Raw genomic sequence first — 60,948 nt, 5'->3', positions numbered from 1 at the left:
GAGAACTTACCCATGCGAGTCGATCGCTTCATTTCTCGGCATCTTTCCTTCATCGAAGGAAAGATGCGGATTTGCTCTGCAAAAGCAAAAAAAGAGGAGGAACAAGTTGCATCAGCAGAAGATGCAGAAGTTAATCCTGCATCCATAAATACCCACAATGCTGAAGGTAACAGAGAAATGGATTCTAGCGATTTAATGGAATCTGATGCCACCAGAGAGTTTTCCACAGCAGATGAAAATGTGGTTGAAAATTGGAGAGGACAAATTCTTCCACCCAAAAAGAGGAAGAGGACTTCATACCTGAGTTCCTGCACTGAATGGCTCCATGCAGATTCATCATCTGGGGCCAAAAGAGTGAAAGTGGGATTATCAAGAAATGGAAACATGCATCAGCCTGTTAAAGTTGGGAAATTGTCTCTCTCTGTGTTAAACACCTGTTCCTTTGATGCCTTTTGTCAGTGCTTATGCTGTACTTTCTGTGACAGCTCTGCATTTCAATATGTTGTCATGAATGACAGTGATAACACACTCTTGCAGCTGGTGAAATCCATAACTACAGATGGTGTGACCCCAAAGACATACTTGCAGAGGGCAGATCTGCTTAGTTCAATGTTTGCAAAAACACAGTTGAAGTCTGGCACCCACCAAATCGATGCCCAGTGCAATATTGCCACTGTTATTGGGAAGACAATGAGAAATCTATCAAGCGTTTACCTATCAAAACACTGCTCTTCACAATACTGCTACCTAAACAAAGGAATGACCAGGGAAGTACCATTTGTTTCACCTGACATTTCTGTCCTGAAGAATTCTGGCATGGCTCAGCTTGGCACTTCAGTAGAAAAAGGACTCTTGCTTCCACCGTCTCCCTGCCTCCGACCACTGCAGAATGAATCACAATGTCCATCTGAATTCAAAACAGGAGCCAGCACCTCAGGAAATGTTCTCTACACAGGAACCGTTACTCACAGCTACAGCATTGGAGAAATAACATGGATTGACAGTGACCTTCCAAATCCAACTGAATTCGCCTTGAGTGAATTTCCCTCCATTATGGTTCTCCAAGGAAAAACACTTACTTTGAGAGCAGTCATTGCTTTCAGGGGAAGCTTGACCAAAAATAGCCTGGGACATTATACTGCATACTGCCGGAGAGCTCCATCTGTGTGGGAGCTTTATGATGACCTGGCAAATGTTGTGAAGACAGTATCTGAAAAGCAGAAAATGCTACCACATGCAGTGCTATACACAGCAGATCTGTGAGGGAAGAAAATTGGGGGAGAAAGTTTGAAGAGCAGACCAAAGGCAAATAGCTTCATGCCATGTTTCTGAAAGGAGTTCACATGTAAGGAGTTGTCTATTCAAGACAGGAGAAATTAATTTCCAATTATCAAGACACTGTTTGTTTTTGTTGTTGTTGTTATTGTTTGAATTGTTAAAGTTCATTGTTCAAATCAACACAGTTTCTTATTTTACTGTCAAATTATATTGGATTTTCAAAACAGTCACTTTCATGGTTCATTAGTTCTCAAGTAGGATAGAAACCCTTTGCCTCACAATACAGATATTTGGGTGTGTCACTAGCAAACCATAAGGTATTCAAGTTTATACATCACCAAAAAAAATAAATTACCAGAAATATTGTCTTACTATAACTATATTGATTATGCCATGAATTCTTGCAAATAGTCCCCTTTCTACAAAAATACAGCAACCTCAAATACATAAAAATGACACTGAAACCAAGACTTACCTGACAGGAATGTGCTGGAAGAGAACCAGAAGTAAAACAGGAAGTACAGCCTGCAGCAGGTGAAATTAATTGTCCCCTAATTGGGTGAATGTCATCACGTGAATGTTAAACTCTGAAAGAACCAAATAAAGTAAAATCAGATTTAGTTGGTATATTTAGAAAAAAGTAAAAATAATAATAATATCGTTATCTGAAATTATCATTGTATAATATTATCCTTGGGTAACATTGTGGCACAGGCTACATAGTGGCGGCGACGTAAAGCAAAAGTTTTGATGTTTGGAGCAACATGGGGGGATGGTGAACTCGGATTACCTAAAATATCATTTTTAATATTTCAGAAACCAAAGCTGCACAAACGTCCATTTTAACGGCACAAACCTGCACTAACGTAGCACTAACGAAGTAGCCCAGTTTGGTTTGTTTCGGAGCAACATGGGGGGATGGTGAACTCTGGATGACCTAAAATATAATTTGTAATATCTCAAAAACGAAAGCTGCACAAACGACCATTTTAACGGCACAAACCTGCACTAACGTAGCACTAACCACTCAGACTATTTGCTGAATTTTTTGAGGTGGGTGGGGTGTCAGCTTCACTCAGCTAAGCTAGGGTCCAGGACCTGATGAAGGCCGACCAGAACCAGAAGAGTCTGGGTCGAAACGGGACAACCCAGTTAAATATTATTATTATTATTATTATTATTATTATTATTATTATTATTATTATTATGTCTAAGATCACCTTAAAGGTCCAAATCTTCGGAGTTTTAACCAAATTAGTGTGAATTTATGTTTTCAGTTCATTCATTCATCAGGTCTTTGATGCTGCATGGTGGATCAGTGGGAGCTGAAGAGACGTTAACTGATCCAGCAGCAAACGGTTCAACAGTTTATCATATGGACCACTGACGGTTCTGACGGCTCTGTGGTTCTGGAGCATGAAGACTTTTCAGGGTCAGAGGTCACGTTTTACATGGAGATGAAGGGTCTGGAGGAAAGAGTCATTATTATCACAGATTAAAAAAGACTTTATCCTAAAAAATGAAATGTTCTCATAACTGAAATGATCCAAGAGTCTTCAGTCTCCACCAGCAGTCAGTGTTTCAGTGACACGTGAAGAGGCCTCTGACTGAAGACTGTTGCTTTAAAAAGCCTCAGGATTCTTATGACATGCTAACAGCTCAACATCCAGAGATACGATTTCACAGTAACATCTGAGCTGGCAGCTCAGCTAATCCACCACCTTTGCTTCTGCCGCTCCTCTCTAAATCTCTGTCTGGTCAGAAAGACGTTGGAGTCTGGGATGTGATCCCTGATGGATGGAAGAGATGGCTTTAACTTCCCCCTTTTCCTGGGATCTGGGGTCAAAGGTCAGGAACTATTAGAGCTTTTCAGATGCTAGCAGCTGCTCCCGGTAGTGAAAACAATACCATATTGCCACGGTTACGCATCATAACAACTGTCTGAAAACAGAAAGCATCCAGAACCAGGAGGACTGAAAATCCAAACATTCAACCAGAACATGGAAAGTCTGGAAACAGAACCAGTCAGAACCAGCAGAGCTGCTCTGTGCGGCGCCGTTCTGAAACCTGAGATCGAAGCTTCCTGTTGGGCCGCAGCGTTCTGGATGTTCTCCTTGGTTCTCCTTGGTTCTCCAGGGTCGTCAGTTCTCCTGCCGTCTCCCACCGGGTCCTTCACCACTCAGGAAGAGTCGGATCATGGTTCTGTTTCTGGTCCACTTTGTGCTTCTTTCAGAACAGTTCCTACAGTTGGTCCAGATTTAGGTATATTTTATTCATCTTGTGTTTTTGTCTTGTGTTTGATCAGCAGGTTTGGTTTTCTCTTATTTTGGACCTTTTCTCTCTGTGATGAGTTCATTTCTATTGTCATCCTTCTTCTGGTTCTGGTTCTGACCCAGTCTGTATGTTCGGCCCTGATCCAGGGCTCTGTACCTCTCAGGGTTCGGGTAGAGCAGGTCCAGCTCCATCGGAACCTGACTGGTGTTCTGCAGGCAGCGCTCTGCCTCCCCCTGCTGGTCCCTGTTGGTACCGCAGTTTTCTACCAATTCGGTTGAAGTGGTGAACCGAACTCTGAGGAAGAACCGTTCAGATGAATAATTCTGTTTCAGTCAATGTGAACTGAAGTCTGAACCGGTTCTTCAGGGGAATCAGTTCTCTAGTCCACAGTTTGACCAGCAGGGGGCGGCAAAGCCCCAGGAAACTCCAACATGCAGGACAAGGAAGAACATAAAGGCTGCAGGAGCCTTTAGGGCAGTGGTCCCCAAACTACGGCCCGCGGGCCAGATGCGGCCCACCTCCACATTTGGTCCGGCCCCTGAACAATACCAGAGTATTTTCATATATGTGCATTTTTATTTGATAAGTTGGACTTTTGCAATAAAATGTTCCTTAGTAATGAACTTTATTTATTATTAACTATTAGTTAGTAACTATTTTATACATGCATATAATTGACCCTAACCCTTTTTTTATGTGGAGAACCCAGTGTTATTTGGTTATTATTTATTTCATAAATAGTGTTATTTCCTGACTTTTGTTCTCTGAAGAATCCAGAAAAGGTTCTTTGATTGTGCTTTCTGAAAAACAATACATTTTTATGTTTAGCACTCTTACAATCGTCACACTTTTTCTGTTACAAACTGACCCCGGCCCCCCATCAGAGAAGGGACAAGTTATGTGGCCCTCACAGGAGAAAGTTTGGGGACCCCTGCTTTAGGGATTCAGTTTGAGAACATTTCCTCAAGAGATGATTGGTTTGGTGACATCATGAAGGACAATCCGTCCGTCCGTCCAAATCAACTTTATTATCCCCAGGGGGCAAAAAAAGATGAGTTTTGTCTTTACAACATGACTAATGTACAACTGAAGCATTACAAGATGTAAAACTTCATCAGTTGTTGAAATGTGTTACACAAACAAACTTGACTGATTGATACGTTGTGAACCTGGAATTGATCATGTGAATAGCAGCTGGAATAAAAGATTTTTAACAATATGGCTTCTATAAGGTAGTTAATAATTCTGCCCAGAGGAAGGAAGGCCTTCGTTAAAGACCGACCATCACAGAGGAACTCTCAGCTCATTAAGAGAAATATGTCAGTGATTTTACTGCAAACCTTGAAAATACTTTGTAAGCAAATCTTGTTTTTGGTGGAAAGTAACAAAAAGTAAGAACAGATTCAATAAAGCAAGATTAAAACGTAAAGAAAACAGAGCTGCAGACAGAAGTCCACATGTGGGAGAACTTTCCTTACTTCACAATCTACCTGTGACTCAAATCTAAACTTTCCATCAATGATCACTCAGGTACTGATAGCTGAGGTCCAGCCTGGTCATTCAGCACCGGACAGACGGGATGTTCTGCCACGGCGGACCGGAGGCTGAGAAAACAGAGACACAAATACAGGAACACAAGGACGGGTGAAGGAGAACCTTCTGTTTACCAAAGCAAAAATATTCTAAAAACTTTTTATTTCGCTGTCAAAGCAAAGAGAATAAAATGTTTAGTAGATGGGATCAGAACCTCAGCCGATGCTTTAAGTGCAGAGTCGTTTCTTACCTAGCTAGTCGTTAGCATAGCCGTCACTGCGGCCAGGTGAGTCTCATCCTCATCCTCCTCCTCCTCCTCCTCCTCCTCCTCATTCTCCTGCTCATCCTCCTGTTCATCCTCCTGCTCATCCTCCTCCTCCTCCTGCTCATCCTCCTGTTCATCCTCCTCCTCATCTTCCTGCTCATCCTCCTGCTCATCCTCCTCATCCTCCTCCTCATCTTCCTGCTCATCTTCCTTATCCTCCTCCTCCTGCTCCTCCTCATCCTCTTCATCCTCCTCCTCATCTTCCTGCTCATCCTCCTGTTCATCCTCCTTATCCTCCTCCTCATCCCCTCCCCCTCCTCCTCCTCCTGCTCCTCCTCATCCTCCTCATCCTCCTCCTGCTCCACGGGACAAAAAGCTTTGCTGTAACTTTTAGAAAGGTTTTCAGACGGTTCATTGGTTGTGAGTTCAAGTCCCGGTAAGACAAACTGATTAGCTTGGCTCTCACCAAACCTCCCACCTGGTGCTGTTTAAAGCTACAACGGAAAGACTTTTTGATCAAATACATAAATATTAATAATAAATAAAAAAGATGCCTTTTTGATTCCTGTTATTTTTGATAAACAATGTAATGTGATTACTCACATTTCTTTTTAGTGTAACTTAAATTTTATTTTTGTCCTCCATAACTTCACAACTGATTTCTAATTTAGTTGTATTTTTATTAAAATGCCATTTGGTTTTTGAAAGAGATGAATTTTAAAGGTAGAGGTGGAAATGCTTCTTCTTCTTCTCCGTCAGTTTTATTGTGGTTGGAAAACATTACCGCCCCCAACCGGTAAGGAGCGTGGACTCCATGGCAAACGCAAATAAATAAAATAATAGTAATAATATAAAACAGAACCTGATATCTTCTGCTTCCCGAATCTTTCTAATATAAATCAACCATGTCCAATTTAATTTCCATATGACCAAAATTCATAACTTGTTTTGTGGGCAAAAACATCCATCATGTCTGAGGCTCAACAGAGAAGATCCAGAAAAAGTTCTGAAAATATTCTGCTGATGTTGCATCTCCATGCAGTCAGTGAGGAGAACCAGGAGCTCCACCAGCACATCCTCCGTCTGACCTCATCTGCGCTGCAGAATGTCTATAAGCTCAAATCTGGCTTTGAAATGTCCAGTTGATCAGTTTCTCTTGTTTGTCCACAGGAGGAACAGCCACTGACCTGACAGGAGCGAAACCTGACAGAAAGTCCACTCAGACACAAAGTCCTGTAGTAGTTGGTTTTTATTATTGAAATGTTAGGTTTGGGTTTACAGGCAGGTGTGAACAGAGATGGAAAGAGAAATCCTGCAGGCTGAGCAGCTGCAACATGGCCACCAACATGAAGAACGACAGCAGATCAAACGGCCCATATAACTTAAAATACTGATCACAGAGCTGGAGCTGCGCAGGCTGCAGGCACCACAGGCGAGTCGCTGAAACAGACGGCAGGAGGACATTCTGGGGTCTGGTGGTCCAGGATCGGTCTGCGAGAATTTAAAACCTTTGCTGACGTACCAACAGCTGTCCTTTAAGGCGCGAACCGACTCGCCTGCCTGATGATGGGCTCAAAACCTCCTGAAAACCCACAAAGAATCAACACAAACAGTAAAGGTGGAAGGCAACAGCTCTCAGCCCTGTATACAAGCAAGCAGAGATAATAATAATTATAACAATTAGAATAATAACATACCACAGACGTTATGATAGGGGATATATTTTCACCTGGAGGTTTCAGTTGATTGATTGTGATCAGACATAATGGGGCTGCTCAGGATCAAATCAGCCAATCACTTATTTACACACATAATAATAAACTCCTCGCTCTAACTCATAATAAAAAACATTCACTCAAAAATAAAACATTTGTAATAATTATTAGCACCAGTGTATCAGATAAAACTCTCGCTACGCAAAATGTACAAAGTTGCATAGTGTTTGGATGTGGAGACCGAGGCGAGGCGCTGCAGCGTGGGAACGCACCGTGAGCCGAAGCTGCCAAAGTCCAGAAGGGGTCATTCAGGGGTCATTCAGGGGTCGGAACGGGATTTTACACACAAAACAATCCAACAGGTGATCCGTCACGTTCCAACATTAGAACAGCATTTTAGCCGGTGAAACCAGGAAGCTTCAGATCGTTGGGAACAAATCATCTCTTTCAGAAGTTTCTGCCACAGACAGAACTCCTGGTTCACCCCTCAGGTTCTGATCGTCCTCCCACTGAGGAACAGTCGTCCAGGATCTTCTTCAGACTTTGTCCTGGAACATGCTAGCAGCTAGCTGGAAGCCGCCTGTCCAACCCGGGCTGCTTCCATCATGCTAATGAATACACAGAACCAAACCGGCTTTGAGAGTCCGAAGTTACGCTGTTCAACCTGAGACAACAAAAGTTTGCTAAGCTAGCATGCTAAGGCTAACAAGCTAACTAGTGAGCTAACTAGTTAGCTCACTAGTTAGTCTCTTTGCTATAGATAGGAGGTTAGCATGTTAATTTGGATTTATTGTGAAAAAACGATGCTGCTCAGTGAACCTAATCGCCTGCTCCTTCAATAGCACTGAAGATAACAAATTGTTTGTAACATGGGAAACTAGCTTACCAACATTAACCTCTCCAAGCTAATGCAAATGTTCTGTTGCTAATTATTGTGACAAATAAAAGTCATATTTAAATATTAATCTATTTCCAGGAGAAAATCAGCAGCTGGACTCAGTAAAATGTTACTACACTTAAAAAATGTGCAGAAGCCTAACGAGAAACTCTGTAAGACCTTCAGAAAACCTGGAGACCTGCTGCTGAAGGTGACCTTGATTAAAAGGTCTGGCAGGATAAAATGAATCCAAACGCCGCAAATCAGACCAGAGCGTTAAGTTCAGGTATTGCTGTTCATCTGGAGCCAACCTTTAAAATGTTTTTCTTTGAAAACAAACATTAACTTTCATTTATTGTGGTCAATAAACAGATTTGGTTGCTGAACCATTGAAGCTCTTAATTATGTGGGACATTTTGTTTCTGTCTGTGACGGAAAACTTCTGCTTCCCAAAGAATTCCCAACTTCTATCAAGGCTGAAATGTGGAAAATTGTAAATGAGAAAGAGTTTGGGTCTGGTTTTATCTGTCTGGACTTTGGCAGCTTCCCTGCAGCAGTTTATGTGACTTTACAAAACACTGCCACCTGCTGGAGGTGTGAATACTGCAGAAAAAACTATTTTCCCTGCTGTCCGTATCGAGAGCGTAGCTTCAGGAAGAGGATCTGAGAATTCCTTCACGTGTTGAATGTTGGAGACAAAAATATGGCGAGGCGCCAGAGGGCTGCAGTCACGTTGGGTTTATGGTTCTGGTTGTCTCTCCGAGGTTCGTCCGCCTCGCTGCCCAGCGTCTCTGCACCGCACAGTTCACTGTAACGACGCCGCCGTCACCAGCAGCTGCCTCTCTACTGGGCGTGGCTGAAATGTTGGCAAAGAAAGAACTGTTTTGGTAAAAGTCGGCACGCTTGCCGGAGTGTTAGATGTGAGCGTGGAGGAAACGGGGCGGCTGGACGATGTGGGCGGGGCTAAGGCTGCTCCAGCGACGGCGTGTTGAAGCAGCCTTCAGGTAACGTTGCCTTGATGTCGTTCAGGTTGTTGATGTCGCTGCGGATCTCTCGGATCTGCCGGTCATAGTCGTCGATCATCTGCTTCTGTGTGCTCGCCACATCATTCAGCTCCCTCAGCTTCTTGTCCAGCTCGCTGCCGGCCATCTTGTCCTTGGCTCGCTTCAGAGACTCATCAATCTGGTTCAGTTTGCTAAGATCCACTTTATCAATGTTTCCTGCAGAAACACGTGACAGTTAGTCTGTGAGTCACAGCTAATGTTGGCACCGAAAGAGACGAGTTCTGGACCTACCCAGCTGATCCATTAGATCCGTGATGATCTTCAGGACTGTCTTCACCGTACTCTTGGCCTTGCGAGCGTTGTCCTCGGCCTGCTTGGCGGTATCCGACGCCTGCAGGACAGATCAATCCCTCTGACTATCAGCAATGCTCTTGTTAAACAGTTCAACACTTCCTCATAGATCAGAGCATTAGTTCGTACCATGGAGGCCATCATCATGTCGCTGTCGGCCTCAGCCTTCTTCTTCTTCAGCTCCTCCTCTGCGGCGCTCAGCTGATCCATCATGTCATCAACATCTTTGTCCAGCTTGTTTGTGTCCTGCAGCGCCTTCTCTGCTTCCTCTTTAGTCTTAGCCGAGCCCTGCCAGGACACGATGTGAGGAGACGGTGAGCGGACAAAGACGATCAGACCTCCCGTCAACCAGCAGGGGGCGCCTCCTTACCTTCTGGATGTTGCCTGCGATCTTCTCAGCCTCTTCAGCCTTCCTCTTGGCTTCCCCAGCGTCACTAGCAGCATTACCAAGCGCCTCCTTCGCCTGCCGGGTCTTCTCGTTGGCGGCCATGATGGTGGCATTGATGACGGGGATCTTCTTCATGGCTTCCTCTGCTGCTGTCTTGTTGTCGTTGACCCTCCTGTCAAAGTCTGGAAGAAGTTTGGAAATAACCATCAGATTAAAATGATTTAGAAGGAAAACATTTACAATAAGTGGAAAACTAAAGCAACATTGTCTCCACATTTAATTTCCTGCAACAGTGCATCAACATCCCTTCAGTTTTCTCTTAGACAAGAACTTGTTTTATTAAGAGTTCTGCATTGATTAAGGTTTTTTAATGCACAGATTGAGAAAATGTAAAGCTAAAAATCCCCGAAATGTTCTTGTGAAAAATGGTGATTGTTTTTCCAGTAAACAGAAAGATTGCAACAGTTTGCATCTCTCTCTGCTTCACGGAGTCTCGTCTCTCATCTCCATGTTTGCTGAAGAGCAGTCTAAGGTGAGCAGCAGGTTTGGACTGGAAGCGGTTTCAGTACCTCGCAGGTCCTCCAGGATGTTCTCTGCTTCTTTGAAAGTTGACTGGCCTTTCTTCGCCGCCTCCTCGGCTAGAGCTTTAGCGGCATCGGCTCTGGCCAACAGCTGGTCTGCAGTCTGTGGGGCAGAAGGAGGTTTACTGTCCTGTGGCTCAGCCGGAGGAGACTCAGGTCACAACCTGAACTCACCTGCTGCTCACTCTTCCCTTTCTCCAGCAGCTTCCGGACCTCCAGCTCTTTGGGCTTCAGGTCGTCTCGCAGCTCGTTGTACTCCCGTTCTGTCTTGTCAATCAGGTTGTCCAGATCGGACGCCTCCTTCTTAATTTTTTTGGCATCATCCTGAGATCAGGCGCATCATTATTAAGTTTGACTCCTTAAGCAACGCGTGTCTTTTTTACCTTGCTAACATTTACCTCCAATGTCTTGGTGTCAAACGGCGGGAGGCTGGTCAGGTTGGCGAACAGCTTCAGAGCTTTGTTCCCGGCGTCCTCTGCCTCCGCCTGCACCTTGTGGGCCTGTTTCTCCAGATCCTTGGCCCGGTCCTTCGCCTCGTTGTAGCTGATCAGGAGGAGGAGTCAGAAACTCAGGAAGTTCTAAATTTGTTGGAAACTCATGGCCTTGAAGTCCAAAACTTCAAACAGGCTTTACACACAAGGACAGCAAACTGACTTTAAAAGAGACAAACTGCAACAAAAACCACAAAATAGACACAAATAGAAAACATTTTACAGGCAAAGATGTTGCATGAAGCAACTAGAGAGACAAAACAGAGATTCAAAAGTCCTAAATCAAAGCTGCAACATTGCCAGCAGGACAGAGTCGTGTGTGTCTGTCCCTTTAAAACCGTTTTCATCCAGACAAACTGAAACGGGACCTACATCTTGTTGAGCTTGTCAATGTCGTCAGCCATCTTGCTCTCGCCGTCGATGGTCTTCAGCAGCAGGTTATATGCTTTGGTTGACGTGTCGTTGGCATCTTTAGCGATCTTTTCGATCTGATCAGCATCCAACTTGTGCCTGTAGGGAACAACATTTCAATTGTCCTGGATGGATTCAGTTCTTTCAGGTCGGCCAATCAGAGCCGCCGGTGGTGAAGTCTTACTTGTCGGCGAGGCGTCGAGCCTCCTCAGCCAGCAGCGTCATGTTGTTGGGCTCTCCAGTGCCATCGGTAGGTTTGATGTCCTGTGAATAACGTCGGCTCAGTTACCTGCCACTGATCAATCCGTTAAATATCAGGACAATATTGACGTCACTTACCACTTTGCTGACGGCATCCTTGGCCTTGGCCAGTTCCTGCCGAGCTCGGTCTATCAGGCTCTCGGCGTCTCGGACTCTGTCACGCGCGCGGTCAGCCTGAGCGCTGGTGCCGTCCACCGTGTTGCGGATGCTCTGCAGTCGGTTCCACTGGGTGGTCAGGGTGGCGTTCAGGGAGTTCAGACGGTCCAGCAGACCTCGGTCTGCGTCTGCAAGGACCCGGTCAGGCGGTACGTTAGCACACCTCGATGCTGATCTGACTGTTGGTTTAATAACACCACCTTCTGCTCCTCACATTGTTCTTCTATGTGTGGCAGTTTGCAGAGTTACCTTTGCTATTCTGAGCCTCTGCCAGCAGCTCCATGATGACCTTTTCTGCCTCCTTCAATCTGTCCTCAAAGGCCTTATCACTGACCGTATCCTGGCCGGAGCCCAGATTATCTATCAGCGTCTGGAGTTCTTGGAGCTTCTGTCTCTGCTGGTTCACCTGGACACCATTTTAGAAACCATTTTAGTTTGAAGGGTCATGTGAAGCAGTGAAGCTCTGATCAACGACTGCTCACCTTGTCTCGGACCAGACCGTAGCAGGACGGACACTGCTGGCAGCCTGGCACTGACCGGTTGTAGAAATAATTCTCCTCACACATATCGCATCGAGCTCCAACGAAACCGGGCCGACACTCGCACCGGCCGTCTTCCTTACACTGACCTGACAGAGAGCCTTCATGGTCACAGTCACACGCTGGGCAGGAAACAGAAAGACAAGAGTTTCACACCTTTACTGATCTGCAGCTCTAGAATAACTAAAACTATGATAAATATTTCATCTCCTTTCTTCAGGAAAACTACAAGGATTGGTTCTTGTATCTCTTGGATACCGCAGAGATCCAAAACCCAACTGTAACTTTAAAGTAACTAAGTTACAAGTGAAAGAAACTTGTTTGGGTTTGTCCTCACGTTTGCATCCAGAGGAGCTGAAGCCGAAAAAGTTGACCTCACAGCGGTCACAGTGCTGGCCGGCGACGCCGGGTTGGCACTCGCATTGTCCTGAGTCGATGTCACAGTCACCACTGGTGGAGCCGATTGGGTTGCAGTTACACCTGTGGACAGGTAGAGACAGACAATTGGCAAACAAACTCATCAGATCAACCCTCCGCTGGATTCCTGGTTTTTAACTTCCAACCCTGATCTGTTCAGCCACGATGAAAGACATGAAATGACTTTATGTAGAGCTGCACAGTGAAGGGAACTCACTCCTCGCAGCCATTGCCGCTCTGCAGGTTGAAGAATCCCAACTGGCAGGCGCTGCAGTCACGTTCATCCACGTTAGGGAGACACTGACACTGACCGGTGACCGGAGAGCAGCTGGTCTGCTGATCCACTGTGCCCAGCGGAGAACAGGAGCAGGCTGACCAAAGGACCGACAGGAAACACTAAGGTGAAAAGCTCAATGCTGTGAATCCAAGACGAGTCCCAAACTGGTTCTCTGAAAACTGTGTGAAGAACTGAGGCTGCAGCTCATCTGACGATACATAAGCAGTAAAATCTGAGCACTGCAGCGTCAACCAGTAGCTGTGAGTAAAACCTGTTCCTGGTCGTCCACAGAGCGATACGAACGGAGCCTTACCTGCACACTTCTCAGCAGGGTTGGAGGCGTGCGGGTCTCCGAAGAAGCCCGCCTTGCAGCGGTCGCAGAAGAAGCCGTCGGTGTTGTAGATGCACTTCAGGCATTCTCCTGTCTCGCGGTTGCAGTTGCCGACGGCGTTGGGGTCGATGTTATTGCTGCACTGGCAGGAGCGGCAGGGTCGGGCCGGCCCGTTCTGACCCAGAGGGTCCCCAAAGAACCCGTCGTCGCAGAGCTCACAGCGCTTACCTGCACACAGGTTCACATAACACGATGATGTCTACTTCTACTGATCTTAAAAGTTTCAAAAACATGTCAAAGCCAGCTTAGTTAGAATATTTTTAGAAAATCCTCTCTTGGAAGAAGCGTGACGTTGCTTGGTGTCCATCCTCTGTGGTACCTGTGGTTCCAGCAGGACAGTTGGTGCAAACCACTTCTCTGGTTTTGGGGACGACGGCGCAGGTGGCTCCGCCGGGGCAGGGACACGGCCGGCAGTCGCCCGCTGCGCCCTGAGTGGCGTCGCCATAAAACCCGTCCTTGCAGCGCTCGCAGCTCAACCCGGCAGTGTTGTCCTGACAGTCACAGGCTCCTGGACCGGAGACACGGAAACCAGAGACGTTTTCACTGCTGACAGCCAGATGACCACGGAAAGCAAGAACTACAAATAAAACACTTTCTCAACATGCAGTTACAAACAGGCAGAAGGTCAACATTCCTGGAAGATCCACAAACTTAAACTAAAGCAACTGGAAAACTAGTTAGAGAAGCAACAGAACGCAGGTTTACTGGTGGATCCAGTTAGAACCTCAAGAAACCAGTTAGGAACAAACCCAAGATTCTGTCTAAAACCTGAAAAAGACCAAACAAAGACCCTGTGACCATCAAACCGTCTCCTCCCAGTGTTCCCAGTGTCAGGCTGGGAGGCGGCACTGCAGTCAATAGACCCAGGATTCCCAGTGTTCCCAGTCTTACCAGTATCAGGGTGGCAGGCGTCGCTGTGTCCATGGCAGTTGCAGACTTCACAGGAGCTGAAGGGTCCGAGCTCCCGCTGGGCCCGGCGGTATCCCAGGGTGCACTGCTCACAGTGCTGACCCTGGTAACCCGGCGGACAGGAGCACCGCTCCACCCAGCGGGCCGGCACACCTGAGCCCCTCCTCGCCGTCACCAGGGAGACGTTGTCCAGGTAACCAGCACCTGCAGACGCAGAGAAGGTTCATGGTAGAACGGCTGAGGAGGAGGAAGGTGATGAAGGTGAGGAAGGTGATGAAGGTGAGGAAGGTGAGGAAGGTGATGAAGGTGAGGAAGGTGATGAAGGTGATGAAGGTGAGGAAGGTGAGGAAGGTGATGAAGGTGAGGAAGGTGATGAAGGTGAGGGAGGTGATGAAGGTGATGAAGGTGATGAAGGTGAGGAAGGTGATGAAGGTGAGGAAGGTGATGAAGGTGAGGAAGGTGAGGAAGGTGATGAAGGTGAGGAAGGTGATGAAGGTGAGGAAGGTGATGAAGGTGAGGAAGGTGAGGAAGGTGATGAAGGTGAGGAAGGTGATGAAGGTGAGGAAGGTGATGAAGGTGAGGAAGGTGAGGAAGGTGATGAAGGTGAGGAAGGTGAGGAAGGTGATGAAGGTGAGGAAGGTGATGAAGGTGAGGAAGGTGATGAAGGTGAGGAAGGTGAGGAAGGTGATGAAGGTGAGGAAGGTGATGAAGGTGAGGAAGGTGATGAAGGTGATGAAGGTGAGGAAGGTGAGGAAGGTGATGAAGGTGAGGAAGGTGATGAAGGTGATGAAGGTGAGGAAGGTGATGAAGGTGAGGAAGGTGAGGAAGGTGATGAAGGTGAGGAAGGTGAGGAAGGTGAGGAAGGTGATGAAGGTGAGGAAGGTGATGAAGGTGATGAAGGTGATGAAGGTGAGGAAGGTGATGAAGGTGAGGAAGGTGATGAAGGTGATGAAGGTGATGAAGGTGAGGAAGGTGATGAAGGTGAGGAAGGTGATGAAGGTGAGGAAGGTGATGAAGGTGAGGAAGGTGAGGAAGGTGAGGAAGGTGATGAAGGTGAGGAAGGTGATGAAGGTGATGAAGGTGAGGAAGGTGATGAAGGTGAGGAAGGTGATGAAGGTGAGGAAGGTGAGGAAGGTGATGAAGGTGAGGAAGGTGATGAAGGTGAGGAAGGTGAGGAAGGTGAGGAAGGTGATGAAGGTGAGGAAGGTGATGAAGGTGAGGAAGGTGAGGAAGGTGAGGAAGGTGAGGAAGGTGATGAAGGTGAGGAAGGTGATGAAGGTGAGGAAGGTGATGAAGGTGATGAAGGTGAGGAAGGTGATGAAGGTGAGGAAGGTGAGGAAGGTGATGAAGGTGAGGAAGGTGAGGAAGGTGATGAAGGTGAGGAAGGTGATGAAGGTGAGGAAGGTGATGAAGGTGATGAAGATGAGGAAGGTGAGGAAGGTGAGGAAGGTGATGAAGGTGAGGAAGGTGATGAAGGTGAGGAAGGTGATGAAGGTGAGGAAGGTGATGAAGGTGAGGAAGGTGATGAAGGTGAGGAAGGTGATGAAGGTGATGAAGGTGAGGAAGGTGATGAAGGTGATGAAGGTGATGAAGGTGAGGAAGGTGAGGAAGGTGAGGAAGGTGAGGAACGTGATGAAGGTGAGGAAGGTGAGGAAGGTGATGAAGGTGAGGAAGGTGAGGAAGGTGATGAAGGTGAGGAAGGTGATGAAGGTGATGAAGGTGAGGAAGGTGAGGAAGGTGATGAAGGTGAGGAAGGTGATGAAGGTGATGAAGGTGAGGAAGGTGAGGAAGGTGATGAAGGTGAGGAAGGTGATGAAGGTGATGAAGGTGAGGAAGGTGAGACGCCTACTGCGCTCGCTGTAGGTGCCCCGGATCTTGATGGCCGTCAGGTTGTGGAGAAGTTTCTGGAAGTCGGAGTCACTGATGGCAGGTCTCCAGGGGTAACCTGGCTGCTCATGGAGCCTGAACCAGAACCAGAACCAGAACCAGAAAGGTTTCATTTAGTCAGGACCGACAGAGAGCTGAGGAATCTTCTCTGAACAAGAACGGCTGGTCTCACCTGAACACAAAGGTCTGCATGTTCTCGTTGGGGTAGGCGTTGCCCTGGGCGATGAGCGGCACGGCCAGCCTCATGCCGGCCCCCTCCAGGATCAGATCCTCGGCCGACAGCCGGGCGTCCCGCCGCTCCACTCGGAACGTCATGCTCAGGTTTTGTCCATAACTCAGCATCTGATTCCTCAGGAACTTCTCTGTGGAGCAGAAAACACCAGCAGTGAGTCTCTGAGGGGAACCGGAGGATCCGGGCGGGTCAGGGTCCGGTACCTGGGGCCACCAGGTACAGGGGCTGGTAGTCTTCAGACACCAAGGACACTTCCTGTCCGGCGGGAGACCACTGGACAGAGACGGTGGATCCGTCCCGCGTCTGGCCGCTCCACTCCTCTGTACCTGCAAACAGGAACAGGAAGTCAGAAGCTGACACTAGAGGGTTAGCGTGCCCAGAGTTTGGGCTGCAGGCGGAGTTCACCTCTGTCGAAGGTGGAGCTGATGGTGTGGACGCTGTAGCCTTCGGCGCTGTCGCACACAGACGAGTGCTGGAAGCAGAAACAGGCTGTGCAGCCCTGAGGGTTGTTGGGGTCCAAGTTGAAGTAACCTGGTTTACATCTGGAGGGACAGACGGGTCGATATAAAGACTGTCTTAACGAGGAACAGAACCTGAGTGCGGGCCTTACCTGTCGCAGCTGAAGCCCTCCACGTTGTCTTTACAGCGGCACTGACCCGTGTTGACGTCACACTCCTGGGTGCTGCCTGACGGCGAGCAGCTGCAAGGCCTGGCAGACAAGCACAGGGTTAAATTCACCCACAAAGCTCTGGGAGACAAAACGACCCAAACTCAACGATGTGGCCAGCAGATGGCGCTCAGAGGACACAGTTCCTGAGGCAGCTCAGATCAGACTCGGTTCATTCCTGCTTTTCAGAAACTAACGCTGCAGTTTCCCACTCTGTCATGATCCTGTTCCACTTTAAGGCAGTTTGTGTCCAGGTGAGGCGGCGGCGGCGGCGGCGGCGGCGGCGGCGGCGGCGGCGGCGGCCTACCTGCAGCCGGCCTCGGTCAGGCTGTGGAACCCCGGCTGGCAGCGGTCGCACTTCTCCCCGGTTACTCCGGGTTTGCAGGCGCATACGCCTCTGTTGTTGCACTGAGGAGACTCAGAACCTGCAAACACACAAACGGCCGTCAGCTCGGTGACCTTTAACCTCCCATAGATAGTTAGTGTCAATGAAATAAGCAGAGAGGCTGGAATAGAGCAGGAAAAGCTCATTCCACCTGAGGACACACAACCAGGTTTACAGGAACTTCCTCTGAGAAAGAATCCAATAAACTGAGCACAGAACACAGGATACATGCAGACAGAGACACTCAATACAAAACAGAACAAGAGCTAAAAATGATGCAAACACCAAACAAATCCACAAAACTGTCCCCATAAAAACCCATAAAAATATCAAAGCAACAAGTAAAGATGTCAAATATGCCAGAAAGGAGCAGAACATTATAATCAACACAGAGTTGCCATGGATATGAAGAATATCCAGATAAATGTTTCCCATTTATCTGGATATTCTTGAAATGACCAGCAGGGGGCAGAAAACACAGCCGTGTCTTCAGGAAACCTGTTTCTATTTTCTGTTCAGTTCAAGGTTCTTAAATCAAGTTTATGATCTTTATGTTTTACAGTTTGGTTTTATATTTATTAACTTATTTGCCGTCTGAGCCGTTTTGTGTGAGTTTATAGTGCAGAGTTGATGCAACAGTTTCTGTTCCTCAGACTTGAAATGAACCGGTTGACCTGTCAGATAAGAGCGTGGGCGTAGCAGATTCATGCGTCCATCATCCACGTTTCACTCCCAGGATGAAAGGATTAATTTGCAGTTTATGCAGCCAGCTGCCGGGACTCACCGATGGAGTTGCAGTTGCAGGGCAGGCAGCGGTTGCCGCTCTGGTCTCTGTGGTAGTTGTCGAGGCAACGCTCACAGTTGGGCCCGTCGGTGTTGTCGGCGCAGTTCCTGCAGTGACCTCCGTGACCCGTGGCCCGGTACAGCTCGGCGTCGAAGTAACAGTCTGAGCTCTTCCTGTTACAGTCGCAGGCTGAAACACGGAAACACAACAATCCCTGAATGCATCCAACATCCAGACCCAATCAAACTCAGAGCCAGGAACCCTCAACAGAAACGACAGTCTGTCTTCGTGTTGTTTTATTGTGGACAAGCTGTTTTCTGTTTCCTTGGCAAAAAAAATATTGTTTTAACAGAACATGAGACAAAACCGCAGCAGGCCTCCTGAATATGCAGAAAGGCATCAGTCAGAGTCATAATGCTGGTCAGAACTGGAGCAGAAACAGCAGAACTCCACTGGTCAGTCCTGACTCAGGGGAAGTAAAGACACAGAGAGCTTTTACATCCCTGGGCAGGGTGCAGGTTTGTTAAGTCTCCAATCTCTCATTCTCATGTCTTCCCATTAAAACCAGTAGAGCTGGTTGTTCCTAAACCACTGAGTTCTGCATTAAGGTCTGAGTTTGGTGTCCCAATCAAAACGTCGTCACTCCTCTGTTTTCCTTTTATATTTTCTTTATAATTCTGGATTTTAGTCATGAAACTAAAACAGTTTATCAACATGACGATGATTTCTGGCCTTTGGAAAAGTTTCCCTGACGCTCATGTTTCCTGCAGTGTGGGACAGTGAGCACTTAGTCATGCCTCTGCATTAAACAGGAACTACAACTCCCACAATCCCCCAGAGACCTGGCCAGAGGCCAGCGCAGCTGTCCGCTCTCTGGGCCGGTTTCGGTCGGTAACTGGTGACTCACGCAGACACTCGTTGGCGCTGTCGGCCGTCGCCCTCATCCACGGCCGGTCGTTGAAGAAAGCTTTGCACACGCTGCAGTCGACGCCCTCCGTGTTGTGTTTGCAGTCGCAGACCAGCCGGCCCCCGCTGTCCTTCACACACTCGCTGGCGTGGCCGTTACACTTACACCTGACGACACACACACACACACACACACACACACACACACACACACACACACCCGTTACACCTGGACGACACACCACTCAGCACATCACCTGACAAAGAAACAGCATTTCATCATCAGACGTGTCGTCTGAACGCAGCCTGTTGCTGTGAAATCTGTCATCGAGTTTTGAGCCGCTCTGGGAAGAGCCTGTTCCGCTCGGTGATTGAAGGTTTGCTTCGACCTCCTCAGGTGGAAGAATGGCTCCAACAGGACGGCGCTTGTTCAGCCTCTCAGGAGTTTCCTGGCACAGAGCCGTGGAAAGTCTGACAGCAGAAAGAACTTCGGAGAGTCTCGCTGGTCTGGAGCTCAGATCCGATAAACCTGAGCTGCGCACGTTTCTGTCGTCTCAGGCAAACGTTCAGAGAAATGATGCAAACACTGATTCATGAAAACAGCAAAACCGGCAAAATCTATAATCACAAGAAATACCAAACAGAAATCAGGAGTGGAAAAACTCCGTCCATCTGTCCATCCCTGTTTTTCAGCTAAATTAGTTGGTTTTTATAGTTTAGTTGTGACTTTTCTTTACAACACAGCTGTTAGCATGAACCTGCTAGCTCTGCTAGCTTTTGATAGCAGTTAACTCTAATTAAACTCTGACTATTAAACTAATGTTAGAAATTAGACATGATTTTAACTTTAGGCAACATAAATGTTTAGCAGCTAAGCTACAGACTGTTAGCTTAGCTTAAGCCAGCAGGTAAACTTTGAGCTTTAACTACATTTTATTAGATTAAATTTACAAAGTTATTTTTTGAATTAGGTAAAAATTGTCACTAAATGTGCATTTATGTAATTTCTGCTTCTTGAGTCATAAACTAATGATTATCAATGATTTCCACCAAATCTAATTTACAAAACAAAACAGATCTAAAGTAGTTTGTTCATATTAAATAATTTTGCACATCATCCAGTAAATATTGGTGTTAAACTGAACTGGTTTACATTAAACCAGTAAGCCTTAAGGAGTTAATAATCTGTTTCTGTTTGAACTGAGGCAGCAGATCAGGCCTGCAGGGTTTCAGAACCAGGATGAGTTCATGGATCCTGGTTAAAGTTCAACCAGCAGCATAAAGGTGAGCAGGACCGGCCCGGAGGAGCCGGGAGGTAAAGTCCGCTCAGAGACCACGCCTGGGTAAGAGAAACCTCCGGTCTGTCAGGGCCCCCGACCCGCCCCGTCCCCGTTTCCCCGTAATCCGGCCCTGCCAACCAGGAATGTCAGGAATGCTGGATGTGTAATGGAAATCTGCTCTACATTTCAAACAGATTATGGCTGCAGAGGCTCTGTGTTCAACACTCTGGTAATGGCTGTCCTCACCGCTTCCCCCCAGCGGGGCGGGAAATGGAGACCCCATGTAAACGCTGAGGCAGGCGTCGGGGCAGCGGACCACACAGGACCCATAAATTCACCTGACCCCACTTCTCCATTTACTGGAGGCCTCCTTTGTCTGAGCAGGCTGGAGAAGCCTGCAGAAACCCGGCCGTCAGATGAATGTTTAACTCGTGTTTACCTTCCTCCCACGGCGAAGTCAGAGATGGCGTAGTAGTAGGACTTGAGGACCTTGGGATCGTTGAAAACTTCGTCTCCGAACGTGTTGAGCCTGTTCAGGGTCACTCTGATGTCTGTGGCCGTCACCCAGTCCTAAACGGAGACGACACGGACGATTACAGCAAACATGCAGGCTGCAGCTTCGGCTCACAGCGTTTCAGTGGGAATGAACAGACTTTATCTAAACGCCAAAAGTGTGAATTGCAGCCACCTGAACAATCCCCAAAACCCCTCTCCTGTTCAAGCATGCAGGAAAATGCAACATGCTCCGTCTGGAGGCGGCGTGTCACAGATGCTAAAAGTGATAAACGTCTGAGGCTGGAAAATGAAATGAAAGGAGTTTTTATCAGAAATCACCGTTTCTGGACTCTGGAGGGAAACGGCTTCGGCCTCCGATCCTCATATTGAGACCAGAAACTCACAGAAACCTGGAGATTAATGTTGGCTGGAAGCAGCGAGAACCGGAGAGAGAATCGGGTCAGGAAAGGTTCTGCAGCTTTGAACCGGTTTACCGACGTTAAACTGGTTTACTGATGTTAAACTGGTTTAATGATGTTAAACTGGTTTACTGACGTTAAACCGGTTTACTGATGTTAAACTGGTTTACTGATGTTAAACTGGTTTACTGATGTTAAACTGGTTTACTGACGTTAAACCGGTTTACTGATGTTAAACTGGTTTACTGACGTTAAACCGGTTTACTGATGTTAAACTGGTTTACTGATGTTAAACTGGTTTACCGACGTTAAACTGGTTTGATGATGTTAAACTGGTTTACTGATGTTAAACCGGTTTACTGATGTTAAACTGGTTTACTGATGTTAAACTGGTTTACCGACGTTAAACTGGTTTGATGATGTTAAACCGGTTTACTGATGTTAAACCGGTTTACTGATGTTAAACCGGTTTACTGATGTTAAACCGGTTCACTGATGTTAAACCGGTTCACTGACGTTAAACCGGTTTACTGACGTTAAACCGGTTTACTGATGTTAAACCGGTTTACTGATGTTAAACCGGTTCACTGACGTTAAACCGGTTTACTGATGTTAAACTGGTTTACTGATGTTAAACCGGTTTACTGATGTTAAACTGGTTTACTGATGTTAAACTGGTTTACCGACGTTAAACTGGTTTGATGATGTTAAACCGGTTTACTGATGTTAAACCGGTTTACTGATGTTAAACCGGTTTACTGATGTTAAACTGGTTTACTGATGTTAAACTGGTTTACCGACGTTAAACTGGTTTACTGACGTTAAACCGGTTTACTGATGTTAAACCGGTTTACTGATGTTAAACCGGTTCACTGACGTTAAACCGGTTTACTGATGTTAAACTGGTTTACTGACGTTAAACTGGTTTACTGATGTTAAACTGGTTTACTGATGTTAAACTGGTTTACCAACATTAAACTGTTTCACTGCGACTGCAAAATATCTGGAAGAACAGAGCTGAGGAAAAGTATTTAAAGTTTTTACAACTTCAGATTTTATTCAGTTTAACAAAAACAAATTAATCTACAAAAATAACCAGAAAAAATACAAAAACTGTTTTTAAATTGTGATTTTATGTATCTAACTAATGACATGGATCTAAATGAGCCTCTTCAATATAATCATTGTTCAATCAGAATTAACTGAAATTATTCCATCACAGTTTTTAATAACCACACAATTTTATGGGTAATTTTTCCCTTAGGACACAGAATGCTGTTCTTTATTCTGTTCTGGATCCTCTGTAAGGTTCTGGATCCTCTATAAGGTTCTGACAGGAAGTTCTGCAGCTCTGGGAAGTTGATGAAACCAAATCAAATAACAGTTTTTATTTTATGAGCTCCATGATTTAAACGCGGGACGAAGGAATTCGTCACGACCAGCTGCCGGGTTTCTGAGCGTTGCTCAACGTCTGGCCGGAGCCTCGTGGGAAAGCGGGTCGGTACCGGCAGGAGGTGAATCGGACACAGCGGTTCAGAGTGGGAGCTCACAGAGTGTCTGCGAACGGAACCCAGGTTCTGGACGGGTTCTGGTTCGCTCACCAAACTGTAGTAACTCAGTCCGGATCTGACCCGGTGAAGTTTTGCTGCTAGTCTCAGTCTCAGGCGGTTCTGGTTTCAACCCGGAAGTTCTGGGAAACATTTCTCCAGTCAGTATTTCTGCTCCAGAAATAATCTGATCCGAACAAACGAAGGCGGTTCTGAAGCTGAACAGGAAATACATTAATGTCATTTCTGTAAGGACCGAACTTTCCCAGGAAAGGTCAGAGGACCTGCAGAGGTCAGAGGTCAGGGGGCACTCGGACTTCCTCAGGTTCAGATCACATCCCGGCCCAGTCAGGAGAAACCGGCTGGGATTCCCGTCCTCCAGGGAGCCGGAACCGCCATCAGCCGAGTCAGCAAAATCTGACCCAAAAAATCTGGTCCTGCTTCAAGGTCCAGAAGCAGGAGCGACCCGGACCTGGACCTGGACCCGGATCTGGATCTGGACACAGACCTGGATCCGGACTCGGACCTGGATCCGGACCTGGACTTGAATTTGGACCTGGATCCGGACCTGGATCCGGAGTCGGACCTGGTTCCAGACCTGGACTAGATTCAATCATCTGGACTCGTTTCCTCCGTTGGCCTCCAGCTCATTCTAAGCGATGAGCAGCTCCAGATAAAATAAAATAAAATAAAATAAAATAAAATGTTTCTACTAAATGATCAAGATCATGAAAACAATCTGGACTCATTTCTGGTCCAAACTCGTTTTCCTGACCTGGGACCGGCTGACGATGGAGTGAAGAACTGAAACACGTTTTGACTCGACCCAAACTCTGAAGGTGACTTGGTTCTGGCAGCGACTCGGCAAACCGGGCCCAGCTGAACTAGGCCCGGGCGAACCAGGCCCAGGCAAACCGGGCCCAGGCGAAGGCGGGTCGCCGTCCTGCAGCTGGAGGACTTCTTGTCGTCGTCCTGTCAGGATTCATGCAGAACAAGCCGGCAGCTGCGGGTCCAGACCGGTTCTGAATCGTCTCACAACATTTGTTCTCCGTCCGTCACGAGCAGAGAGGAAAAAATCCTGCAGGAACCGGAAACATTCAGCCGGGCCGAACCAGAACCTCGCTGCCTCCAGGAAGCATCATTCAGGAAATTAAACCAGATAATCTGATTAAAGATTCAGTCAGAATCAGACGAGACTCGGAACGTTTCAGAGTTTCTCTGTTTTCTCTGCCGTGACCTGAAGCATCTGGTCTGTTTTACAGGAACTTCAGATCCGTCATCATTTTCACAGCTGGGAGGATTCAGGATTCCACTTCCTGTCTGGAAAACGTTCCAGCTGCAGCCGGGCCGGTTGAGACGCAGCAGGGATTAGAACCAGCAACCTTTCCTCTGGTGTCACTCACATAGCAAAGGTCAGGCTGGAAACTGAAGGATTTTTACATAAACCAGAAATATGATTCATAAGTATTATTTTAACTTGGAAAGTTCTTTATGAATGAATGAATAAGATTTTACTGAACGGATGAAAAGCTGAAACATGAAACATCTTTTCTGGTTCAGATTTGAATTATTGGCTTTTTGTTTCTTTGAACCAGAAACTTCAGATGTTTCATCATAAACTGATTCATGTTCATGTTGTTACTTTAGATTAAAAATCTTTCCATTAATCCCACATTTCTGTACTAAAATGTTTTTTATTGAACTGATGTAATAATCTGATCTTAACTGTCATAATTATCAGAAATAAAATCTTGGTAACATCAGTGTGAATTAATCCCTCAGATTAGAGAGTTTCTGGAATAAATACTTTCTATAACTTATTGATATATTTATTTATTCAACTAACTGATCAGAACTGCAGTAAATGTATCTCACATGTTTACTGCAGGCTAATGTGGCCTGTTACCGTTAGCAAACTGATGCTAACATCGCTGTTAGCATGCTAACACTAACATTAGCATACCAACAGAGATGCTCTCAGCTTATTGTTGTGAATTCAAAATTATTCTAAAATCACAAATCATTATAATTCAGCAGAAGCTTCATCATCTTCTGAACTTAAACCAGGAAAATGTTGAGATTTTGTGAATTAAAGTGACTTTAAGGCTTTTAAACTCAGTAATCAGTTTGGAGTTTTACAGTGTGTTTTCAGTCAAACGGGTTAAATCAACCTAGATTGAGGTTTTGGTTCCTCAGCATCCTGAAAACATTTATCTATGCACCATGTGCCAGTTTGGCTCAGCCGGCGTTTAAATAGAGACCATGACACAGAGACACCAAGGGAACATTTAAAGCACAGCTGTGACATCCAGAGACGTCCAACATGAATAAAACTGATGAAACAATAAAGATGCCAAAAATGTCCAACTGTTTCATACAGAACCGAGAAATCTAATTAAGATGTCAACATTTCAGATCAATTATCAACCCGCTGCTATAAAAAAACCAGTAACTGTGGCAGGCTGTGACCTTTCAGACGACCTCTGTGTGATCTGGTAATGTTTTATTAAAATTAGAAACCTGTTTATAGTTTTCCCGTCGTGCGCTCAGCTGTTTTGGGCTCAGCTGTGGAAACCAGAGGCAGGAACAGGAATTCAGTATGAAACGTCTTGGTGAGTTTATGTCTGAGGAACTTCCTTCTGAACGCCTGGGTGCAGCGTGAAGGAACAAAGCTGTAAACCTGAGCCCAGTTTGACCCGGTTTCAGGCTGTAAAATGGGGAAATGTTGGACTGATGAAGCAGAGCTCTGATCCATTCGTCAGGCCTTTATGACTCTGTTCTGCTGGGAATTGAACCGGCGCCCGCTGACAGCGGCTCTGCGTCCGCCGGCGCGTTAAAGAGCTGGGAATCCCGGCAGGTCAGCTGGTGGTTATTTCCCAATCCGGACCTGCAGACGACAGGCGGCAGGAATGTCACAGAGCCGGCGGCGGCGCCGGCCGGCTGACGCCTCAGGAAGAGTCCAGCTTCGGTATAAATAGCTTCGTGCCAACGGGTCAAATAAGGAAGTTTGAAGCTGAGCAGCAGAAGCTAAATCTGTTCTGACGAAGTTCAGGAGGAACAGAGGCAGAACCCAACAGGATGGCGGATCCGACCCGGGAAGGTCAGGACCAGACCCGGACAGTGAAGGTCAGGACCAGACCCGGTCCATGAAGGTCAGGACCAGACCCGGTCAGTGTAGGTCAGGACCAGACCCGGTCCATGTTCCTCCGCCTGGGTGGAACCACAGACCCTGAAACGTGACACCATCACGTCCAGAAACTGGGACCAGCTCTGGACGTTTGATGGTTTCCATCATTTCCTCGGTTCTGCTGCAGCAGATTAAAACTGAACCAAACGTCAGACGAGGAGCAACAGGTGTGACCGGATCCAGGTCCGGTTCAATCCTGCAATCGTTAACATAATTAGATGTTGCCATGGGAACCGTCATCCAGCTGCTGTTGGTGACTAACCAACATGTCCGACAAATAGGTCCAGATCCAGATCCAGATCCAGACTGAGATCCGGTCCAGAGCCAGTCCAGATCCGGTCTAGATCTGATCCAGATCTGGTCCAAAGCAGATCCAGTTCTGGTTCTGGTAACTTCCGGTCACTGACTGGACCGTGAACTCATCTGTACCAAAGGTTTCTAACAGCAGAAGCCCGGCCCAAACCGGGTCATCAACAGAACCTTGACCCAAAACAACAGAACATCTGGGAAAGAAAAGGATCACAGTGCTAAAATGGTCCAGTAATCTCCAAACCGGGTCACACCGAGTGCAGCATCCTGGACCTTCAGAACCAACGAGACAAACGGAGAGTTGGTCCTGGTCCGTTCGGTTTCCTCAGAACCCGACCAGACCAGGACCAACGACCAGCACATTTAATGTTAGTGATATAAACATTTTATTTACATCTCAGTGTAACGATGCCAATAAACTAGATGGGTTCACATCAAACCAGCAACTGGAGGAAAATAAACTCCTGGAGGCGCCTGAGTCTGAGAAGAGCTGGAAAAATTTCACAACATTGTGTAAGAAAGAGAAGAATGAAAACAATCTGCTTTCCAGTTATGAGGCAACAGCAGGAAGGAGGAACCCCGAGAGGAGGAGGAGGAGGAGGAGGAAGAACGATAGAACTGCTCCAACTGCTGGTGAGGCGAGCCAAACGCTCCGGTGGGAAATCTGGGGGAGTCTCCTAGTAGCAACACTGGCTGGCTTGGAACCAGCAACCTCAAAGCCCTGGCCCAGAGAGAGCCGAACCTGAGGAACGTAGAGCTACAACCCTCAGATCCGGTTGGGAGCTGGGTTCCTCCCAGAGTGGATGCCAGTTGAGATGGTTTGGGAATCCAGTAAGGAAACTTTGACTGGATCCTTTGATTAAAATCCTTTCATCCTCAACTTCAGGATGAAAACCTGCGTTTTATCAAACTGCCCACATCTTACCCTGTTGCTGCGCTATGAGTATTTCTGGTTTTCAGGGAACTTTTTCTTTTGAAGCTGAAGTTTTGGTAACAGCTGAAGTTTTATGGTAACAGCTAATGTTCTGTGGTAACAGCTGAAGTTTTATGGTAACAGCTGAAGTTTTATGGTAACAGCTGAAGTTTTATGGTAACAGCTGAAGTTTTATGGTAACAGCTGAAGTTTTATGGTAACAGCTGATGTTCTGTGGTAACAGCTGAAGTTTTATGGTAACAGCTGAAGTTTTATGGTAACAGCTGAGGTTTTATGGTAACAGCTGATGTTCTATGGTAACAGCTGAAGTTTTATGGTAACAGCTGAAGTTTTATGGTAACAGCTGAAGTTTTATGGTAACAGCTGATGTTCTGTGGTAACAGCTGAAGTTTTATGGTAACAGCTGGATGTTTTATGGTAACAGCTGACGTTTTATGGTAACAGCTGACGTTTTATGGTAACAGCTGACGTTTTATGGTAACAGCTGACGTTTTATGGTAACAGCTGACGTTTTATGGTAACAGCTGATCTTTTCTGGTAACAGCTGATCTTTTCTGGTAACAGCTGACGTTTTATGGTAACAGCTGATGTTTTATGGTAACAGCTGATGTTTTATGGTAACAGCTGATCTTTTCTGGTAACAGCTGAAGTTTTATGGTAACAGCTGATCTTTTCTGGTAACAGCTGATCTTTTCTGGTAACAGCTGACGTTTTATGGTAACAGCTGGATGTTTTATGGTAACAGCTGATGTTTTATGGTAACAGCTGATCTTTTCTGGTAACAGCTGAAGTTTTATGGTAACAGCTGATCTTTTCTGGTAACAGCTGAAGTTTTATGGTAACAGCTGATGTTTTATGGTAACAGCTGAAGTTTTATGGTAACAGCTGATGTTTTATGGTAACAGCTGAAGTTTTATGGTAACAGCTGACGTTTTATGGTAACAGCTGAAGTTTTATGATAACAGCTGAAGTTTTGGTAACAGCTGATCTTTTCTGGTAACAGCTGAAGTTTTATGGTAACAGCTGACATTTTATGGTAACAGCTGAAGGTTTGGTAACAGCTGAAGTTTTATGGTAACAGCTGAAGTTTTGTGGTAACAGCTGAAGTTTTGTGGTAACAGCTGATGTTTTATGGTAACAGCTGAAGTTTTATGGTAACAGCTGATGTTTTGTGGTAACAGCTGAAGTTTTGTGGTAACAGCTGAAGTTTTGTGGTAACAGCTGATGTTTTATGGTAACAGCTGACGTTTTATGGTAACAGCTGAAGGTTTGGTAACAGCTGAAGTTTTATGGTAACAGCTGAAGTTTTGTGGTAACAGCTGAAGTTTTGTGGTAACAGCTGAAGTTTTATGGTAACAGCTGAAGTTTTATGGTAACAGCTGACGTTTTATGGTAACAGCTGAAGGTTTGGTAACAGCTTAAGTTTTATGGTAACAGCTGATCTTTTCTGGTAACAGCTGATCTTTTCTGGTAACAGCTGACGTTTTATGGTAACAGCTGACGTTTTATGGTAACAGCTGGATGTTTTATGGTAACAGCTGATGTTTTATGGTAACAGCTGATCTTTTCTGGTAACAGCTGACGTTTTATGGTAACAGCTGAAGTTTTATGGTAACAGCTGATCTTTTCTGGTAACAGCTGACGTTTTATGGTAACAGCTGATGTTTTATGGTAACAGCTGAAGTTTTATGGTAACAGCTGAAGTTTTATGGTAACAGCTGACGTTTTATGGTAACAGCTGAAGTTTTATGGTAACAGCTGAAGTTTTGGTAACAGCTGATCTTTTCTGGTAACAGCTGAAGTTTTATGGTAACAGCTGACATTTTATGGTAACAGCTGAAGGTTTGGTAACAGCTGAAGTTTTATGGTAACAGCTGAAGTTTTGTGGTAACAGCTGAAGTTTTGTGGTAACAGCTGATGTTTTATGGTAACAGCTGAAGTTTTATGGTAACAGCTGATGTTTTGTGGTAACAGCTGAAGTTTTATGGTAACAGCTGATGTTTTGTGGTAACAGCTGAAGTTTTATGGTAACAGCTGAAGTTTTGTGGTAACAGCTGATGTTTTATGGTAACAGCTGACGTTTTATGGTAACAGCTGAAGGTTTGGTAACAGCTGAAGTTTTATGGTAACAGCTGAAGTTTTGTGGTAACAGCTGAAGTTTTATGGTAACAGCTGAAGTTTTGGTAACAGCTGAAGTTTTATGGTAACAGCTGAAGTTTTATGGTAACAGCTGAAGTTTTATGGTAACAGCTGAAGTTTTATGGTAACAGCTGATGTTTTATGGTACCAGCTGAAGTTTTATGGTAACAGCTGAAGTTTTATGGTAACAGCTGAAGTCTTATGGTAACAGCTGAAGTTTTATGGTAACAGCTGAAGTTTTATGGTAACAGCTGAAGTTTTATGGTAACAGCTGAAGTTTTATGGTAACAGCTGAAGTTTTGGTAACAGCTGAAGTTTTATGGTAACAGCTGAAGTTTTATGGTAACAGCTGATGTTTTATGGTAACAGCTGAAGTTTTATGGTAACAGCTGAAGTTTTATGGTAACAGCTGAAGTTTTGTAATAACTTCTGCTCCCACAGCTGCAGCTCTGAACCAACAGCTAAAATCATGTTTTCACAACCCAACATTAGCTTCATTCCACATGAATAATTCGATGTTTTCAGGCTTTCTCCTAAACTGGGACCTTCAGAGAAGAGCCGACTCTGACCTGAAGGATCGGGCTGTTGTCGAAGTTGTAGGCGCTCGGTCGGCCCTCCAGCGTGGAAAAGGCCACGTTTCCTCCGGTGAGCGGCGAGATGTCGCTGAAGTCATCGGTGCAAAGCGCCTCCTGCTCGTCGCCGCCGGTCTGGATGAAGCCGTGGCTCGGCTTCCTGTAGGTCTTCTCGCAGGAGCCGCTGTAGTACTGGTACGGCACCCAGGGGCCGCCCTCTCTGCTCCGCTTGTAGATGGCGAAGCTCTCCGGACGGCTGGTATGGAACTTCAGCCGAACGTAGGTGATGTCGAAGGCCTTACCTGCAGACAGACATGGAGGCAGAAACGTAACCCAACAGGAAGTGAACTGCAGTCTCCAATAAAATGAAGGTAAAGAGATTTTACAGACATCAGGCTGATGTTATATGACTGACTGGAAAAAACATGATTAACAAACCAAAAACTGAATAAAAACTAAAAATATGTCCTAATAATTGCTAGACGTGTTGGCTAATTTTATTAGATAATTTGTTTCAAAGTGAAAGTTTTTTCAGTGTCTAAAACAAGTTTTAGACGTTTATTAGACCTAAATGTGGATTAATTACGGCCCAAACCAGACGACTGAAACCTGAAGGTTCATAACCAAATTTACCAAAGAACAGAAAAAAGTTTTAAAAATTTATCTGTTTCCCTGGTTGATTTTTATTATTTATAAAACAGTTGAAGCTTGGTTCTTCCACTGTGATGTTCTACCTGGTCCTGTCTGGTTCTGGTTCTCTCAGAGAAAATCCTGAACATTTCGTCAGTAAAAGTTCAATATGTAAATATCTCATATTTCACTATTCATTTAGTGTGAAATGAGTTTATATCAAGTCAGTTTTTTGTTTCAGAAAATGTTTGCAGGATTCTTTTGGACCTTCCGACTTTTGCTGGTTCTGAACCGGGATGAATCTTTGACTGGACTCGCTTCACGTTCAGCTCCTGCAGTGAAATCAGGTGTTTCAGGCGTCACCAGATTTCAGTTTTAATCTGACAGAAACCCGAGACCCGGATCGCTGCAATCGGCCCGGTTCTGAGCAGGAATGCAGGGAGCCGTCGGAGCGTGACGAAGCAGCGGACTGGGTCAGGAGGGTCGGTCCCGGCGGGTCTGAGCAGGTCCAGGAGCCGCCGCCGGATCGCGGGCGATGACGGCAGGCAGTTCTGCTGTTTGCTCAGCCAAAGAATCTGTTCTGTCAACAGAGAGCTGATGGGGGGTCGGGGCCCCGGGGGCCAGGCCCCTGGGAGGCCCCTGGGAGGCTCCTGGGAGGTCAGACCCCTGGGAGGCTGGGCTCCTGGGAGGGCATGCCTGGGGCCCCCGCATCAACCGCAAATAAAGGTGAAGCAGCTGATAGGACGAACAAAGGCTGCAGTTTATGACAGGAAACCATGAAGAGCTGCAAACAGCCGGGGACCTCACCCTGAGAGTGTGCACGTGAGGGCGTGCACGTGCCAGCAGCCCTCTGGTGGGCAGATGAACTTTATGGGTCAAGGTTAACAAGAAGGATTTAACTGTAGGCTGGATCCTGATTTACTGCAAACACCAGTTATATTTTATCAGAGTGAAGAGACCAGAACCAGAACCAGAATCAGAACCGCTCTGCAGCTGGCTGCTGTTTCAGCATTAATGACTGAAACTGCAGCTTCAGCGTTCGCCACAGAACAGAGCAGAAAACCAAATTCAGACATGAAATGTTCTTCAGGTCAAGCAGAACGTTTCTCTTCCTGTTGGGATCAAACAGCAACAGGAAGCAGAACTCGGGTCGAGCAGAACCTCCAGGATAAAAACAAACCCAACAGCTGAAACGTGATCCGACTGAGAGGAAACCGGGACATGAGACACCTGAAGGCAGAAGGTCCTATTTAAAGCAAGGGAGGGAAAACCTCTCCAGCCCACAGGAAGGAGTCGTTTCCAACAAAAACAGTTTCAGTTCCTCAGACGGATCAGGAAGCCCGCTCAGTTCAGAACCAGAACCTCTGAGGAGGTCCAGAAGAAACGGCACCAGGTCTGAAACCAGGAATGAAACGGCACCAGGTCTGAAACCAGGAATGAAATGGCAGCAGGTCTGAAACCAGGCATGAAACGGCAGCAGGTCTGAAACCAGGAATGAAACGGCAGCAGGTCTGAAACCAGGAATGAAACGGCACCAGGTCTGAAACCAGGAATGAAACGGCATCAGGTCTGAAACCAGGCATGAAACGGCACCAGGTCTGAAACCAGGAATGAAACGGCATCAGGTCTGAAACCAGGAATGAAACGGCAGCAGGTCTGAAACCAGGCATGAAACGGCAGCAGGTTGAAAACTTTTGTTTTTATTATTTTAATTAAAAGTTGTGAGTTTAATACGAAACAGTTTCCCTGAATGTTATAAATGTTTGGTTGAATCTGAAACTGGAGGGAAAATATTAATATTAATTAATGTTAATAAATTATTAATATATTAACATTAATATTAACATTTTAAAAACTTTTATGATTGAAGGAGGAAACCTGACGGCCTCCAGTAATTGAAGCTCTTGGTCGTTTTTACAGAAACAGGTAAACAAAGTTTGTTCCCATCATGCATTGCGTCGGTTTCTGGCACTAACCCAGCGGTGGCTGTCGGAGGTTCGATGCCCTAAACGGTTTTAAAGTTGTCAAAAGCAGCTTGACGCATGAAGAGGCGTCTGACAGCAAGCGGCATCGCTCCGTCACCAGACGCCTCCGTGTCCTCACAGGTGGACAAAAGCTTCTGCCAGCAGGAGACAAACAGCAGCGAGGACACGGGCGGCCGATTGGACGACCAGCAGAAACAGCGAGCCTCCGGCGGCAGGAAGACACCAGGTGACCCGGCGGCTGTTCAAACATCATGTGGGTCGGGACGAGTCCAAAGAGACCTCAGGGATTCCTCCTCTTCCTCCTCTTCCTCCTCCAGAACAACCAGCATATTCACCAGAGGAAAAGTTTCACAGCTTGGAGAACAAAGAGCGTCTGTGCAGCCTCACTCAGCAGACTGGGAGGAAACGCTGACTAGTAAAGCATTGGTCCCGCCAAAATAAAAACTGAAGCAGCAACAAGAACATCATGAGAAACCACGGCCATTTTCTAAAACTCCTAAAGATCAGCAGAAAAACGAGAAGCAATGAAAAATCAGACAGTTACTGTGAGAACCTTAAAGGCCAGAGGACCTGACGGACCTGGAGGACTAGTGGACCTGGAGGACTAGCGGACCAGAGGACCTGGAGGACTAGCGGACCTGGAGGACTAGAGGACCTGGAGGACTAGCGGACCTGGAGGACTAGAGGACCAGGAGGACTAGAGGACCCGATGGACCTGGAAGACTAGAGGACCTGGAATCTTCAGTTGCAGAACTGCAGAATTTCACCAACGGATCTCTAAACGCTTCCAATGAATCTGTCTTCAGTTCTGGATCTGGAGCAGGACGGGTTCTGACCCAATCACACAGGAACGTTTTCTGATCACAGCTGGAGGTCTGAGGTTCTTCTTCCTGTTTCATCCTCAACAGGAAGTGGCTCTTTAATAAACAGGAAGTGGCTCTTTAATAAACAGGAAGTGGCTCTTTAATAAACAGGAAGTGGCTCTTTATTGGATTAAAAACAGCGAACCTTAATCCAGAGAGAAAGAGCAGCTTCTTGGTTTAACGCCGACATCGGCAATTAGCCGGTGGAGCTTTAAGCCGCGTTGACCCGCCTATTGAGGAGCGCTGACCCCTCAGGGGCCCCAGGGGGCCGGATTCCCGTCTGGACATGAAAAGAGGCCGCAGGCGTCCGCAGGAAGAAGCTTTTCTTTCTCCGCCTGAGGGAGGAAGGACAGAGTGACACGGCAGGAATGTGTCTCCATCGAACGGAAGAGGGACGGAGGACAGGAGGAGGACAGGACGGGTTCTGGTGTCTTTAGGCGCTGGCTGCTTGTCAGAAACCTTCAGACTGATGAAACCCAGAACCAGAACCACAGCAGATCAGATTCTGGTTCTGGTTCTGGTTGGACCAAGCAGAGCCGAGGGGTTACGGTCCAATTCAGTTTCCTCCCATGACCTCATCGCATTCTTCTGTGGGACGGAGAACAATGGCTGCTTTGACTTTAAACGAGTGGGCCGGACCGGACCGGGCCACAGCGGGTCTCAGCCTGCAGCAAGGAGAGCTGCAGAGTAATCTGATTACTCTGAGGTTTAACCTGCTGCAGAGTAATCTGATTACTCAGCAGCAGGTTGAGTCCTGATTACCTTTATTAGTCAGAATTCAGTTTAAAAACTGAATCTGTTTTTGTAAATGTCAGTCTGATAAAAATCTGATTTTCTGAACCAGGTCAGAACCGGATCAGAACCGGTCGGGTCAGAACCGGTTTGACATCAGGTGGTGCAGGTTGTCAGATCGGCGGAGCGTCCAGAGAGAATCTGATCGTCACACGTTAACGGGACGAGGTCCGGTCCACATGGCAACACCCAGAGAACTCGGAGCAGAACCCTGGATCATTCAGGTCAAAGGTCACATGCAATCCAGTCAGAGAGACGCCTGTCCTGCTACAAACTGTGAAAGATGAAGATGAGGATGAGGTCACCTCCAGATTCTGTTTGATAAACAGACCAGCAGGCGCTCTGATTGGACGGTGTCTGTGTGTGTCTCTGTGTGTGTGTGTCTCTCTGTGTGTGTGTGTGTCTATGTGTGTGTGTCTCTGTGTGTGTGTGTGTCTCTGTGTGTGTGTGTCTCTGTGTGTGTGTGTGTCTATGTGTGTGTGTCTCTGTGTGTGTGTGTCTCTCTGTGGGTGTGTGTGTGTGTGTCTCTGTGTGTGTGTGGGGATATGTCTCTGTGTGTGTGTGTGTGTGTGTGTGTGTGTGGTCTCCTATAGAGATAAGAGCTGCAGCCTGAAGCCTTTAATCAAACTGAGGAGCTCAAAGAAACTCGTAAATATTAAACTGTCAGAAATTATCAAGTAAAATCTGAGGTGAAGAAAATAAAAACAACAAACTGAAACGGCGCCGCCAGGAATCTTGGGCCCCATGACAAAAAATCACATTGGGCCCCCCTTCGCAGCTGCTGTTATAATTTCTTGAGTCTATCTCAGGGTGTCCAGTCCTGGAGGCCCACTGGCCTGCAACGTTTAGATGAGCCTCTGCTGCAGAACCTGAACAGAATAATTAAGGTTCTGGAGAACCGATCCACACCAGGAGGCAATGAGCCGTTTCATTCCAGGGTTTTGTACCTGTGGCTCATCTAAAAACTGCAGCACAGCGACTGGAGGCCTGGAGTTTGAGACCTGTGGTCTAACTCAACGATCAAAAGCGTCACAATTTTAAAATCTTGCAGCTGCTTTGCTTCGTTGGTCCAATACTGAAACTGGCACAACAGGAAGCAGTTCACATACTGTATGCAAATAGGCGGCTTAATTTTTTTTATTATTAGTGTTAGCTTAATGAAATGTTTCTCCCCACCAGCAACAGTGACAGGCAACTTTATCCAGACGTCTGCATAAAGCATCCAGACTTCTCAGAAAATGCTTGTAGTTGCATTTTATTGAAGGGCAGAATAAAACCTTTTCTCCATATTGGTGAAAACTGTCACCATGTTGTGACAGTTTGTCATGAACAGATAATCTGTGAACAAAATCACTGCTGTGTAAAGAAATGACCCAAAAACAACCAATCAGAACCAGGACGGTCTTTGCGCTGTCAATCATCCTCATTCACTCACTGCTACGTCCGCTAATGGAAGATTTTATCAAGATTGTTTGAATTTCTGTCAGTAATAAATAAATTGTTTTTATTGTGTAACTGTAAAATGAGTAGAGAGACAGGAAAAATCCACATAGACTCCCTGGAATGATGCTAACTAGCTTATCATTGAACACAGAGTTGCTCACCTTTTCTCTGGGACAGGGGTTAAAGGTTATGCTGGTATCGGGGTTAGAGCTGCTGCTGACCGACTCACCTGTTGTTAAGTGTGGTAAGAGGTACAGGGACAAGTTAAATATATGAATATGTTGTTAAATTCTTTCCTTCATTCATTAGATGCCAGTGAAATGGAGGCCAACAGTCTGTAGCTAAGCTAACTTTGCTAAACAGTTACTCACCTCTCTTGGAGGAAAACTGTACAAATTGATACTCTTGTCATTTTCTGTCTCTGTTTCTCTCTATATATTTTGAAAACCTACTTTATTATTTTTATTAGCACCATAGTAACCTCACCATAGTAACCTCACCATAGTAACCTGGATCTTGTTTTCTACTGACTGCTGAACAGGAACAAACCATTTCATGATCCGGGGGGTTCAGGGTAATTATGATGGTGTGGGAGGGGGAACATTTAATTTTTACTGCTAAAATAATTTCATAAACACTATATGATTCATTTTGTAATCCCCAATTTTTTAACATTTCTATAAGAAAATAACATTTTCGGGAGGAACGGTCCTAATTTCCCCCTACAGCGAATCTGAACTGAGAAAAAATGTTTGGAAAAAAATGGGAAACTTTTAATAAGTTAACCAAAGATTATAACTAATATCTGCCTAATGCATGAACAAATAGATATTTTAATGCTACAGTAAATTATAGAATCGGAATTTCTCCAAAAATTATTTTAAAAAGTAATAAATGAAAACTTAAACATTATCCAAAAGGAAAAACAAAAAAACAGGTAAATGAATTAATATATCAGGTAATAATGTAATATTTAATCTAATAAAACATTATCCACTCATCTTCAAATGTTTGCAAAACTTTCACATGAACATGAAACGTTAATATTGTGAGTTTTTCTTGGTTAATCCTTTCAATTCAGCGCAGCAGAAAGTTTAACGACGTTCATCTGTCATCATGTCTGAGCTTCAGGGAAACAGCAGCAACGGTTCAGCAGCAACGGTTCAGCAGCAACGGTTCAGCAGCAACGGTTCAGCAGCAACGGTTCAGCAGCAACGTTTCAGCAGCAACAATTCAGCAGCAACGGTTCAGCAGCAACGGTTCAGCAGCAACGGTTCAGCAGCAACGGTTCAGCAGCAACGGTTCAGCAGCAACGGTTCAGCAGCAACGTTTCAGCAGCAACAATTCAGCAGCAACGGTTCAGCAGCAACGGTTCAGCAGCAACGGTTCAGCAGCAACGATTCAGCAGCAACGGTTCAGCAGCAACGGTTCAGCAGCAACGGTTCAGCAGCAACGATTCAGCAGCAACGATTCAGCAGCAACGGTTCAGCAGCAACGGTTCAGCAGCAACGATTCAGCAGCAACGGTTCAGCAGCAACGGTTCAGCAGCAACGATTCAGCAGCAACGGTTCAGCAGCAACGATTCAGCAGCAACGGTTCAGCAGCAACGGTTCAGCAGCAACGATTCAGCAGCAACGGTTCAGCAGCAACGGTTCAGCAGCAACGGTTCAGCAGCAACGGTTCAGCAGCAACGATTCAACAGCAGCGGTTCAGCAGCAACGGTTCAGCAGCAACGGTTCAGCAGCAACGGTTCAGCAGCAACGGTTCAGCAGCAACGGTTCAGCAGCAACGGTTCAGCAGCAACGGTTCAGCAGCAACGATTCAGCAGCAACGGTTCAGCAGCAACGATTCAGCAGCAACGGTTCAGCAGCAACGGTTCAGCAGCAACGATTCAGCAGCAACGGTTCAGCAGCAACGGTTCAGCAGCAACGGTTCAGCAGCAACGGTTCAGCAGCAACGGTTCAGCAGCAACGATTCAACAGCAGCGGTTCAGCAGCAACGGTTCAGCAGCAACGATTCAGCAGCAACGGTTCAGCAGCAACGGTTCAGCAGCAACGGTTCAGCAGCAACGGTTCAGCAGCAACGGTTCAGCAGCAACGGTTCAGCAGCAACGGTTCAGCAGCAATGGACACACACACCTCCGACTCCAAACATCTCTGTGTTTGTAGTAGATTCACAGCAGACCACCAAGGAAGCCCCCCCCCCCCATCAACACCAGGACAAACGTCCCCAGCAGGAAGCAGGAAGCAGGAAGCAGGAAGCAGCAGCAGCAGGCTCCTCCCCCCATCAGTGAATCTGAGGCCAGAGACTGAAAACAGGGCCGCTCCAGCTCTGTGAGGGGCCTCAGGGCCCAAACCTGCTGCTGCCCCCTGCAGGAGGAATCCAAACTTTTCAACTACAGCTGGGCCACAAAATTCATTAATTAAAAATGCAAAAAATAAATCTATGGAGTCTTTATTATTATATTTTAAGTCACATCTGCTCAATTCAATAATAAATACATTTTAAAATAAAAATCATTATCCTCCAGATGGGGCTAATATTAGCAGCGTATTGCTAACAATAAGGTTAGCGTGCCTATTGCAGGAATTGTTAATCTGATCCTGAATTTAATCCGAGGGATTTAAACCACAGAAACCTGATCAGGTTTAAATCAGAAGAAATGACCCAAATGTTGAAATTCAGTATTTCTGTTATTAGCAGCCATGATATCTAAAAACCGCTGTAGGAGTGAAATGTTGGGTTTCTTCTTTCAGGTGTAATAATATCCATAAACTGAAGGCTGCTATAGATTTATGTTTGGTGCTTTATGAGATGAGCAGTTGGTTCCTAAATGATGGTTTTCTTTCCTCCAGCAGGTTTATGGGTTTCTGCTCTGTGGACCTTTGAGTTGTAGAGATAATAAATGTTAAGCAGCAGCTGCTTCTGCTGACGTCCAGAGGAACCTGGTGACCTCGAGACGTCGCCTGATTCTGAAGAACCGGGTTCTGTTAACAGAACCAGAACCAGGTTCTGTTACAGAACCAGGTTCATCAGAACCGTTTTAGCTTCTCTGCAAAAAGAAACAAATCAGACTCATCTGAGCATTAAATCAGACAAACTAACAAAGCAAGAAACTAATTTATAACTAAATCTTCATGTCTGTATGAGAATCTGAAGGATCAACAATGTCTTCCTGATTATGATCAATAAATCAAAGCTCTGACTGGAGGATCAAGCAGCAGCAGCAGTCTGTCAGTCTGTCTGTCTGTCCTCCAGGTGAAATGCAAGCAGAGCAAAGGGAGGAAAAAGATAAATACGAGCCCACATCAGTCGGGCGTCTCTCTCAGATCTGCGAGACGTAAACAAGGCGAGCGCTGAAGGAACCTCTTCAGATACAATCTGTTCATCCGATTATTAAAAAGCTCAGATCCTGCTGACTGATCCGAGTCTGCTCAGAGGATCTCTTCCTCTGTTTCACAAATAAACACTAATCTGCCTCAGTTTGTTTCTCTGAGCTGCTGCTGGACGGTTTGAGCTCCGACTTTAATTTAAACCCTGAACGTCTGAGCCGAAGAGCCCAGAGATCTCTGCAGACAAACAGGCAGAAAGTCTTCAGACGGCCGAGTTTTGGTGAAACTATGAAAGCCGAGGAAGTTAAATGACTTTATTCTTTATGCCAACTTTAACACAAGAATACTAAAGAGTTAGCATAATTATGCTAACGGTGATCAGATGCCTTAGCAACGCAGCATGCTAACGGTAAAATGTGTTTAGCAATCAGAGAGGAAATAAATCAGCAGAACGGTAATCTGTTACTGGATTTATTCCAGCTCTGGTAGCGAAACGTTTCTTTACTGGGAAGATTTGGGGAAACAGCTTTGAACACGTCGATGTATGTTAGCGTTTGTTAGCGTGCTAATAGCATGAAAAGATACCAAAGACGACCCAGTTAGCATGCTAACACCAGTGCTCACAGCTAATTTTACTTCCAAGCTCTTTCCAAACATGGAGCAACTTTATGAATATTTTAATTTTGATGTTGATAAGAAGGAGAATCAGCCGACGCTGCGTTTAAACGCATGAACAGTTTTCAGGCAGCAGCTCTTCGCCCAGTAGCTCCAGTTTAACCAGCTCAGCTTCAGATGAATGGAGGTTAGAAGTAAAACTGCAAACTGTTGAAGGTTGACCTTTGACCTACAGAGCCTCAGAAGGCGGCGGTGGCGGCGGCCCGGTTTGCAGCCGAAGCCTCGGTGCCGCTCATTAATCCGTCCACACGTCATGTGTTTACCCCCCCGTCAGCACAGCTAAAATTACCCTGCATGCATCTGCTTGTTCCTGTAAAGCCCCTCGGCGCTCAGACTCCTCGCCGTCGGTAACGACCCCGCCCCCCCGGGGCCCCGGCGTCACTTCCTGCCTACATCACAGAGCGGAGCGGCGGCTCCCGGCCTCCACACGCCGCTCCGCTCTCGGGTCAAAGCTGCTGCTTTTTCCGTCCCGCCGTTCCCACCGTGACGCCGGCTCCCACCAGGGAGCTAACGGTGGGGTCAGAGGTCAACGCTGGGAGGGAGATGGTTCCCAGCTGAAGCAGAAAAACAGCAGCTGGAGTTTTTCCAACAGGAAACCAGCAATTAACTGGTTGAGCAACAAATGATGGGATCATTCAGAGGAAATCACTGGGAGAGTTTACTGGGGTTTACTGGAGTTTACTGGGGTTTACTGGAGTTTACTGGGGTTTACTGGAGTTTACTGGGGTTTACTGGAGTTTACTGGAGTTTACTGGGGTTTACTGGAGTTTACTGGGGTTTACTGGAGTTTACTGGAGTTTACTGGAATTTACTGGAATTTACTGGGGTTTACTGGGGTTTACTGGAGTTTACTGGAGTTTACTGGGGTTTACTGGAGTTTACTGGAGTTTACTGGGGTTTACTGGGGTTTACTGGAGTTTACTGGGGTTTACTGGAGTTTACTGGTGTTTACTGGAGTTTACTGGAGTTTACTGGAGTTTACTGGGGTTTACTGGAGTTTACTGGGGTTTACTGGAGTTTACTGGGGTTTACTGGAGTTTACTGGAGTTTACTGGGGTTTACTGGAGTTTACTGGGGTTTACTGGGGTTTACTGGGGTTTACTGGAGTTTACTGGGGTTTACTGGAGTTTACTGGGGTTTACTGGAGTTTACTGGGGTTTACTGGGGTTTACTGGAGTTTACTGGAGTTTACTGGGGTTTACTGGACTTTACTGGGGTTTACTGGGGTTTACCGGACTTTACTGGGGTTTACTGGAGTTTACCGGACTTTACTGGGGTTTACTGGAGTTTACCGGACTTTACTGGGGTTTACTGGGGTTTACTGGACTTTACTGGACTTTACTGGGGTTTACTGGAGTTTACTGGACTTTACTGGGGTTTACTGGACTTTACTGGGGTTTACCGGACTTTACTGGGGTTTACTGGAGTTTACCGGACTTTACTGGAGTTTACTGGACTTTACTGGGGTTTACTGGAGTTTACTAGAGTTTACTAGAGTTTACTGGGGTTTACTGGACTTTACTGGGGTTTACTGGACTTTACTGGAGTTTACTGGGGTTTACTGGAGTTTACCGGACTTTACTGGGGTTTACTGGAGTTTACTGGGGTTTACTGGGGTTTACTGGAGTTTACTGGACTTTACTGGGGTTTACTGGAGTTTACTAGAGTTTACTAGAGTTTACTGGGGTTTACTGGACTTTACTGGGGTTTACTGGACTTTACTGGAGTTTACTGGGGTTTACCGGACTTTACTGGGGTTTACTGGACTTTACCGGACTTTACTGGGGTTTACCGGAGTTTACTGGAGTTTACTGGGGTTTACTGGAGTTTACTGGACTTTACTGGGGTTTACTGGAGTTTACCGGACTTTACTGGGGTTTACTGGACTTTACTGGGGTTTACTGGACTTTACTGGACTTTACTGGGGTTTACTGGAGTTAACTGGGGTTTACTGGAGTTTACCGGACTTTACTGGACTTTACTGGAGTTAACTGGGGTTTACTGGAGTTTACTGGGGTTTACTGGAGTTAACTGGGGTTTACTGGAGTTTACTGGGGTTTACTGGAGTTTACTGGGGTTTACTGGAGTTTACTGGAGTTAACTGGGGTTTACTGGAGTTTACCGGACTTTACTGGACTTTACTGGAGTTAACTGGGGTTTACTGGAGTTTACTGGGGTTTACTGGAGTTAACTGGGGTTTACTGGAGTTTACTGGAGTTTACTGGGGTTTACTGGAGTTAACTGGGGTTTACTGGAGTTTACTGGGGTTTACTGGAGTTTACTGGGGTTTACTGGAGTTTACCGGACTTTACTGGGGTTTACTGGAGTTTACCGGACTTTACTGGGGTTTACTGGAGTTAACTGGGGTTTACTGGAGTTTACTGGGGTTTACTGGACTTTACTGGGGTTTACTGGGGTTTACTGGAGTTTACTGGACTTTACTGGGGTTTACCGGACTTTACTGGGGTTTACTGGACTTTACTGGGGTTTACTGGGGTTTACTGGAGTTTACTGGGGTTTACTGGAGTTTACTGGGGTTTACTGGAGTTTACTGGACTTTACTGGGGTTTACTGGAGTTAACTGGGGTTTACTGGAGTTTACTGGGGTTTACTGGAGTTTACTGGGGTTTACTAGAGTTTACTGGGGTTTACTGGGGTTTACTGGAGTTAACTGGGGTTTACTGGAGTTTACTGGGGTTTACTGGAGTTTACTGGACTTTACTGGGGTTTACTGGAGTTAACTGGGGTTTACTGGAGTTTACTGGACTTTACTGGGGTTTACCGGACTTTACTGGGGTTTACCGGACTTTACTGGGGTTTACTGGGGTTTACTGGAGTTTACCGGACTTTACTGGGGTTTACTGGACTTTACTGGGGTTTACTGGAGTTTACTGGGGTTTACTGGAGTTTACTGGACTTTACTGGGGTTTACTGGAGTTAACTGGGGTTTACTGGAGTTTACTGGAGTTTACTGGAGTTTACTGGGGTTTACTGGACTTTACTGGGGTTTACTGGAGTTTACTGGGGTTTACTGGAGTTTACTGGACTTTACTGGGGTTTACTGGAGTTAACTGGGGTTTACTGGAGTTTACTGGAGTTTACTGGAGTTTACTGGGGTTTACTGGAGTTTACTGGACTTTACTGGGGTTTACTGGAGTTAACTGGGGTTTACTGGAGTTTACTGGGGTTTACTGGAGTTTACTGGGGTTTACTAGAGTTTACTGGGGTTTACTGGGGTTTACTGGAGTTAACTGGGGTTTACTGGAGTTTACTGGGGTTTACTGGAGTTCACTGGACTTTACTGGGGTTTACTGGAGTTAACTGGGGTTTACTGGAGTTTACTGGACTTTACTGGGGTTTACCGGACTTTACTGGGGTTTACTGGCCTTTACTGGGGTTTACTGGGGTTTACCGGACTTTACTGGGGTTTACTGGACTTTACTGGGGTTTACTGGGGTTTACTGGAGTTAACTGGGGTTTACTGGAGTTTACTGGAGTTTCCTGGAGTTTACTGGGGTTTACTGGAGTTTACTGGACTTTACTGGGGTTTACTGGAGTTAACTGGGGTTTACTGGGGTTTACTGGAGTTTACTGGGGTTTACTGGGGTTTACTGGAGTTTACTGGGGTTTACTAGAGTTTACTGGGGTTTACTGGGGTTTACTGGAGTTTACTGGGGTTTACTGGGGTTTACTGGAGTTTACTGGGGTTTACTGGAGTTTACTGGAGTTTACTGGGGTTTACTGGAGTTTACTGGGGTTTACTGGAGTTTTCTGGGGTTTACTGGAGTTTACTGGGGTTTACTAGAGTTTACTGGGGTTTACTGGAGTTTACTGGACTTTACTGGAGTTAACTGGGGTTTACCGGAGTTTACCGGAGTTTACTGGACTTTACTGGGGTTTACCGGAGTTAACCGGGGTTTACTGGAGTTTACTGGGGTTTACTGGAATTTACTGGGGTTTACTGGAGTTTACTGGGGTTTACTGGGGTTTACTGGAGTTTACTGGGGTTTACTGGGGTTTACTGGAGTTTACTGGGGTTTACTGGGGTTTACTGGAGTTTACTGGAGTTTACTGGGGTTTACTGGAGTTTACTGGGGTTTTCTGGGGTTTACTGGAGTTTACTGGGGTTTACTGGGGTTTACTGGAGTTTTCTGGGGTTTACTGGAGTTTACTGGGGTTTACTGGAGTTTACTGGGGTTTACTGGAGTTTACTGGGGTTTACTGGGGTCTACTGGGGTTTACTGGAGTTTACTGGGGTTTACTGGGGTCTACTGGGGTTTACTGGAGCTGAATCAGAGGATGGAGATCGTCTCCTGATCAGAGGAACCAAATGAAGGATGAGAAAATCTGTGAATCAAATCTGACAACCAATCAGATGTGTCTCTATTTCTGGTTCTTGCTGCCATGTTTTCCCAGCATTCTGAGCTGCAGCAAACCGTCTGCTGATGGTTCAAATGTTGACCCGAGTCTGACCCGGATCAGTAACTTCCTGTTTCTCCGCTTCCTGCGGCGGCCCGATCCTCCACAGAAAGCGGCGCTGATAAGATGCCTGACCCGCCGCGGCGTCAACAGATGGTATCTGAGCTCTGGGTGTTTAGTCTGAGCCGACACGGTTCTGTTCATTCACATGTCTGATCCCACAGCCGGCGGGAGGAGGAGGCGTCATGCTGTGGGCCTCGTCAGACATCCAGATCAGAGCAACACTCAATAAAACCATTTAGAGATTTATAAACTAATCCAGGATTCAGAACCTTTTCAGTTTTTTCATGGATTAATTCCAATAAATTTACAATAAATATATGAGGAATATTTATCATTAGATTAGAAACCAAGTGCTTAACTTTCATCAGTTTCCATATATGAACATTTATTTGAAGAACATTTATCTGCGCAATAAATAAAAAAATCTAAAGCAAATTCAAAGCAATAATTAATCATATAATAATGAACCAGGCATGAAAACAAAATCAATAAATTCTCCAGTTTGGTGTTTTGGTCTCAACTAAACATTATTTTGAAGAATAATTTGTTTACAGAAACTCATAATTCATTTTATTTATTGTTTCTGTTGTTTGTTTAAAATGTTTTCCAGTTTCAATGTTAAAAGTTTATTAGAATGTAAAGTTTATGGATCGTTCAGAATGAGATGGAGTTTGTTTACGTTGGTCTCTAAGCAACAATATTCACATTTTACTATAATAACGCGATTAATGTTATTAATCTGATGGTAAAATGGATCTGGAAAAAACAGATTTCTGGTTGGAGCTTCATCTTCTCTTTGGCTGAGGAAGAGGAGGGTCGGGCCCGAGGACCCGATCAGAACCGATCAGAACCGTGAAGGTTCTGGTTTGATGGATCTGGCCCAGAGGTTCAGCTGATAAAAAGCAGCTGCAGCAGGAAACCTCCATGATGAAGAAGATGATGATGAAGATGATGATGCCTTCCTCTGAGGAAGCGTGGAAAGTGTCGGCGCTGTAATTACCACTTCCTGCGTGTTTATGGCCTCATGATGGCGTTTTGATCCAGATGCTTAATCACAGCCTGGAGAGGAAGACGAGCTGCGACACGCCGAAGATCCCTGGGATCATCTTCATCCTTTCTCCTGGCTTCATCATCATCACTCACTTTTAAACATTTTAGTTTTGAGTTTAGTTTAAATTCAGAGTTTTAAAGAAAAAGTTCAACCAAAGTTCAGAGAAAAACCTTGAGGAGGTTGAAGAAGTGCTGAGAGGAACGACACTGCTCAGGGTCCCTGAACGCACCGCCGGCCTTTTAATTAACACGGCAACAAGAATGCAGCGTCTGAGCTTCAAAGCAACGAGAGCAAACAGAGCGGCAACTTCAACACGACCTGCAGGAGGAGGAGAAAGGAGCGGCTGTTTGCTGAGCGGAGAGCAAACAGAGACGCAGCTACTTCCTGTTTCAACTCCCACCTGAGACAAATCCCATCATGCACTGCGTCGGCTCCTGGCTGATAAACCGTTTCCTCCACCGTAAGAAAGTTTCAACAGCTGAAACCAACCAGAGTTCAACCGAACCCAGGAGGACCAAAGGTCAGAGGTCGATGAGCGATCACACCTCACCAACCGGACCGGACTTTCTGGACGGACGGACGGACGGACGGCTGCCCTCCAGCTGATCTGAGGTCAGACGACCTCCGTCAGGTTTTTTATATCTGAACCTAGAGGCAGGCGGACATGTTGGTTCTGATCTGGACCCATCTGGTACCGACCAGCAGGTTCTGACCACTGAAACCCAAACCGAGCTCAGGGATGAACCTGGAGGCTTTCTGTGGCAGAAACAAGAGTTTGTGTTTCTGTTTGGTTCCTCAGGAAGTCGGTGAAAAGTCAAGGAGGGATGAAGATGAATCCTCCTCTTCCTCACTTCACTCCAGTCAGGAGGACTGAGAGCCTGCAGGCCTCTGATCCACAGGCCCGTCCAGAGTGTGTGTGTGTGTGTGTGGGGGGGGGGGGGGGGGGGGGGGGGGGGGGTTCCTCCAGGTCCGAGCAAAAGGCTGAATTCCTGAAATGACTCGAACCGAAGACGAGGAGGAGGAAGAGGAGGAGGATGAAGGTGAGTCAGAGCTTCGTTTTCAGACAGAGTGAGAGGTCGCCTCAGGCTGCCTCATTAACCGTCTCTGCCGTCGTCCCATCAGCTGATTTATTCAGCTGGAAGCAACAAAACCTGATGATGGCGAACAGAGTCGGATCCGCTTCCCGGGAGAATCAGAACCAATCAGAGAGGCTCAGCCTGTCGCAGCTGTAATGAATAATGAACAGAGTGATGCATCTCGTTCAGAGATCCTCAGTTATCAGCAAAACCTTCCCAGCTGCAGAAAGGTCCAAACAAAATGACAGCGACCCGAACAGAACCCAGACTGAACCGGAAACCCGGAACCACTGGATAAAGATCAGAGTGAGACCTCTCTGTCTTTAATCTCCTCTCTGCAGGAAGGAGTCACTTTGACCTCCAGCTGGAGACGCCAAGGTCACCGAGATAAACCGGGTTTCTGGGTCAGAGTTCTGTTTCTAACGGCAACAGAACCTGATCTACTGCTGGAGTTCTGGTCTGAACCCTGGGACCGACTCAGGACCAGAACCAGGACCAATCAGAACCAGAACCAGGACCAATCAGAACCAGAACCAGGACCAGGACCAGAACCGACTCAGAACCAGAACCAGGACCAATCAGAACCAGGACCAGAACCGACTCAGAACCAGAACTGTAGTAGACGTTACTGCGATAAACAGTAATGTTGTTTTTCCCAGAAATATAATGTTAATAATAATAATAATAATAATAACAATAATAACAATAATGCAGAAAGTCTTTGTCAAAAATCCATTTAAACTCTACAGAACCTTTGGACCCGGAAGACATTTTGAATATCCAAAATAAAACAACAAACTGATGAATTATAAATTCTTTGTAAACAAAAGTTTGTTTTGTTTTTCCTCCAGTTTTTAGTAGAAACATAAAAACTCGTCCACATGGAAACGATTGAGTTTGTTTGGATCCATCTTGTTTTTAACTGATTTATTGCCACAAACCTGATAAGAAAAATAAACTATAATTATTGTTTTGGTTCCTGAAGGATTCAGGAGTTTATTGGAAGATTTCTGTCTGATTTAGATGAAAGTCTTTATTCTTCAAAACATGTTTATTGTTTTCATTTTTGACGATTTTGTAAATAATTACAAACCCAAATAAAGTCATGTTTAGGATGATTTTTTGTGCCGCAGCGTCATGTGGAGATTCCAGATCATCTGAGCTGGAAGTTTATTCGCTGCTTTGAAGTCTGAACTCCTGGCAGATGAACAGAACCTCCTCAGACGGGTCGGAACCACAACACCGGGCCTCGTCTCTAAAACCTCGGCTCATCCCGGATTCCTGAATCCTGAGCGTCGGGAAGCTTCAGGCTGGAGAAACGTTGGTCTCCTCAGCTGAGCGGCTCCAGCTGTGCCGGCCCAGTAATCTCCACACTTCCCAGTTTCCCACGCTGAGCTCATTCCAGAGCCGCTAAACAATGCCGAGTCCGGAGCAGATGACTCCCGGCCGCCCCCTCCCCCGCCGCCCTGGGTTCGCGCTCAGATTGGTGTAATTTACAGCAGCTGGCAGGAAAACAGGACTGGTTGGGAAACACGCTTTTCCCACACAGATCCAGGGCTCCTGAAGGGGTCATAGATTCAGAACCACTGGATGAGTTCTGCTCCATTTGATGGAGAATCTTCAGATGTGAGACTTTATTCACTGAAACATGTTTATTATTTTCTTTTTTGACCTTTTTGCAAAGTTAAAACACAAAGCCGAGTTCTCCTACACATGATGCAGACCATAAACGCCTCATTCGTTATCCAGACTGTCCTGAAGCCGATGACATCACTGAAACATGTCTGAATAAAAACCTGCTTTTGTTCCCTTTAATCCTGGTTTCACCGTTAATAACTTTATTCACCATCTGCTGCTCCAGGTACAAACATCAGATTATTCTGTTTCTGATTCTGATCAAATATCTGCTGCATTCGCTTGTTTTGGGATTTCATCGCCGCCTCCTCTCTGCTGATCAGCTCTGCTCCACTGGACCCGTACAGGAAGTAAAGAAAATCTAATCTAGATGCTTCCTGTAAACGTCTCCAGGTTTTAATAACTGTTAAAGTATAAAGTCTGGTCCCGACATAAAGACTTAAAATAAATGCTTCAATCTGATCTGTTATAATCAGGAAGTTATTTTTGTGCACAAGCAAAACAAGAAGATCATGACCGACTTCTTCAAGTGTCACAGTTGCTAAGCAGATTTTACAGCCTGGTTTCTAATCCTCCACACCGACGACAAAATGTTAATCAGAGAATAATCTGATCCAACACCACAAACTGAACATCAAACCAGAGTAAAGTTTGATTCAGATCATTTAGTTCCCAGGATTCAATGACTAAAGTTTTCTCTTATAGCCTGTAGCCCTGAGTTAAGAATGAAACATTCGACAAAAAGCCAACTGAGCTGAAACTGTGAAGTTAGTTCTGTGACCTGCACTGAAAACGCCTCTGTTGGTTTTACTGGCGCTTCTCTACGCCAAATAAACTCATTAAAATGTATATTCAGACCCTGAACTCTTCAGGCTTTATGACTCTGATCTTTAGTTTTAGAAAACAGAAACATTTAACAGTGTGACATAAAAATCCAAATTATGTAGAGAGACTTTAACGTCCTCTAAGTTCCTCATTTCTGCTGCTTCAGCGTCGTTTTCTCTGTGGAAACATTTGGCCACATTTTATCTGGCATTTCTCTACGACACATTTCTATTCCACTATAATCAAATAAAGTGTCTAGTCAAAGAAAACAGCATTAAACTAAGTTAGGATTCAGACCAGGAACGACTGAAGGGCCTCAATGTCTGGAAACGTTTCAACGTTTTGATGAAAAATAATAAGAAGAAAAACATCCAGAAAAGATGAACCATGACGTCTTCTGGGTTTTTCTGCTGTGCAGGAAGCAACTTGATCAACATGAGCAACTTGTTTAATGTAAACTATGACTGTTGACTCGTTATCTGTAGACTAACTGAGTTTCTAAACCGGGTCTGTCTGTTGAATAGTCTAGTTGGGTCTGTCGGCCGTCAGAGGTCCAGTTCAGAGGACGGCTGTTCTGATCCGCTCTCAGGACACTTCAGCGCTTTTCCTCAGGGAGGAATCTGGAGAGTTTGGCCCTCAGTTTGTGTCTCCAGAGCGGCTCGGTCCGATCCGATCCGATGTTACTGCTACAGGATTTCATCTGCTGTGAGACCAAGCAGTCGTCTGAACGTCTGAGTTTAGGTTTTTAGACCGGTTCTGATCCAGCCTTTGATCCAGTTCCTGCTCCTGTCAGGAGTTTCTTTTAGACTTTGGTTGCTGTTCACACAGTTTAAATCCAGATCTGGTGTCTGAGGATGTTTTTGATGCAGACTGTCTCATGTCAGATCTCAGTCCTGGTTCAAACTAACTGCAGGTTTTCAGCTGCAGAGCGCCAGGCCTCCATTCCTCCTCCTCCTGCAGGTTTTCTTCTTTGTGGCGCTTTCATGTGGCCCCGGGGCCCGTCTCTGCACGGTCGAGTCAGAACACGTCGCCTTCCTGCCGCACTTCAAAGAGTCCAAACACACCAAGTTACAGGGAGCCCTGAGCTCACGGCGGGTTTCCTGAGATTACAGACGAAGCTTTGTCCTCCTCAGAGGACAGGTGTCCAACGTCAGGACCCGACCCGACCCGATCGGGTCGGTCTCGACCAGAAGGACCAACAAACGTCAGATTTTGGTTCATGGCGTTAGGCTGGATCCTCCTGGTTCTGGTCGGTGACAGCTGGAGGTTCTGAGAATAAACAGATTCAGGAAGAAAAGCCTCCTTCCACGACCGAATCAATAAATCTGATTCAGAGTCACGACTGAGAAACAAGGTCAGGAGGTCAGAAGGTCAGAAGGTCAAGATCCACAGAAGAAACAAAGTAGAGAAAAATTTTCTTGGTTTCAGACATTAAACAGATTCAGGTACAAAACATCCAACAGAGACGAGACAACGATGAAGACAACGATGAAGACAACGAGGAAGACAACGATGAAGACAACGATGAAGACAACGATGAAGACAACGAGGAAGACAACGATGAAGACAACGATGAAGACAACGAGGAAGACAACGAGGAAGACAACGATGAAGACAACGAGGAAGACAACGATAAAGACAACGATGAAGACAACGAGGAAGACAACGATGAAGACAACGATGAAGACAACGAGGAAGACAACGATGAAGACAACGATGAAGACAACGAGGAAGACAACGATGAAGACAACGATGAAGACAACGAGGAAGACAACGATGAAGACAACGAGGAAGACAACGATGAAGACAACGATGAAGACAACGAGGAAGACAACGAGGAAGACAACGATGAAGACAACGATGAAGACAACGATGAAGACAGCGATGAAGACAGCGATGAAGACAACGATGAAGACAACGATGAAGACAGCGATGAAGACAGCGAGGAAGACAACGAGGAAGACAACGATGAAGACAACGATGAAGACAGCGAGGAAGACAACGAGGAAGACAACGATGAAGACAACGAGGAAGACAACGAGGAAGACAACGAGGAAGACAAGGACGAAGACAACGACGAAGACAGCGAGGAAGACAACGAGGAAGACAACGAGGAAGACAACGAGGAAGACAACGATGAAGACAACGATGAAGACAACGAGGAAGACAACGATGAAGACAACGAGGAAGACAACGAGGAAGACAACGATGAAGACAACGATGAAGACAACGAGGAAGACAGCGAGGAAGACAACGAGGAAGACAACGATGAAGACAACGAGGAAGACAACGATGAAGACAACGATGAAGACAACGATGAAGACAACGAGGAAGACAGCGACGAAGACAACGATGAAGGCAACGATGAAGACAACGATGAAGACAACGAGGAAGACAACGATGAAGACAACGATGAAGACAACGATGAAGACAACGATGAAGACAACGAGGAAGACAGCGACGAAGACAGCGATGAAGGCAACGATGAAGACAACGATGAAGACAACGAGGAAGACAGCGATGAAGGCAACGATGAAGACAACGATGAAGACAACGATGAAGACAACGATGAAGACAACGACGAAGACAGCGATGAAGACAACGATGAAGACAACGATGAAGACAACGAGGAAGACAGCGATGAAGGCAACGATGAAGACAACGATGAAGACAACGATGAAGACAACGATGAAGACAACGACGAAGACAGCGATGAAGACAACGATGAAGACAACGATGAAGACAGCAATGAAGACAGCGATGAAGGCAACGATGAAGACAACGATGAAGACAACGATGAAGACAGCGACGAAGACAGCGACGAAGACAGCGATGAAGACAACGATGAAGACAGCCACCAGTGTCCATGTCCATCTGACCCGTTAGTGGACAGAACCTCCTGCTCTGGATTCTAGTTACAGTTTCTGGTTCAATTAAAATTTTCTCTGTGTGAAAAGAACCAGAACCACCAGATAAGGTTACTCATCAACTGATTTGGACCAAAGGAACCGACCATAACCGACCAGAACCGACCAGAACCGACCAGCTGATGATCAAACACTCAGGAATCTCATTCCTGAACATCGACTCTGGAATCAGTGAAGGGAAACATCTGGACCCGACTGCTGTTAAAGGTCCAGTTAGTTCAGTTAGTCATCAACAAACAGCTGGAGCATTAATAACCAGATTAAACATTAATAACCAGATTAAACATTAATAACCAGAAAAATGAAAAAAAACATCCAAAACATGCAGGAATAATTTCAGAACTCTTTAAATCATCTGGAGATAAAAACCATCCAGTTTCCACCAACGACCCAAAAAACTCCAGTCACCGTCAACAGATCACCGTTAACAGATCACTGTCAACAGATCACCGTTAATAGATCACTGTTAATAGATCACCGTTAATAGATCACGTCAACAGATCACCGTTAACAGATCACGTCAACAGATCACCGTCAACAGATCACCATTAATAGATCACCGTTAACAGATCACCGTTAATAGATCACCGTCAACAGATCACGTTAACAGATCACGTCAACAGATCACCGTTAATAGATCACCGTTAACAGATCACCGTTAACAGATCACTGTTAATAGATCACCGTTAATAGATCACCGTTAATAGATCACCGTTAATAGATCACCGTTAACAGATCACGTCAACAGATCACCGTTAACAGATCACCGTTAACAGATCACCGTCAACAGATCACTGCTAATAGATCACCGTTAATAGATCACCGTTAACAGATCACCGTTAACAGATCACCGTTAATAGATCACGTCAACAGATCGCCATTAATAGATCACCGTTAACAGATCACTGTTAATAGATCACGTCAACAGATCACTGTTAATAGATCACCGTTAACAGATCACCGTTAATAGATCACGTCAACAGATCACCGTTAATAGATCACCGTTAATAGATCACCGTCAACAGATCACCGTTAACAGATCACGTCAACAGATCACCGTCAACAGATCACCGTCAACAGATCACCGTTAATAGATCACCGTTAACAGATCACCGTTAATAGATCACCATTAACAGATAACCGTTAACAGATCACCATTAACAGATCACCGTTAATAGATCACGTCAACAGATCACCGTTAATAGATCACGTCAACAGATCGCGTCAACAGATCGCCATTAATAGATCACCATCAACAGATCACCGTTAACAGATCACCGCTAACAGATCACCGCTAACAGATCACCGTTAACAGATCACGTCAACAGATCGCCGTTAATAGATCACCGTTAATAGATCACCGTTAACAGATCACCGTTAACAGAGACCAGGAAGTGCAGACATCTATGTTTATGGACTCTGACATTTTCATCATATTTTGTCATTTTCTTTTTCTTATTTCATTTATTTCATTCAGGCTCTTCAGCAGAAACATCTGCAGCCTCAGAACCCGACATTTACACCCAAAGATCTCCCAGATAACCTGAATCTAACACCAGATGATGCGTTCAAAGGTGGTTGGTACATCAGAACTCTGCAGGTCTAGCTGAGCAGCAACTGGTCTGAGCCGAGCCCCGGATCAGAACCATCCAGAACCCCAATGACAAAACTCCTGAACACAAAGGCCCAGAGATCCATCACAGCCTGCAGATTTAAATGATCTGAGGTCAGAATGATCTGCAGTAAAGTTCCTGACAGTCACCCAGAAGTCCCTAATCTGCCCCCAAAGTCCCTAATCTGCCCCAAAAGTCCCTGATCTGCCCCAAAAGTCCCTGATCTGCCCCAAAAGTCCCTAATCTGTCCCAGAAGTCTCTAATCTGTCCCAGAAGTCTCTAATCTGCCCCAAAAGTCCCTAATTTGCCCCAAAAGTCCCCGATCTGCCCCAGAAGTCCCTGATCTGCCCCAAAAGTCCCTAATCTGCCCCCGAAGTCCCTAATCTGTCCCAAAAGTCCCTAAACTGCCCCCAAAGTCTCTAATCTGTCCCAGAAGTCTCTAATCTGCCCCAAAAGTCCCTAATTTGCCCCCAAAGTCCCTAATCTACCCCAAAAGTCCCTGATCTGTCCCAAAGGTCCCTAAGCTGCCCCCAAAGTCTCTAATCTGTCCCAGAAGTCTCTAATCTGCCCCAAAAGTCCCTGATCTGTCCCAAAGGTCCCTAAGCTGCCCCCAAAGTCTCCAATCTGCCCCAAAAGTCCCAGATCTGCCCCAGAAGTCCCTGATCTGTCCCAGAAGTCCCTAAATTGCCCCCAAAGTCCCTAATCTGTCCCAGAAGTCTCTAATCTGCCCCCAAGTCAATAATCTGCCCCAAAAGTCCGTAATTTGCCCCAAAAGTCCCTAAATCCTTCCAGACAGCAGCTGCACCTCAGTGAAAACCAATTTTCAGATTTTTTGTGACCAAGGTCTCCAAACGGCGCAGTGTGTGGTTTGCAGTGTGTGTTGGCGCAGTGTGTGTTTTGCAGTGTGTGTGCTCTTACCGAGGTGTAGGGTGAGGTTGATGGAGTTGGGGTACTGGATCCCCGCCAGCATGGTCTGGCTCTGCCACCAGGTGGCGTCCTGCTGGTTGTTGTAGTCGGTCAGGTACGCGGCGTTGTGGTGGTTCCGGGGGTCCCGCGCGTCGCAGATGTGGCAGGACTTGGTGACCCCGGTGGCGCCGGTCTGGACGCAGTACTCCTCCGGCGGGGAGCCGCAGGTGTTGGTGGCCTCCACCGTCACGTTGAAGGCCGCGTTCACGAACTCCGGCATGCAGCGCTGCTGTCGGCCCTGCTCGTCCGCGCATTCATCCATGGCGCCGCGGACGCACACCGCGGCCAGCCAGCTGCACGCCACCAGAGCCCGGATCAGGTTCTGCATCCTGCCCACCCGCTCCGTCCTCCCGATCGGCCGCAAAACTCCCGTCGGAGCTCTCCCGAAACTTTCCCAAAGTTTTCCCCGACAGTTTCCCGCAGGAACGATCCCGGACTGGAGAACCTGGAAAACGAGGAGCGTCTGGTGGCTCCGGCTTCCCGGCGTTCTGCTGCTGCTCTCTGGCTGTCCGAGGTCGCTCTCAGCTCTTTGTGTCCGCCGCCATGCACCCACAACTCCAGCAGGAAAAGACGGGAGTCCAGACTACACCCAGTCCGCTACTGCGCAGCTCCGAGGCGCACAGGCTGCGGAGAAGAGTCCGCCTCTTCCTCCGGAGTCACCAAATCACCGCAGAGCCGCTGCGCACCCGCAATCACTGCGCAAACTTAAACATTCGGCACACTTTTCAAAGTCCGGTCTGCGCCGAATCACGTGTTTAATATTTCGATCAGAGTTGAAGTTGCTGCTGCTTGGAAAAACTCCCAGATTTAGGAAAACTGGAGGAGGAATTCCCGGAGATAAACTTGTGTTTGATAAACATAAAACTGATCCTGGAGCAGATTTAGATCCTGCTGGGATTAACTTCCCTCACTGGAGGAGCAGCGGGCTGAAGAGCTGGAGGACAGAGACCCCTAGCGGACAAATGAAGCACTGCACAGGATTTATGTTATTCCACAATTGTCGTGGCCATTTATGTAAAGGTTTTGTAGTTTATAATTTCTACCAATTTTGTTTTGTTCTTTGTGTAGTGGAAATATATTTAAGTTAATTTAGATTCAAAATTTGTAATTCATTTTCATATTTGGAATTATTTAGATTACATTGTTAATTGTTAGACCCGCCCACCAATTTGAGCGATTAAGAACACACCGGGTGCTGGGTGGATTGTTTGCTGGATTGTTTGGTGGATTGTTTGGTAAATGTCTGGGGTGGACGGGAGGTTGTGGTAGAATGATTTTTTGACCACTTGAACATTTGAGCACTTGGACATTAAATGGAAAGTATTTTTTTTATTTCAACTAAGTTACAAGACTTTTTTATTTCAACTTTAACAATAAATGAATCGGCAAAGTGCGTACAAATCCCAAAACACCCGTTACCACCCACAGCCTTTATTGGAGTTTATTTTTGCTTTTTTTGGAACGAAAGGCTGCGACATTTAAGTCAAAAAATCATTATATTTTTATTTTTCTTGGACTGGCTTGGAACGTTTGGATGATCGAACTTGGAGGACTGAAACTTCACGTAATGGACTTGGAGAGGACGCAAAGTTCGTGAGTAAATGCGGTGCTTTGTTGGAAAGAGCAGAGACTGAACTGCAAAGTGAAAAGTTTGTTTTGGACAATTTTCTTTTGGATTTGGAGAAACGAAATTTGTGTTGAAAATGGATGAACAAGATGAAGAATTTCAAAAAGAAAAAGAACTCTTTAATTTAATTAAAAGGCGCAGAGCTAAACTCGGCGTGCTGACAAGAAAAAGAAATGACATTCATGCTTTAATTGATGCTGGAGAATCAAAATCCTCCATTGAGGAGCATATGAAAACTTTTAATAATTATTTAGGGGAGTTTATGGACTTGCAATCTTCAGTTCAAAGACTGCTTAGCGATGAAGAAAAAGAAACTGATCACGGCGATTGGTACGAACCAAAGCTGATCAGTTTTAAAGAGTTCTTGGATGACATCGAAAATTGGATGGATGGCGATCGAGATGCACAGAAGAGCGAAGCATGTTCAGCATTGAACGTTGAATCAAAGGCGGCATCTCATGACCGTAACGTTGAGCCGGATGACAGCGTCTCACAGACTGCGCAACAAACGATCGGCAAAGACTCTGAAAGGTTATCTGGGTCCGCAGCTAAACCAGTCAGCACAGCGCCCAGTATAGTGAGTAAAGCTTCTAGTTCGCGGAGTAAAAGTTCCCGTGCGGCTTCAATGGCGCTGATGGAAGCCGAGGTGGAAAGAGCCGCTCTGAAAGCGGAGGTGGATGCGCTGCAAGAAAAACATGCGCTTGAGCTGGAAGAACTTCAGTTAAAAACAAGAAAAGAAGCATTGGTTTTGAGAACCAAGCTGGTGAAGGCGGATGCAAAGATGAAAATCTACAACTCTACGCAAGATCAGAACAGTCATGTTTCCAGCTCTGGTGTCATAAATCAGGATACATCAGTTTCTGCGATATCTACTGAGTTTATACCCGCTGCTACAGCTCAAAAGGCTCCAAGAACGCAGAAACCATTGTCTACTCTTGTACCTTTGCCAATGCCCCAAGATACACCTATTAATGAAACATTAAAAGTGAAACCAGAAGGGGAAAGCCCAAGACGAATATCTTCTCAGGTTGATGTTCATAGTAGTGCATTAACAGAGATTATGATGAAGCAGAATGAAATCACTGAGATGCTTGTAAAACAACAAAGACTGTCACTCCTGCCATCTGTTTTTAGTGGAGATCCTTTGCATTTTAGGTCCTTTCTTAAGGCATTTGAGCAAGGAATAGAAACTAAGACAGATAACATGCAGGACAAGCTTTATTACTTAGAGCAGTTTACCACAGGTCAGCCTAGAGCTTTAGTGAGAAGTTGTATGCACATGAGTCCACAAACTGCTTATCTGGAAGCAAAAAGACAGCTTGACTGGAACTTTGGTAACAGAGCAAAAATAACATCTGCATTTATAGACAAAGCTCTGAATTGGTCAGTCTTAAAGTCTGATGATGCTGCAGCTTTAAGAGCTTATACATTCTTTTTAAGAAGTTGTTTCAACACAATGGATGAAGCTGGGTTTATTGAAGAGCTTGAAAACTCAACCAATATGAGAATTCTTGTTTCAAAGTTGCCTTTTAGACTTCGTGATACATGGCGACTAATTGTGGTTGACATAGCAGAAAAGTATGATCGTAGAGCAAGGTTTAAAGATCTTCTTGATTTTCTGGAAAAACAAACAAAAGCTGCATTAGATCCTGTTTATGGAGAAGGTCAAACTGCAAAAGAAAAGATGACTTTAAAACCATCAAAGGTTCCTTTTAAAACTAAAAGCAGCAGTTTTGCCACTTCTGTTGCTGTGGTTTCTAAACAGACCAGTGACAAACAGGTCCAGTTTAACCATGAGGTTACAAAGCTGGTTCGAGCTCGACGCTTATTTTGTGATGGAAATCATTGCATGGAAAAATGCGACTCATTCAAGCAGAAAGCCAACAAAGAAAAGGTGACATTCCTTAAAAGTAAAGGTTTATGCTTTGGTTGCTTACAGAATGGACATATGAGTAAGAACTGTCCACAACGTCTAACATGCCTCACCTGTAATAAAAGTCACCCTACTGTTCTGCATATTAAACCAACAGAGCAGCAGTACCAAGCATTTAAGGCTGAGGGTAAAGAGTCACCAATCTCAAATGCTCTTGTATCTTTGAATGTTGGTAGCTACACTGGGGCCGGGTCTAATGAGTGTGTTCTGTCAGTCGTCCCAGTAAAAGTAAAGTTGGAAAAGGGGACAAAGATTGTGGAGACTTATGCCTTTCTAGATCCAGGCAGCTCTGCAACATTTTGTACAGAGGCTTTGATGATGCAGTTAAATGCACCTGGAAAGAAAGTGGAAATCATGCTAAAAACCATGGGTCAGGAAAAACCTGCAAGTAGCTATAGATTATCTGGTTTGGAAGTAGCTGCTTTAAAAGAAAATGAGTACTTGAAGTTGCCTGATGTTTATACTCAACAGTCCATTCCTGTCACTAAAGAAAACATCCCTAAAGAAGAAGACTTAAGAAAATGGTCTTATCTGAAAGTTGAGTTGACACCAATAGATGCTGGCATTGGGCTGCTCATTGGTGTAAATTCTCCCAAAGCATTGGAACCTTGGAAAGTAGTTAACAGTGAAGGTAGTGGGCCTTATGCTGTGCTAACACGCCTTGGTTGGGTTGTTAATGGTCCACTCAATCAGGGTAGTGAAGGAAATGGACATGTTGCTAGTTCTATTCAGGTAAACCGTATCTCAATAAGCAGTTTGGAAGAAATGCTGGTCAGACAGTATAATCAGGAATTTATAGAGCACAAGTGCAATGAGCGAACTGAAATGTCTGTAGAAGACAAACAGTTCATGGATATCATGTCAGAGTCAGCGGTACTTAAAGATGGTCATTATCACCTGAAGTTACCCTTTCGTAATCCTGAAGTAAAAATGCCCAACAACAAACAGGTGGCCCAGCAGAGGGCGCAAAGTCTGTTAAAACGATTTCAGAAGGATAAGTTATTCTTTGAAGAGTACAAAGAATTTATGCATAATGTTAGTGTGGAAGGGCATTCAGAAATCGTACCACAAGATCAAATGGAACATGAGGAAGGAAAGGTGTGGTATGTACCTCACCATGGGGTCTACCACCCCCGTAAGAAAACACTGCGGGTTGTTTATGATTGTGCTGCAATGTTTGCTGGAACATCACTGAACAAAGAGCTGTTACAGGGACCAGATTTGACTAGCACCTTATTAGGTGTACTCATTCGTTTTCGGCAAGGTCCAATAGCCCTTATGACGGACATTAAAGGGATGTTCCACCAAGTCAAAGTTGCTCAGGAACATGTAAATTACTTACGTTTTCTCTGGTGGCCCCACGGTGACATCACAAAAGAGCTTGTTGAACATAGAATGTTGGTCCATATTTTTGGTGCAGTCTCTTCCCCTAGTTGTGCCACATTTGCACTTTTAAAGACTGCTGATGACAACCAACATCTGTACCCAGAAGAGGTTATTAATACAATCAGACACAGCTTCTATGTAGATGACTGTCTCAGGTCTGTACAGACAGTTGAGCAGGCCATTTCTCTTTATCAACAGCTCACTGAGGTGTGTGCCAAGGGGGGATTTAGGCTCAATAAATGGGTGTGTAGTGAGCGCTCTGTCCTCTCGCAGATCCCTGAGGAAAACAGAGCAACAGGTGTAAGGATGCTAGATCTTAGCCGGGACCAGCTTCCCACTGAAAGAGCCCTGGGGGTACAATGGGATGTTGACCAGGATGTTTTCACCTTTAGCATTGTAAACAAGCACAAACCACTAACAAGACGTGGTATTTTGTCCATTGTCAGCTCTATTTATGACCCTTTGGGTTTCTTAGCTCCAGTTATTCTCCCTGCTAAACAGATTCTTCAACATTTATGTAAACTGAAGTTTGGCTGGGATGAGACAATTCCACCAGAAATGGCACAAGTTTGGAAAAAATGGATCAAAGATTTAGTTCTTCTTGACAACTTTAGTGTCAGAAGATGCATCACACCCAAAAGATTTGGAGAAATAAGAAATGCACAACTGCATCACGTTTGTGATGCCAGTGAAACTGGGTTTGGTGCCGTGTCTTATCTTAGGCTAACTAATAGCAAACAGGAAGTGTGCGTTTCCTTTGTTATTGGTAAAGCAAGGGTAGTACCATTAAAACAAATCACTATACCACGACTTGAACTTGCTGCTGCAGTTTTAGCTGTATGTCTGGACAAAATGCTGTTAGTTCAACTTGGACTCAATCTGAGTGAATCAGTCTTCTGGTCTGATAGCACAACCGTCCTGCAGTACATTGCAAACACAACAACACGGTTCAAAACTTATGTAGCTAATAGAGTTTCCATCATTCGTGATCTTACAAAGGTTACTCAGTGGAGATACATCAGCTCAAAGTTGAATCCAGCTGATGCAGCCTCTCGAGGCATGAAGGTTGGCTCTTTTTTAAAGTCTTCCACCTGGATCAGTGGGCCAGAATTCCTCACAAAACCTGAGATCCAATGGCCAGCAGTGATTAAAGAATTACCTGTCCATTTGGAAGCTGATCCAGAGGTTAAAGATCAAGTCCTGACGTGTGCAGCTGTGCTGGAAGAAGTGTGTCCCACCACCAAGCTGCTAATGTACTTTTCCAGTTGGACAAAGCTAAAAAGAAGTGTAGCATGGCTCCTGAGACTAAAAGAAATGCTATAAACAAAGAAGTTGCTAACTGCACACTGTGGAAATCAAATGTGTGATAAACAGGACAATAAAACAGATGTTCAGCTCACAACTGATGATCTGTCCAAGGCAGAGGAAGCCATAGTGAGAGTTGTGCAGAGAAACCATTATGGCAATGAAATGGCTGCCCTGAGCTCTGGTGCAGTGAAAAAGTCAAGTCATCTGTACAAGCTTGATCCTGTTGTTAGTGATGGTGTGTTGAGAGTGGGAGGCAGACTGAGCAAAGCAGCCTTACCTGAAGAAACAAAACATCCTGCAATATTGCCTAAAGGAAGTCATGTTTCAAAGCTCATTCTTCAACATATCCATGAAAAGGTTGGACACAGAGGAAGAAATCACATGCTTTCTACCCTTCGACGACAGTACTGGATCCCTCATGCTAATTCAGCAGCCAGAAAGATCATCAGAGACTATGGTGTGTCAAAGGCAACGACAAAAGCCAGGTGAGCAAAAAATGTCAGATCTTCCTATTGACAGAATCTCAACTGATCTTCCA

General features: G+C 45.6%; 1 protein-coding gene and 2 long non-coding RNA genes across 7 annotated transcripts; 2 read left to right on the top strand and 1 right to left on the bottom strand.

Moving 5' to 3' along the window:
* Window positions 1–6,581: 6,581 nt before the first annotated feature.
* Window positions 6,582–54,737, bottom strand: lamc1 (laminin, gamma 1). Its single transcript, XM_028019680.1, has 28 exons — window positions 54,109–54,737; window positions 29,859–30,163; window positions 20,699–20,829; window positions 18,981–19,147; window positions 18,074–18,262; window positions 17,212–17,329; window positions 16,848–16,946; window positions 16,643–16,779; window positions 16,441–16,563; window positions 16,178–16,367; window positions 15,968–16,080; window positions 14,101–14,322; window positions 13,529–13,717; window positions 13,132–13,377; window positions 12,759–12,912; window positions 12,462–12,604; window positions 12,068–12,246; window positions 11,835–11,991; window positions 11,508–11,713; window positions 11,353–11,432; window positions 11,130–11,267; window positions 10,665–10,809; window positions 10,441–10,590; window positions 10,255–10,369; window positions 9,668–9,867; window positions 9,427–9,585; window positions 9,238–9,337; window positions 6,582–9,162 (listed from the first exon to the last, which is right to left on the bottom strand). The coding sequence occupies exons 1-28, from the start codon at window positions 54,482–54,484 to the stop codon at window positions 8,906–8,908; spliced, it is 4,788 nt and encodes a 1,595-aa protein (XP_027875481.1). The 5' UTR covers window positions 54,485–54,737; the 3' UTR covers window positions 6,582–8,905.
* Window positions 30,136–34,582, top strand: LOC114145982 (uncharacterized). 5 transcript variants are annotated; one of them, XR_003595803.1, is made up of 4 exons: window positions 30,136–30,232; window positions 31,582–32,145; window positions 32,362–32,417; window positions 34,184–34,582. It is a non-coding gene; the product is annotated as an uncharacterized LOC114145982 (long non-coding RNA). The 5 variants fall into 5 exon arrangements; XR_003595805.1 differs by having other exon boundaries at window positions 30,171–32,087; XR_003595804.1 differs by having other exon boundaries at window positions 30,171–32,116.
* On the top strand, window positions 46,065–48,005 carry LOC114145983 (uncharacterized). The gene is made up of 2 exons (XR_003595806.1): window positions 46,065–46,154; window positions 47,324–48,005. It is a non-coding gene; the product is annotated as an uncharacterized LOC114145983 (long non-coding RNA).
* Window positions 54,738–60,948: the final 6,211 nt, after the last annotated feature.

The sequence above is a fragment of the Xiphophorus couchianus genome, chromosome 6 (assembly GCF_001444195.1).
Source record: "Xiphophorus couchianus chromosome 6, X_couchianus-1.0, whole genome shotgun sequence".
Taxonomy (NCBI): Eukaryota; Metazoa; Chordata; class Actinopteri; order Cyprinodontiformes; family Poeciliidae; genus Xiphophorus; species Xiphophorus couchianus.
Note: the sequence above shows the minus strand (reverse complement) of the source record. Positions and strands in the feature narration are given on the sequence as shown.

Coding starts and splice junctions, on each gene's coding strand:
- lamc1 (XM_028019680.1), bottom strand. CDS start 54,484: ATGCAGAACCTGATCCGGGCTCTGGTGGCGTGCAGCTGGCTGGCCGCG. Junction 13,718..14,100: donor CGCCTGCCACCCTGATACTG/GTAAGACTGGGA, acceptor TCTCCGGTCCAG/GAGCCTGTGACTGTCAGGAC. Junction 12,913..13,131: donor CCCTGCTGAGAAGTGTGCAG/GTAAGGCTCCGT, acceptor TCCTTTGGTCAG/CCTGCTCCTGTTCTCCGCTG.